The sequence below is a fragment of the Choloepus didactylus genome, chromosome 2 (genome assembly GCF_015220235.1).
Source record: "Choloepus didactylus isolate mChoDid1 chromosome 2, mChoDid1.pri, whole genome shotgun sequence".
In the NCBI taxonomy this organism is placed as follows: Eukaryota; Metazoa; Chordata; class Mammalia; order Pilosa; family Megalonychidae; genus Choloepus; species Choloepus didactylus.
The window spans coordinates 130987867-131059955 of NC_051308.1; the positions used below are offsets into that span (position 1 = coordinate 130987867).

General features: G+C 41.2%; 2 protein-coding genes across 3 annotated transcripts in view; both read right to left on the bottom strand.

Moving 5' to 3' along the window:
- Nucleotides 1–1142, bottom strand: part of STRIP1 (striatin interacting protein 1) — an 18901-nt gene extending 17759 nt beyond the window's left edge. Inside the window, exon 1 of the mRNA XM_037826440.1 lies at nt 934–1142. Coding sequence (XP_037682368.1) covers nt 934–1113 — 180 coding nt within the window. The 5' untranslated portion in view covers nt 1114–1142. The remainder of the gene's footprint in view (nt 1–933) is intronic.
- An 8486-nt stretch (nt 1143–9628) lies between these two features.
- AHCYL1 (adenosylhomocysteinase like 1) lies at nt 9629–54760 on the bottom strand. Of its 2 annotated transcripts, XM_037826441.1 has the most exons (17): nt 54572–54758; nt 23975–24086; nt 21608–21751; nt 20526–20626; nt 19988–20090; nt 18792–18886; nt 18105–18211; nt 17160–17276; nt 16849–16912; nt 15545–15633; nt 15148–15218; nt 14707–14801; nt 14524–14622; nt 14049–14117; nt 13500–13578; nt 12218–12338; nt 9629–11680 (listed from the first exon to the last, which is right to left on the bottom strand). In XM_037826441.1, exons 1-17 carry the CDS (start codon nt 54689–54691, stop codon nt 11674–11676), a joined length of 1593 nt encoding a protein of 530 aa, XP_037682369.1. In that variant the 5' UTR covers nt 54692–54758; the 3' UTR covers nt 9629–11673. The 2 variants fall into 2 exon arrangements, with proteins under 2 accessions (XP_037682369.1, XP_037682370.1); XM_037826442.1 differs by lacking the exon at nt 9629–11680 and having other exon boundaries at nt 12214–12338; nt 54572–54760.
- Between the last annotated feature and the right edge of the window lie 17329 nt (nt 54761–72089).

Below are 72089 nucleotides of genomic sequence, written 5' to 3' on the forward strand. Positions count from 1 at the left end.
CCTGGCTGCTGATCAGCCCCGGAGTTGACTCAGGTGAAGGAGACCTCATAGTAAGTGCTCTGGAAACGTGCTGATTAAGAAGCCCTAAATTTCTGCGATGTGTGTGTCTTCATTCATGAATTTTACAAAAGGAGGCAGTGGGAGGAATTCTTTAACTCGGGGAGAGGTGAATAGTCAGCTCTAGAGTAGAGAACCACGGTGTCTCCGGAACGGGAGGAAAACCCACTGGCAAGTGAGGAGGGAATGCTGAGCTCTAACGCATGTTTAAAATGTGTATTTCTGATTTTAACAGTTCAGCTTTAGGCACACTGAACACAGCAACCATCAAATACTGTCACAGCATCAGAGGCAACAAGGGGGATTCGCCCCTCCCAGTCTCGCAAGCTCTGGGCGCGTAGTATTATTCGTGATAATTAGCTCCGTCCAGCTTCAAAGTGCTTTCTAAACCCTCGCCAGTCCCTTCTCTGCCCACACACGCCGTCCACAGCGCGCTGCGGGATCCACAAGCCCGCGCCCGCGTGCCCAAGGCCAGAGATAAGGAGATTAGGGGTTTGGGGTACAGCTGCCCCGGCCCCCTAGAGCGCACGCAGACCAATGACTCTTCACCACCGAACTGGGCCGGGACACGGTTTCCCTAGAGGCTGGGGCCCCGAGGCCGCCGCCAGTTCCGGGCCCAGAGGAGCAAAGGAGCGGTCACTCGGCTCCGGACAGTTCTCCCGGGCGGCGGGGCTCCGGGCGGGGACCCAGGCTTCACACCCCTGGCCCCCGGAGGTGCCAGCCTTGCTTCCTGCTCCTCTCGCTGTAAAATAACATTTCCCCTGCTGGGTCCTGTCGACTTCCCCGGGAAGCCCAGACTGGACCCGTGAGTGGCCCCGAGTCCGGGATCCCCGCCGCAGCCCTCCCTGTGCCAGCCTCGCCCCCCGATATCCTGACCTCCGAGTCTTTCCGCTGGTTGCGGTTGAACTCTCGGGCTTTGCCCCCGGGAAGAAGGCCCCCGCCGGCTCGCGGTGCCCCGGGTGGAGGCTGTGCGGATGCCGGCGGCGGCGGCGGCGGCGGCTGGGGTTGCTTGTTGTTCAGGATAAGTGGGTTCGATCCGCCGGCTACCGGCTCCATCTTGGCTGTTCCACACCCCCGATTCAATTCTCGGAGAGTCGCCGTGATGCAACTATCGCGTGATTTCTGCCAGGCAATGTCCCTGGTCGCCATATTAAGTGTGGCGACGTGTGCTGGAAGCCATCTTGGCTACTTAGTACCTCTCAAGTGGCCTCTATTGGAAATGTTTGTACTTCTTTCCCTTCTCTGCATTTTCGTTTCCACTCTTTCCTTCCATTCCCGACAGTTTAAATGCCATTTTATCTGTGAGGACTTCCTTAGCAATTTCAATCGATTTAGTTGTCCCCTCCTTCACTCTAATAGTGTTATGCGCTTGTCACTGTTAAAACAGCCCTGTTTAAGACGTCGGGGATATAGCAATAAAGAAGCTGGACAAGGTTCCGTTCTTCGTGGAGTGTACACGTACATGGGAGAGACAGTCACTAAACTAATACATTTTTAAAAAGTACTAATCATTCAGCAAACATTTAATGAACACCTCCTCCAGGCAGTGGAATAGAGTGGGGAACAAGTCAAGTTCCTGCACTCATGGTATATACTTGGTGCCTAGGGGGAAAGATAATAAGTAAATAAATATAATATTAGAGAAATAAGTGCTGTGAAGAAAAAAAAAGTGTAAGGGATTAGATTAAGGGAAGGAAGGGGTTGGCTATTTTCAGTAGCCTGGACAGGCATAAGGAAGCCGATTTTGTTAAGTTCTCAGGGTGGAGGTGATGAGGCGGGATAGAATAGGGCATCAAGGCTGTGGTCCCTGGTTTTCTATTCAGTTTCGAAGGAGTTAATTCAGAACTGCGAACTTCAGCTGCAAACCTCGTTGAACAAAAATTTCCCCTAAAGCTCCGAAACCTTCCCAAACCATAAAAGCTTGTAAAATCATGGGCCCAACGCAAATTCTAAGTTAATAACAAAAAGCAAGGGGTCATAAAGGTTTTTATACATCTGCCCAAAGACAAATTTTAGATAAATGATGGAACAAAGAAGATAACCTGGTGTTCAAAGGTCGAGATAAGAAAATTACTGTAAAACTTTCCTATATAACAGCTAACCCACTGCCACTCGGTGCATGCTTCTCCCTTTAATACACCTGTTTTACCTCTTTAACATGTATTCTTTCTCTTTTTCTTTAATAAACTTTACTACTTATTCCTGCTGTCCCCTCTTATCTCTGAATTCTTTCCATAGTGAGAGTACCGAACCTGGAATGGAGTTCTGCCTGGCACTGCTGCCAACAAGGTGCCAGTTGCATTAACACTGGCAGAGTGACCAACTACATGCAGAGGCCCTGAGGTAGGTGCAGCTGGAACTGAGTGAGCCAGGGGAAGTCTGGCTGAAGGAAGAGTGCATCAGTCCAGAAGGGGGAATCTGCGTAGTGCATCACAGTATCCACTACGTACCTGGCATTCGTTTCTATTTCATGTAACAAATTATCCTAAAACCTAGAGGTTTAAAACAACAAACATTTATTATCTCACAGTTTCTGTGGGTCATGAATCTGGGGATGACTTAGCTGGATGCTTCTGGTCCAAGTTCTCTCATGAGGTTGCAGTGAAGCTCTTGGCCAGGACTACCGGCTCATCTGAAGGCTTGACTTGGGGCCGGGGGGAGGTGATGGGATAGATTCAAATGCTATTTAAGAGGTAAAATGGTAGGGGTTGCAGTATATTCATTTTCATATCATTTAATGGTATTTTCATATTGTTCATTTGATTTTTTAATTACAGAAGTTGTGGGTTTACAGAAAAATCATGCATGAAATGCAGGGTTCCCATTTACTACCTTATTAATAACTTGCATTAGTGCGATACATTTGTTACAATTGAGGAACAATTGATTTTTGAGAAGGAAATTAGATAAGAGCAAAAGAGCTCCTTCACTGGACATGAGCAAACCCACAGCACAGAAAAGAAAAAGCCACAAGTGCTGGTTTGCTCCCCATTGTATGTGTGAGAAAGACAGTTCCCTCCTTAATAAATCTTTCCATTAAACTTGAGCTAAAGCAGGTTTTGCTTTTAAAAAGGTGACACAAACCCATCCCCTCTGTTGACAAATTTGCATGAAAGCAAGAAGTAAGAGCTTGCTTCTCTGCTCAGCTAACCTTCTGGACGGCAGTGTGCTTGCTCATATTTATCCAAGTTCCTCACTGTGCTATCCCTGCCTAGAAAACACCTCTCAGTTTGCCCTTCTGAAGTAATTTGCTCAGACAGAAATACAAAGGCAAGAGCATCATGACAGAGAATGGGCCTTTTGTTTTTCATGCGCTGAAATAGTGGAATCCGTAATGTAAATGTGTGAGTCCTTTTGTGATTTAAAAGCAACCAAGTCAAGAGCACAAGGACCCAACAGCTTACCAGTGGACCGCTGGAGCCTCAAGAGTGGGTATATTTGAGGCAGTTTGGCTCTGGCTTCCAGAAGCAGAGCTCAGTGCCCCAGAAGGCAGCAGGTTCCGCAGGTTGTCAGGGTTTGCATTCAGGAAGCATCAGAGAAGGTATGGCACCTGCAGTTTGGGTCTTGACAAGTTTCTACTACTGAGAGAAACTTTGCTGAAATACGAGAAACCTGCCTGAAATGAGAAGCTTCCTGAAAGTCCACCCTTGGGGTGCCTAAAGGCTACTCAGAAGGCCACAGGGAGGCAAGTCAGTGGAGGGAAAGGGATGGGATTTGGGAGCCAGAAAGACTGGAGGTCATATCCTAGCTCTATTTGTCAACTGTGAAGTGACTCTAAAGAGATATTTGACTTTCTGAATCTTTGTTTCCTTATGGCCCTGAGAGTTAGTTTTAGTAGATCTGGGATAGGGTCCAGGAATCTGTATTTATAACAAGCACCACATGTTACTCTGGTGGGCAGCTGAATTTGGCATCAGTAGAACCCGGATTTGGGGCTGCTGCTTAATAGTGATATTGCCTAGTGTCAAGAGCATGGACTTTGGGGTGAGACTGCCTCGGTTAATTCCAGTTCCAGCAACTTAAAATTGCAAGTCTAAATTACTCAGTTAACCAGTTATGCATTTTAAATTGGAATCACAAATTACTTTCCCATGTAATTTATAAAGTTTTTTTTTATCAGTTTGCTAAAATATTCCAATCCCAGAGTGATTTTCTAATCCCAGGATGCAAATGGATTTAGCACCTGCTACCTGACTTTGGGCAGGTTGCTTAACTGCACCATCTCAACATCCCCATCTGTAAAATGGGGGTAATAGTAGTACTTTTCAAGCCTCATCAATTGTCCTAATGTCCTTGTATGACACATACAGCATCTCCTACCTGACCGAGGATTGACCTTGCCCCTGCCCCTGAGCGTGTCCTTTTTTTTTTTTTTTTTTTTTGAGAAAAGAGCACATACTGTTTACTATTATTATTCCAGGGCTGCAATTCTTTATCCACAATTCCAAAATTCAAAACAACTCTGAAAAAAAAAAAAAAGTGTTTTCCCTTAAGCTTGGCACAAATTAATTTGGCAGCAGAACCTAATCTGAACTGATGGGAGCCTATTAAGTCTTTATCCCTTATACTGTGAATATTCATATATTTCACTGCAGAAATATTAACATGTTTGATTATGGAAATACTGTTTTGCATCCCCTAATAGATATTACATAATATGCAGCATATTCGTAGATTACCTAAAAATCTGAAAGATTCTTAGTTTCAAAATGTAAGGGTTTCTAGAGAAGGGATTGTGAACCTAGATTTTATTATCCGTTGTTGGCCAGAGACCCTGGCAACCAGGTAACAGATGAAAACTCGCCATCTGGTGGCTGCACTAGAGAACTACACCACAGGAGAGCAGAATGGGGGCAAAAGCCCGGGAATCCAAAGACAAAACAATTCGTTTTAGAGGACATTTTAAAATGTCTTCAAAGCTCTTTCTGTGGGCAGGTATGACGTTACCTCAGTTTAGAAATTTAATATTAAATTTATTAAAGTTAATTAAAAAACACTACTTCAGCTTTTAAAAGTAGAATTTCACAGATCTTTTTGTATTTATTAACCTAGCAAATGTTAATCACTTTGAAAGGGACTTTTATTATCCCATTTATTAACCTAAACTCCTTTAAACATTTCAAGTGCATTTACACATTTAATGTATTTTCTTTTTTGTAGTATTCAATTGACAAGCAGAATTCTTAAGTAATTCTTATAAATGAATGTATAAGTTATTCTTCAATGTTCCAATATTGTATAGAAATTTCCAATACTGTAAATAAAATTGATTGCAACTTAAAATTGCAAGTCTAAATTATTCAGCTACTCGATTACACATTTAAATTGGAATCACAAATTACTTTCCCATGTAATTTATAGTTTTGTTTTTTAAATCAGTTTCTGAGATTTTCTAATCCCAGAGTGAATCCCGGCCATGATGCAGATGGATTTAGCATCTGCTATCTAGACTATATCCTTTGTTCAATATCCTTTTCTTTTTAATGCTTTCCTTCTGTCTCAGATCCTGCTCAAAACCCACAGAGACTCTTACCTAATAGAATGCAAATGAAATGTCTTCCAATCCATTTTTCCCTTTATACCTATCACAACCTTTATCCTCTAATCCAGGAGTCAGCAAACTTTTTCTGTAAAGGGTCAGAGAGAAATATTTTGAGTTATGCAGGCCATATGGTCTCTGTTGCAACTCCTCAACTCTGCCATTGTGGCATGAAAGTAGTCAGACATCATATAAATGAATTAGTGCAGCTGTGTATAAAACTTCATTAATGGACACTGAAATTTGAATTTCATATAATTTTCATGTGTCACAAAATATTAAATTTTTTCCAACCATTTATAAAGTAAATACCAGTCTTAGCTTGTGAGCTATACAAAAACAGGCAGTGAGCCAGATTTGGCTCATGGAAGGGCTATAGTTTACAAACCCCTGCTCTAACCCATGGTTTCACAAGCAATTAACAGAGAAATACTGACGTCAATTCTTTTTCTTTCAAAATTTACAAATTTCTCTAGGAATTTCTTGAATTCAGAAATTATTTGGCCGCTAAGACTTTGTTCAATGCCCATTTCCAGGGAGCATCTAGAATGGTTATGCCAGCCTGCACCCCCAAGCCCTACCTTCCAGCTGAACCATCCCAGTCCATGTATTACTTCTAGTTGGGAATTACTGTCAGTGAAATTCTTTGTTTTACGTGGACGTGTTAAGGATTGTTATTCTGTTGACTTTCTTGTCTTTTACTAACCCAAAAGGCTTTACTTTTACTATTATTATCTGGTCTAAGGTGTTCTTAAATAGAACACACTTGATTTTGTCAATTTTCTCAATTTTAAGCCAAAGTCTGATTTTTTGTCTTGGAATTCTCATTTTTAAAATAATTTTTTTAACTTTGAAATAATCAAACTTACAGAAAAATAGCAAGTACAGTATAAATAATTTTTTCCTAACCCATCTAAGAGTAAGTTATTGACCTGATGCCCCATCACTCCCTAATACTTTAGTGTTTATTTCCTACAAACAAGGATATTCTATATAATGGCAGTTCAGCCATCAACCTCAGGAAATTAACACAATGCTATCGCCATCCAATCCTCAGACCCCCTTCAAGCTTCATCAATTGACCTCATGTCCTTGTGTGACACATACAGCATCTACCTGACCAAGGATTGACCTTGACCTTGCCCCTGCCCCCGCCCCTGTCCTCAGCATCCCTCCCTGTAACTCCCTGGAAGCACGCTGAACTTTGGCTGCCATAACCTTGAATGCTGCCTTCCCTGAGCGTGTCTTTTTTTCAGAAAAGAGCACATACAAAGATGTTTCCCCTAAACTTGCACGCAAGTCCCTGGAATTTAGCCACCTTTGTTCCTCAGCCATATATTACCTGTAAAGTGGTTGTCACAGGTACAAGTGAACTTCTTGCTGTCTCACTGTCAGTGACGAGGTAGCTGCAGTCTCCCTGTAAAATTTCCTTAATAAATATTTTTGGACAGATCACCTAGGCATTTAATGCCTTTCTTCAGAATCACATCTGTCCCCGTTGTAGGGTGGGCTGGGCAGCCCTGGCTGGGTCTTTCCCTATTTCTTCTTTCATGGCTGGTTCAACAAGACGCCAGAGTCCTTTACAGCCAAATGTCGAATTAGTCTCCTTCAGTCTGTAACAGATCCTTGGTCATTCTTTGACTTTGGTGAGCTTGGCATGTTAGAGGTCAGTTATTTAAAATGTTCCTCAATTTGTATGACTGACACTTTCTCATGATTACATTCAGGTTATGCATCTTTGGCAGGAATATCACAGGAGGGATGCTGTATTCTTCTCAGTGCAACCCATCAAGTGGCAGAAGAGATAGATTTCTCCCATTATTGATGTTTACTTGTTCAGTTGGCTAAGGTGGTCTGCCAGGCTTCCCCAGCGTGAAGTTACTCTCCACATTGTAATTAAGATATGTTCTATGGGGAGATACTTTGAAACTATGTATGCATCCCATTCCTCATTAAACTTTGCATTTGCTTATTTCTGTCAGTATAGACTCACAGTTCTCTATTTTATATGGTGGGTTGTAAGCTATTACTTCTTATTTTGTTGAAATTGTCCCAGACTTGCTCAGCAAAATCCCCTTAAAGATGGCTTTTGTGTCCTTTTGATATGCCCAATTTTTTGAATTGCTCATTTTGCACTTTTCCTGCCCCAGGCATGGAATCAGACATTTCTCCAAGAAGTCCTGGCTCCTTTCAGTGCAGTGCCTAGATGTGGATGCTAAGTGCACACTGCAATGGGGAAGGCGGGGACCACTACACCAAGACTCCCTCAGGAGGCAGATCAAGGAAATGTTTATACACACACATGCATGCAAGCATATACATATATACAAATATTCACGTCTACCTTTCCATGCTTAGCTATATTGAAATCCACAAGTTCATACCAATACCTTCAATTCAAACCCAACACCGAGTTCATTCTAGTTTTTTCCCCTTACAATTTGTAACACCCTCTCCAAAAATGAGAAACTTGGCTTCCATTATCCTTAATATTTTTACTTATTTGAAGGCCCCGATTCTAACTAATCTGCAGTTGCCACTGCTGCCCCTACCTTGTATGGATGCCCTCCTCATCCCACGTGGAAGCTGAGTCTGCAGCAGGCCACACTTCCAGGTCTCACACACACCAGGGCATTCATCCCATGTTATACCTCATTTGTTCTGCCCCACCTAATGGCTAAATTGTGGGTAAGGGAAAAGGGAAAAAGGAAAGGGGAAACCTGAGTCTTGTTGACATTTGATATAAACTCCACCTGGTGTTTAGAAGCCATACGTACCCCAGAAAAACATGTTCTTAAATCTAAGCCATTCCTGTAGGTGTGAACCCATTTTAAGTAGGACCTTTTGATGAGGTTACTTCAGTCAGGGTGTGCCCCAGCTCAACCAGGATACATCTTAATCTTTTTACTGAAGTCCTTTATAAGACAATGAAATTCAGAGAGACAAAGCCATGGAAGTAAGAAGCTGACAGCAATGAAACCCAGAAGAGAAGGAAGAGACCAGTAAACACCACCATGTTCCTTGCCATGTGGCAGAGGAGCCAAGGATTGACAGCAGCTGGTCTTCGGGAAGAAAGTATTGCTTTGATTTGGACATTTTTTCAACCTCAAAACTGTAAGCTAATAAATTCCCATTGTTTAAGCCAACCCATTTCATGGTATTTGCTTGGAGTTGCCTAGGAAACTAGAACATTCCACAAGGGATAGGATCATCTGATTTTCACTGTTGTATACTGAGTATCTAAAACAGGGCCTGGCACAAAGTAGACACACAATTAAAAACACTTTGAAGAAATTATTTTATGAAACCATAAGGTCTACAATTCATTCAATTTCTTTATATTCAAATGTTTAACTTCAAGGTATTTTCCCACCATAAAAGACAACTTTTTATAAACTGTAAAGTCAAAAAAAGTTCAAATCTCCAATTAGGCAGTATGACGTTTATCTTAAATTTGGGTTTATGTGCATGGAAAAGGTGTCAGACTTAGAGATATTCATTTACCAGATCAGCATGCATAGAAATCATCAACATTGTTTGGGATCAATTTAGCAAAAGGAACTAGAAAAGATATTTCCCTCTATATTATTATCAATATTACTATTCTATAATTATATTACATTATATTATTCATAGGAACACTGTTGTATCAGAAGACACTGACACAACTTCAGTTATGGATATGTGTTGCGGGTTGGGGCTGAAACTTATATAACTTCGGGGGCATTCCTTAAGAGAAAATTAGGCAAAGGGTCTTAGAAGGGGATGGTCCAAGTGAAGAGGATCCCTGAAGCTTAAGCAGCAAGTCTGCTTTCTTGAAGTTAGGGTGAAAGCGCCTAGGCCCTGTGCTTGGCATAGAGCTGGCAGACAAATGAAAGATATTACTGAAGAAACTGGCATTCAACCTATTCCTCTACATGTGAGGTCTTCAACAAATCTCTTTAATACTGCTGACCTATGACTTGACCCACCTTAGAAAACAAGTGCTAATAAAGTTTTCCTTGTTCAACCAAGAAAGACACAGACTCCCAATAAGGTCTTATCATTTTAATTGACTTTAATGATTATTGCTCATCTGCAAGGATTAATATTGCATTCATTAAAAATCATTCAATACAAAATAAACTTGTTCCTCCCAAGTTGCTCTCCACATGCTCCCTCTGATGCCAGACAATTTTCTACAGTGTCCTTTGTTCATGGCTTGACAGAGAAGGAGCCCTTACCTATTATTCCTATGGACACAGTAATAGATTGGGAGCAAGGGACAAGCCAGAGGGCAGCAGGACCTGGGTCCCTTTGCTCTAGTAGAGCTAACATGATGGATACTCTGTTGGGCAGGTTACCTCCTCTAATGGATTTGGTGTTCGGATTGGCTGGTTAAGTGCCCTGGGAGAAAGGGCTTGAGCCATTAGCATCTATAGAGAAGAAAGCATGGTCACACTGGCAAGGAGTAAGAAGGGACTGGGAGAGGAGAGGAAAGGGGAAAAAAGTTTTGGCAAGACAACTCTCCCCTGCTAGGAAGTTGCAGGGTGAAAGTTTTCCTTTCTTATATCCCTGTTTTTTTACATCTGTCTCTCTGATCAGTGGCAACAGAGAAATGAAAATTTCTAGTACCTGGCACTAATGCTTGACACAACTTTGCAGCATCACAAGCTAGAACAAGCTGAGGATTTAGAATCCTGGATAATAATATTCTTAAAGCTCATGAGCATAAAGCTCATCTGGCCATGCAGAAATGCTGGTAAGCAGGGTGCATGGCATGGGAATGCAGCTCTCTTGATCTTCGAGAGAGCCTCTCTGGGGGTTCTTTCAGAGCATGAGCCAGGACCTACTATTTTCTCTACACAGAACCTGCCCTTAAAGATCTTAGTTCATAAACTTTTTGTGGTATGTGTCAATGAAAAGTGGCACCGTTTCTGTAAAACTAAGGTTATACAGGGCCTCAAGTCCCAGACAAGTTATACAGAGCTAGATTTCTCTCACCCCGGCCCAAATTATCCTTCCTCTTCCTGTCCACATCTACCTCCCTTGAAATATTTTAGGTTGCAGAAGTATAGCTGACCAGAAATTTACTCTTAAAAGATAAATCCTAAAGATGGAGCTCAGTGCTTTATTCTGAGTAATGGCTTAAGAAATTCACCTTCAGCACAAGCTATATGGGGCAGAGCTGACAGAATTTGCTGTTATGGCCCCAGTTTATTGATGTTATAAACTATGGACTAGAAACAGAGGGATTATTTTGCGTTTGAGACCAGCATTTCACTAGATTCAACTCTGCACTTAGTTCCAAGGTTTCAAAAGAGAAACCAGTAACAACTAACCACCCACGCAGTTCCTCAGTGTTAACACTAAAAATTTTCCTTAATAAAATTTTTTTTTACAACAGAAATAAATGCAAGAGGACAAAATTCAACTTAATAAAGTGCAGTCTGGTTAAAAACTAGAAAAATGAGAGGGTCCGGTGGGAGTGGAGGAAGGGCTATACTAAATCCAAGTAGGCCTATTAGATCTTAACAAGCAACACTCACTATTACACATTTCTGTACCATACATACCACCTTTACACAGGAAAGAGGGCTTGGAACTTCTCAGGGAAATTAACATGCACCACCTACATCTAACCTACCTGGCTGGTAGGTACCACCCCTGCTCCTCTGGAGAGGTGAAAGAGCACTGATTTCAGCAGCTAAGAAATGGGCTCTTTTAAGGCAATTTAGATATTACAGATTGTTCCACATAGAAGGTACCTTGGCATTTCCTGTTAATAAGGTACCCAATTAAGACTAAAGTCCCCAGAAATGATAAAGAATCACTCTTCTGGGCTGGGAGAGAAAAATCCTTCTTTAGTGATTAAGGTAAGGAACCTTGAACCTCAGTTTCATCTAAAGAGCCATGAAACAAGTTCCTGTGTGGTCTGCAGAACTAGGAAAATGAGATGAAAAAAAAAAAAACAAGAATGAAATTATAGGGAAAAAAAAATCAAGAGGAAAGAAATAAGAAGAAATAAAAGTTATCTTAAAAATATTTCTTTTAAAGTTGTGTGGTTCATGTGTACTGGTCCTTGGTAATATGATCCACTAGTATCTGTAAAAAGAGAGATTCACTAGTTAACACTGTCCTTCATTTGAGAGTTCCAAGAGGAGCATCGGAAACAGAGCACATTCTCCACGGTCCCTCCAAGGCCCAGACTGGGGATCCCAGCAATCATCCCCCAAGCCTTCAGCTCAAGCATTCTTCCCTGTTCTTTCCATAGGGTTTCTGACAATGCTCCTCTCTGATTTTATCTTCTGCTACTTGATAATAGAACTCAGTGGTTTTCAACCTTGCGTATACATTAGAATAACCTGGGGAGCTTTTACAAATTAACTGTCTGGGCCACATCCCAGACCAACTGTATGGGAATCTCTGAGGGCAAGGCCCACACTCTAAAAGTTCAGAAAACTCTTACTTCCGTACATCTACCATTGGATATTTAATTTCTCTGCCTACCCTGTTAATTTGAATCAGTCTTCTCTACTCTTCAAAAATCAGGTATGGCACCTTATCCTTATTTTAAAAAGCTGGCTAGCCTGCTTAATTTAATATTGGGGAAAGGAGACTTACTTGCTTTCCCCAAGTTACCTGTAATAATTGGGTTTGAACGGTCCATTCTTGTTGAGTCCCAGATATTTTGCTTGGTCATCTGTCAGCTCTGTTAGGTGGGCATCAAATGATGGCAGGTGCAAGCTGGCAACGTACTCATCTAGGAAGAGCCAAGTTGGGGATCGGGGTGAGGATGACACTCTTATTTCAAATATGCCTCTCACAGTATACTTTCCCCATATTTTCATTTGAAGGTTTTTGAGAGAGTGGAGAATGGATGGGGTAACTTTGATAGAAATCAACCTGAAATACTTGCTTAATTAAAAAAAAACCCTCAAGGCTGCCTTTCCAACAGCGTATTTCAGTACACCCAGAGTGCATTTAGAAAGCCAATCACCAGGCTGACAAATGTGGTGGGCTTGTACCACCCTCTCCCTCTCTGGCAAAGCTTCTGGCTTCAACCTCAGTGGCCGGCATGCCATATACCACACCCACCTCCCCGCAGCAACTTCCTTAACTGAATTAAATTATAGTCCAATTATGAATCAAAGTGGACATCAGTACACGCAAGAGAGCCTTGTGTTGTTAACACTTATTTAGCAAAAGATCCATAAAGACCTCAAATTTTAGGACTATAGATCTATAAGGGAGCTGGCACAACTTTTCACTTTTCCTCAGATAAGCTTCCCTGGGCTTTGCCTTTAGAAATTTTTTTTTTTTCTTTTTTAAAACCAATCTGATACCTATGCTCTTCTTGGTAACAAAGCAAGTTTTTAACCATTAAAAAAAAAAAAAAAATATATATATATATATACACACACACATACATACATATACATACATACACACACATTAATCTGAGGTAAGTTGTGGGAGGTGACAAGAACAAGAAGTTTTAGCTTTAAGAGGTCAGTGATTCGTCTGGCCAGTGAGAGAGATGGGAGAAAGGTAAAGGACTAGCGATGCTGTACTATGTAACATGAACACAGCAGGGGCTGTTCTCTGGAATTACAGATTGGGTAGTCTGCATATCTACATAGAGGATGGACAACAAAACTTGTATTTGTTTCTATTTCTTTTTAGTCCCAGGCTGTACTCAGTTGCACTGGGGAAATGGAATTAGGTGACTGAACTTCATAAAGATACTCAGAATAAGAGAATCCACCCAAAATACAGTGCTAAGTACTTCTCATTATCTGTAATTCTCACTACAATTTTGCTAAGTATGTATTATTATTCCCACTTTACTGAACCCTGACTCTAAATCCAATGCTTTTCATGACATGAATTTTACCAAACCACATGAGTGTTTTTCACTCACCCATTTTTTTAGGGAGCAAGTATACGTCTTGTTTGTATCGTCCTTCAGGTGCATTGTACAGTTCTATCAGTGCCAATGCCTAAGGTGGGAAAAGAGGGTCAGAAAACACAAAATTACTTAAGACAAGGAAACAAAAACAAAACTAGGTTTAATAGGGTCTTGGGGTGACACAACCCAGGACTCAAGCTGTAATTTATGCCAGCACACGTCATAAGAGGATTTGCTGGTGCTTTTGTTTAGTTCCTAAAGGAAGAACAGACTAACTGTAACTAAGCTGGAACACTATATTCACAACTAAAACAGCCAATTCAAAGGGACACCAAACACTAACTCTGCCTAATTAATGACGCCTTTCTATACTTGAAAAAGCCTGTCTTGACAATTCATGACCTGAAAAGAGTACAGGTTAAGCACATAGCAAGGTGCTCATTTCAGAGGGCATGAAAGGTCCCGACCTCCCCCTCTGCAGTCCACACTCACACTGGAACTCTGATCTATGCCCAGTTCCACTAAACTCAGTACAGGAGAAGCAGGCATCTTGCCACACACCTGTGTTGTAGCTGTGATGGACAGAACAAAGGTGGGAACTGTGGAGCAGCTCAGATTGAGTAGACGTCCCTGAAAAGGTAAAAAGCCCTGGGATCAGCCTTATTATCCCTCTACCTCATATTCCAATGTCATACAAGTCAAGTAAATGCAGGAAAGGACTTTATGTCCCTTGAAACTCAGTCAGAAGAAGAAATACAGTTCCAGATCAGGACTCCAGGTTTTATCTTATTTTCTGCAAGTCCATTTGAGTCCAAAATGAAGAATCAGTTGTGGTCAAGAAATAGTATGTTACTTAGTAAAAAGTGGAATTTTTTTCAGTGATTCTATTTTGGGGATCAGACCTTTTAAGAAATATACCTCTATCCAAAGACAGAGTTGAAGGAAATATAGGTCCAATATTTTTACCCTGTTCCCCACCCCCCCACCCCCACCTCACTGCTTGGGGTAAATTGCCAGAGTCCTTCTGTGCGAGTACCTCTGCCAGGAGAACAACACGTTTGCCATCTGGCCAGATGACATGGTCCACCTGAGAACGTACGCGCTCCCATGTCAGCTCAGGAGTGCGGAGGCTGGTCTAAAAAGGAGAGAACATAGGTGTCCGTGGCTGTAATGGAAGGAAGAGAAAAGTCTAGCAACAAATGAATGAGAGAAGTCTTACCACATCAATTTCCGTGTTGGAGTGCCCCATATTGCATACGATACAACTGTTTTTCATGCGGTCCAAGTGCTCTCGGGTCACTACATTCTTATTTCCTAAAAGGAAAGAAGGGTAGCTGGGAACAAAGGTACCAAGTGGCTCTTGGTTAGAGCATGGGAGAGATGTTTGCTGGCATGTAAGAGACCAGAAGTGTGCATAACAGCTCATTAGGCTCAGTTATTTGTATTTAAGATTGAGCATTATGAAAAGCTATGAGGGAAAAAGTTCTTTGCTCAGGAATACATGTTAAGTTTCTCACAGCTTACTGGAAATCTCTAGTTCTGACAGCTTAACTTATTTAGCACAGGCCTCACCTACTTTGCATGAAAGTCGTCAAAACACTTTCAAGATTTAGCCTCTGAGTTAACACTCTTCCATGTACACCAAAGCACTGATACTTACCTGTGCAAGTTATCACGACATCAACCTGTCGGATGACTTCATTTAGCTTTACCACCCTGAACCCATCCATGCTGGAAGAAAAGAAAAAACACTGTGAGCAAAGCAAGGAGGCAGATCTTTAAGTGGGATCCAGTGCTACCTCACAGGGATAAGTGACTAACTGTTTCTAAGCTATACACACTGGCCTCTTTAGACTCCCTAAGATTTCATCCAGAAAAGGAAAATGCCATGAGGTTCTAGGAGAGCCCCAGGATGAGAGAGAAGGGAACAGAGCAATCCCAGCCATTTCCTCCCCTGTGAGAGTTCTGCAAAGAATGGTTCCATATGATCAATCATGAACTCTCAGAAATACAAAGTACTTGGAGTGACTCTAATATTATCATCACTCAGTTCTTACCAGGCCTGGAGAGCGCAGATGGGGTCAATTTCTGTGATATAGACTATTGCTCCAAGGGCCTTGAGAGCAGCGCAGCAGCCCTTTCCCACCTGTGGAGCATAAGAAAGAAGTCAGGTTGAGCTGTTTTTGTCTTTCGTGGCCGGGCCCACTCCTTACAGCACCTGTCTGTGCTCCACAGCATCGAGGAATGGATTAGCACAAGCTGAACATGCTGGCTTTGGTGAACAGAGCTGAATTTGGTTTCAACATCTGATTCAATTTGTTCTGCTGAGATTGAAATATGAAATAGTTGCCAGTCAAAGGTTCAAAGGTAGTTGGGGAGAGGGATGGGAGATTGAGCAGCTGCTGAAATTTAAATTTTAATGAAAATGACTTTAACCCTTTGGTACACCTGAAATGCAACATACCCTCCCATCCTGTGAAAAAGTCTTGGGTTATTTCTAATACCCGCTTCTCTTCTGCTAAGCCTCCATGATAATATGTAATAGTTTTTTTTCCTCAGTGTTAATAAAAGATTAAAGGAAAAAAAAAAAGAAAGAAGTCAGGTTGTTAGGTCTATGTATGGGAACACAGGAACTCTTTGGGAAATAGGTTTTACTTCCTAAAATCACCAATTGTCTAGTCAGCACATTGAGGGATGCTCCAAACCCAGGCAGAGCAGAAATGGACACAGATTATAACTCCCAGTCAGAGGTAATTTAGCAGTCATTTCATAGCAAGGGCTGGGGTTTTGGATAGTAAATGAGCTCAAGGAAATAAAAGGTGTTATCATTAGGCAAAAAGACCAAGGAAAAACAACTGTAACTTCTAATTTATTATTCCAGAAAAACCTATTAAGTCTCACTTGAGATGCTTCTATTCAAGAACAGTCTAGCAGCTCAGGAATTTCTGAGAGTCAATGTTGATGACAGTAAAATCCCTTGTAATCTATTCCAGTTTAGAGAAAATCATATATACGACTTTGGATCCCACCCTTCATTTCACCTGCAAGTCACTTGTGGGGCAAAAAGGCTACAGTCCCTTAAGTCTCATAAAGTTATTGTTATAAATGGAGGAAAATGATGCCAACATTCCATTCCACAACACAAACTGGTGAAATCTGAAAATTCCATTCATTCTATCTCTCTCTATTTATAACTTTGAAAATTTGAATATAATTTTGCTATTATTTTAAGATATATCATCTAAAAGCAAATTTTAAACTCTGCGCATGTGACTCTAAACCGACAACGCAAGCTTCCTTTGCCCAACGTTTCTACCAAGTCTATGAAAAGACAACGAGAGACTGAGGCCCAGCTATTTACCTCACCATAGCCACACACCACCACTTGTTTCCCACCAAACATCACATCTGTGGTCCTCTTCAGGCTGTGGAAACAGATAAAGGCTCAACTCAAATATTAAGACAAACATAATCCCTCTGCACAATTAAAAGTGTGGGGTTACGAATTCCCATTGGAATTTAGCTCAGCTCAGCATGAAATGGGTCATTCTAACAAACTTTTAAAGCCAAAGGAAGACCAGGGGACAAGGCTGGAGTGGTATCAGACTAGCACTGCAACCCAAACCAAATCTATCCCCCGTTAAGTTTGAACATCTATAAATTTCAACATACCCATCCAAAATGGATTCTCGGCAGCAGTACAAGTTATCAAACTTCTGTTTGGTAACAGAATCATTGACGTTCATGGCTGGAACACAGAGCTTCCCAGCTTTGGACAGCTGATACAGCCTACATGGGGAAGAGGCCACAAAAACAAACAAAAACCAAGTTAGATGGTAAAACATAAAACGTGGCAAGGTCTGCCTAATTCTCTTCAAGTTCTATATTGTCCTCCCAGATTTATTTATTGCCCAAGGACATTAGTAAACAAGATTTACATGTCATTCCTCCTCACTTCTTTTCATTTTCAACCCCCTGCTCTCTCTCTCTTGCTTTTTTTTTTTGAAGGAAAAAGATCTTTTAATTTTTTGAAGAAATTTACTTCTCTTCCACAAAAGGGATATATTTCCTTAGACCAGCATTTCTCAACCTTTATAAACCCAAGTCCACTTCTGATAAACAAAGATTATCAATGGTTCTGCTACGGCCCCCTGGGAGTGTGAATGCACGCAAATGCAACATGCCCCCAACTGAGAAAACACTCTTTCAATATCTTTTTAGGTATCCCCACAAACCAAGAATATTTTGCCTAGTTTTATTTTCTGTAGTGTGTATAACATGTAGTTTTACAATAGGATTTTTTTCATATTTCAAATATAAAATTTTAATACAATATTAAATACAGTTTTTCAAGGTACACTCACTCCCCACTCCTCAACACTGGCTGAGAATCACTCAGTGGAACAAATGGGAGAAAAAAATGTGTGAACTAGGACCTGAAATAACTTCCTTCTAGGGATGCCATGATTTTTCAGAAATAAAAACTCAGAATTTTTCTCTAGTGAAGACACTCCCATTTGTTACTACAAGTCTGAAACACAGCCCTAAAGCCTAACAGAAATCTGAAGAATCTGCTGAGGCAAGGACACAAGGGGCAGCTACTCCAGCATCTGTTACCTGTGAACACCAGTCACGCTCTCTTCCACAATGCCTCGGATCTTCTTAAACACGTTTGGATACTTCTTATAAACCCAGTGGGTTAAGTCTCCCCCATCATCCAGGATCTATAGAACAGCCAGAAGACTTCTATGGGCATTCAGGCTGCTAGAGCTGGGGGGAACTTTGAACCCACTTTCTGTGCTAGTAAGAGAGCCCTGTATGTTTTGGAACAGCACTCCTTAGAGCTCCTTAGTGCAGACTTAGACAGTGGAAATACAGTCAAATTTGTTGGTGTAAAATGTTAAAATGATTCCTAGGTTTGTTCCAGGCTATAGTGAAGAGTATTAGGCTAACCACAGACTGATTTTTAGTCTAAAATCTTGAAATATAAGGCCATTCTGATTGCAAAAGGAAAGCAGGGGCAGGAAGGAAAGAAACCAGAATCCTACTCCAAAAATTTACCATATCATTTCCTTCTATTTCATTCTGTCATGTTTGAGCCACACGTGTTCAGATGGTCTTACCCTTCCCCCACCTTTTCATTCTGTACTCAGACCCATTCTGAATAGTATCAAGTTAAACACTTAGCAACAAAGTCAGTGGATAAGATCAAATATTCAAAACATATTTAGGGAAGCACAGTTTAAGGGAAAAAAAAGGAAAGCAATCTAATGTCAAAAGTGCCGGAAGGATATGTAAAATTACCATGTTGGCCTGCCACCCATCCATGTTCACACAGCGATCAATACACCACCAGAAATCATCTTCTGACTCGCCTTTCCAAGCAAACACTGCAACTCCTGTAGAAACAAAAACCAACCAGCTGATTCCTCCTTTGAAGAGTATCCTATACTGATATCACTTTCTGAGATCCAGGTAAAGAGGAAAAGGCTATAGAAACCACCCCAGAAAGGAAACAATTTAGGCAGAACAAAAGGAGTTACACTGAGTTCAGAAATTACTGTGGTGAACAAAGTGTAAACAAAGTAAGGGATTTCTGTTTCTAAAAGTATTTTGGAACCTTAAAATATTCTTCTCTTTGGGCCAGTAACATTATACTTTGAGCTTTATCCTGAGGAGATAAAATGAAATGGAAATGAATACAAAGTTGTTCACTGGAGCAGTGTTTATATTAGCAAACATCTTGAAACAACCAAAATGTCCAACATTAGGAAAACAGTCAAGTAAAATCACACAGCCATAAGAATGAGTATTACTAATAACGCTCTTGAAAGTCTTAAATGACATGAAAAACGACTTCTGAAAATGTTATATTTAGGTGATAAAACTGTATACATAGTAAGATGATTTATTCATCCAAAGACAAATGTATCGAATATCTGTGTAGTTGGCTTATGGATTTTTTGTAACCTCCTAAATTTTCTGTACTAAATACTTAGAAAAACAGTAACCAAGAAAAACAAAAGTATTTTAAAGTTGCTTTCTGAGGATCCTAGGAAGACGAGTAGGCCTCACATTCTAACAATAAAAATTATTTTATGTTTAATTAAACTCACAAGTAGTCCAAATATTTTCACTATTGAATACCAAATTATCCAATGAACTATCAAAATGGAGGCACTTCTTATTTGTGTTCTTTCTCAAAATTGATGAGACTTTTGGTGAAAGGAGACCAGCTAAGCTCATACTGATGTAGCTTTAGTACTCTTCCTTGTTGACATAACATTAAAATTAGGCTTTCTCTTAGATTCTTTTCAAAGATCATTTTTAATGACTGCGTAATATTCTATTAGAGATAAGGATCCTAATTTTATTATTCCTTCTCTTCCTATTGATGTCTTTATTATCCCCAAACTTTACATCCCCTAGACATAAAGACAATATTGATACATAAAAGTTATGTTTAGATAAGTTTTAGAGGTGAAAAAAGCTGAACTTACCAGCCTCAGCAAGTGCTGCAGCCACTTCATTCTGGGTGGAGTAGATGTTGCAAGCAGACCAGCGGCACTGAGCCCCAAGGGCACACAGTGTCTCAATCAACACCTGTGCAGATGTGTGGGATTACAGGGTGAGAAAGAGGAAAGCCCTGACAGATGGGGATGGCATGCAAACCTTACTAAGACAACAATACCAATCAACTCTGGAGCAATAGATGCCAACACAAAATTATAAAAGGGTGCAATCCAGTTAGATGGCATACTGGTATCTAACTTCACCCAAAAGATACATTCCTACAAGTCTTAACAGCATTTCTTTACAACCATGTTTTTGCAAATCTAGAACTTCTTAAGTCAGTTTTGCTAAAAGATTTTACCTATGTAAACAAAATAGAAAACTCCATTATTGTGTAACAGGGAGGTTCCACCTAAGAGTTAGTGTTTGGATGTTGGCTAGTTAGGGAAGGAAAAGTAAGTTAAAAAAATCTGTTTCTTTCTTCCCTTTATCAGAAGTTCCTCTCATTTCTCCCAACAAACTCACCGCTGTCTGGGCCGTGATGTGTGTACAGCCCACTATTTTAGCACCAGCCAATGGCTTCTCGCCCTGAGCACGTTTCCTGAGTGAAATCAGAGCAGACATGTCTGTGAAAGAACAGAGGATTTGAGCTAGGTCTGCACTAGTAACATTATCAATTCCTGCCCAGATAACATCTAGGGCTGGTATACATCTGTTGAGATATGGTGAGATGAGGCAGAAATTTTAAAGCATATTTCCATGATGACTGGCCATTTCAACAGCAGAACAACACTGGGGAGTCACCATCCAATCACTTGAATTCCTCTCTTCCTCTATTGCTTTTAGCCTTATATGCAGAGGACTGAACAGAGAATGAAGTAAATCCTCAAAATGGAGGGTAAGTCTCATCATTCCTTTGGGAGAGGGAAGTAGTTACAGCATGGGCTAACCGGCTCCTATGTAATCATCAGACCAAGAAAGACCTTACCCTCAGCGGAAGCCACTCGCTTCTGCTTTTCTACGCTGTCTTACCCTATCCTGTCAGTCTGTTTGATTTCTCCACTCCCTCCCAGTATAGAACACGCAGACAATGAGAAATCAACAAAAGAGTAATGAGCCTTATGGGGGGCGGGGTGGAGTATCCAAGATTTAACCGACTGTCAGTTGCTTTTACTTTTGCTTCAGTAAAGGGTGCTCAGGAACAAACAAGACCCTAGCTTTAACCACTCCACACCTGCACTTTCTGGAAAATCTGGGTTTCTGCAAGTGGGATCCTGCAGAACTAACTACCATGTAGTGTTTCAGGACTTCTTGACTCTGCAATATAGATCTTTGAATATGGTGCCTTAGGGGAGGAAAACAAACTACTCTGTGAAATTATCACATGCTGAGAACAGGAAGAAGGGAAAACAAGAACTAGAATCCCTGAGGTTCAAGCTCCATGTAGAGAGAAGTATTTACCTAAAAGTCCAAGATGCTACATTTCCCCAGGACACCTTCAAGTTAGTTTTCAAGCCTGAAGTTGTGTGTGGACCCTGGTGACCAGCAGGAAGGTTGCTTCTGGTCCCTTTGCCCATCCGAGTCCCTCACCCACTCCCTTTCTTTACCTTGTTCCGCAATCTCAATCTCTCGGCGTCCAAATTCTGCTTGCTTGATGTTCTTCACACAGAAATTGCTGCTGCCCTTGGAGTTGGTTTGCTGCTTCTCTCGGGGGGAAACCTCATCATCAGAGCTATCTGTGTAGGATGCAGCTAGAGCCAGGAAGGAAAGAAAGGAGGATAGAAAAACCTCAATGGCCCTAACCCACAGGGTGCAGCCCCTAAGGGACTCTCATTTAAGTTAAGCGGACACTCTTAATTGAAGGCACCGTTTACATCATTCTCAGTTCTATACCACCAGGGTCCAACAGATACTATGAATGAAAAAATTGTGGGTCTTTCAGTGTTGCAGCCCTTTAACCCACCCTGACACTATCTGGCTATTAGTGCCTGAGATAAGTAGCCATGGAATTAGCTGCACCAACTCTAGTGAAACCCAGAGAGTAGGAGTAATTGATCCCAACCTGGATTGGAACCAGATCTGGCAAAAATGGAAGACTAATTTAGGGCCAATAAGGAATGCTATTTCTATCGATCACTAGTTCTCAAATGTAAGCCTTTTTAAAGCATCTATCAGAATCACATGGAAGGCTTGTTAAAACACAGATTGCTAGGCCTCAAAGCCAGACCTTCCCGTTCAGTAGGCCTTGTGTGGGGCCCAAGAATGAGCATTTCTAACTAGTTCCCAGGTGTTGCTAATGCTGCTGGTCCAAAGATGACACTTTCAACAATCACTGCTTTAGATGAAAGAGATAAGGAATTTTATACAAGGTTGTGCTCAAGGAATACAGACATGGAAAGAAATGGCATGGAATGCAAGCAGCTCTGGTTTTATTGCTAGCCCTGGAAGTCCGTCAAAATGATCTCCTTTAAAAAACTGCTGCACACAAAAGCTAAAAATGTCCTTTCAGACTGATATGCAAAAGGATGTACAATAATCACTCCTTTCCTTTCTGAATTGAGTATTTCCCTCATCACTGTCTCTGTCAGTGCATCGGATCTCTCACTGACTTCTACATTTAGGTTCTTTTCCATCCAGCTAAGACAATTACTATTACAGGTTATCTTCCCCAGTATGACTATTTAACTATATTACTAAGCTTTTTAAAATGCTATACAGGTTCCATAGTACAAAGCCATCAAGATTAGTGAAGAATTCTTTGAAGCCTTCTTCACTCACCCCATCTTTCTTCCCTTTATAACTCAATCTTTCAAAATCAATTTGCCTTCTTAGTTGTAATAGCCTGCTTGTCAGCCACGACCTTTTGTATATGTCACTTCAAGATAGCTTTTCATTTATCGTAGCCATTATATTTGGATTTTTTTCTTGCACACTAACTCCCACAATGAATCCATAAATTCTTTTATTTCAGTATTTAACCCAGTAAACCACATCTGTTGTTGTCTGATTATATTTTCTATTTTGGGCGATCAGTGGTGTAGGACAGAGACAAGAGTGGTTTTTTTGGTTGTTGTTTTGTTCTTTTACACTCCTTAAACATCCAGCCCAGTCCTTAATGTTAATTACACAATGCAAACAATATTCTGGCAAAAGACAATGAAGAGCTTTTGGCACAAATATCTTTCCTGACATTAATCAGTAATCTATGACCTTGGGTAAGTCTCTTAATCTTTAGGACCTTAGCTGCCACAATTGAAAGACTGAGGCAGGTGGGTTAGACGCCCCTCATGTTTCCTTCAATACTTAAACCGTAAGATTCCATATCCATGTCCATGTTGGGAGAGACACAATTCAAATCAGAAAAAGACTTTTCTTATATAGGGCTAAGATGGGAGGGGAGAACTAAAAACAGAGCTGGAGCCACATTATAGCAATTTGAATCTTTCCCACACCACAGGTTAACTGGGGAGGATACTTCAATAAGGTAAGCAAGTAATAAAAGGAGCTAAAATGTTAATTTTTATTCTTAAAATTCAAGCAGTCTTAAGGCCAAGAAAGTAAAAGATAGGTGGCAGGGTATATTTTACAAAGAAATTATGATTCCAGAGTATATTTCTTTTTCAAGGCCAGTTCTGTCAGCCAAAATTCTATTGATTCCCTCCCTTTGTAGTGGGTGGATAAACGTGGGAATGGGAACTGGCCCAGTACTACAAACTAGGTTCTGGCCACAGATCACACACAGAGAGAGTCAAGGGAAGAAAGTCTCAAAACAACAAAAACTGCCCCAGCTACAAGCCTGGCTGGGAACATTCCTATTGCCCAACCTCAAATTATCAGCTTTCAATACAAAGATGGGCAGTCCTGACACAAAGTATTTTCAGATTTCAGATAAGTGAAGAGTAGTTAGTAGTAAACAAGCTCAAGGTTCTGGAATGGGAAAAAGAGATAAGAAAAGACATGAAGATCACTCCTACCTGAACTGTAGCTGTCAGTGGAGGACTGTGAGATGGAGCGAGACAAAGATCTTCTGCCAGTCTTCGTGGGGAATTTGGTGAACTCTTGCATGTCATCAGCAAACTGGATTTGCTATAAGAAGAAAAGTTGAAAACTTCTAACAAGGGAAGACTATGAAATGTTCCATTTTAAAGTCAGACATTGTCTTTCCTAAAAGCAAATGTTACCACATGGCTCCTATTAAGCAAGCAACCCTTTCACCAGAAATGAAAGAGTACAGAGGCTACTCTCTAATTCTTTCCAAAATGCCAATTACTGTCAGTTCCCATCTAATTCTTTCCAAAATGCCAATTACTGTCAGTTCCCAATTGTTTCAGCAGTAACTTTTTTGGGGGGGAGAGAGGGGAGAGGTGTTAAGATTTAACTTCTTTTAGCATTTGTCCAATTTCACAATTCTTCATTCTCACATTTCATAGTTTTCTTTCCTCTTATAATCTTGACATATTAAAATGAACTCTTTATTAATATGTCAACTCTATAGTCCCAACTCTATCAAAAAACCAATCTTGTAGTACTTCCATTTTCTTCAGAATATTCTCTTGGAGCACATTCTTATCCTGAAGCTCGCAATGGTCTTGCTTTGTGAAAGAATCATGAGGAGATGCCTAGAAATTATGATGGGCATCAGGGAGCCAACAGTCAAAGCCCAAACAAATGCCTACACTTCAAACCAGTGTAGGATTCCCAGGACCTTTCATGCTCAGGAAAGAATTAAAATACCAGAATATACTGATGAAAGAGAAATGGAAAAACAAACATATATCAGAGTAAATTCCAACCTCACAGGACCAATTTGAAGAAAGGAGAAAATAATGACATGGTAAATTCTGGTTTAAAAACTTTCTTAAATGCAATGAAGTTCTGATACACGTGGCAACATAACTGAACAGTGAAGACATCATGTTGAGTGAAATAAGACAAAGGGACAAATATTATATGATCTCACTGATAGGAAATAATTAGAAAAAGCAAATTCAGAATCTAGAGTCAGAAACCAGAATACAGTTTACCAGGAGCTGTGGTGGGGGTAGGGAATGGGGAGTTAATGCTTAATTGGTACAGAGTTTCTCTTTGGGGTGATGGGAGAAGTTTCGGTAATGAATGTGGTTAAAAGGGGAAATTTTAGGTAGTATATATGTTACTAGAATAAAAAATATATAATAAAAAAAAAACCCATAGGACTGTTCAACCCAAACAATGAACCCTAATGTAAACTATGGGCTATAGTTTCTAGAATAATTATAATATTACTACTTCATCAATTGTAACAAAGTTACCACACAAAGGCAAAATATTAACAGGGAAAACTCTGTGTGCGTGTGTGTGTGTGTGGGGGGGTGTATATAGTAACTCTGTATTCTGCATGATTTTTCTGTAAACCTACAACTTCTTTAATAAGAACAAACAAACAAAACTTTCCTAAATGAAATAAACCAGAACTAGAGAACTGTTTGAAAGATACTTGGAAGACTGGCTTGTAATTAATATTATTTACAGATAAATAAATGGATGTTTCTAAAGTGTACAAAAACACTTTTTTCTATTAGATGAAAATCGAACTCTTGTTTAAACTTTGAAAAACGTTCTCCTCAAAATATAACATAAATTTCACCCCCTGAAATAAACAGGATGGTATGAGAACCTGAATTGACATTCTCCTCTATATCATCACAATTCGACTAAATCTGAAAAGGTTCCCATGGAGAATCCATTAAGATAAGTCTTCAGCAAATATCTCTGGAAATGTAAGCCATTACAGATCAAAATCTTCTATAATGCTAGCAAATCTTCTCTCTCTCATCCTAGCAACATGGCTGTGGCCACTTTAAGGTAGGAACAGTAAACCGCCCATTAGTTATGGCTGCAATACCTTCTCTTCCTCTGTCACATGCACCCACTAGCTAAGGCAGCACCAACTAGTTGCCTAAGAATCAGTCTTAAATATGCAGCGTAGGCATAAGCAGCTAATATGAACAAATCAAAAACTGAATTAGTGGGAATCCACAGGTAATGAAGCAGTAATAAAGGGGAACACAGATTTGCATTTTCAACTTTCTATCTAGCATGGTTCACTCAAAGAATGAAAGCAGAGTAACTATGCAGTAATAGCCATGGATACTACTATTTGAACAGCAGGCCCTAGAGAAAAATCCGTGTTCTTCTATTTAAAACCCACCCTGGTGCAATATCCAAATGGGCAAGTTTTTTTCTTTAGGCTATTTTGTGAAATGAGGAGGCAGAGTCCATAGCCTGTTTTACTAAGTCTAAGGACAGATCCTAAAGGCATGGAAGGAAAAGAGCTATATATCCCAGCAACTAGCACAGAGCCCTGCTCAGAGAAGTCATTCAATAAATATTTGTACAATGAGTGAAGCTTTCAAAATCTTCTCTTCTTTAAGATCAAATCACTGAAGCTTCAATAATAAGTAAATATAGAAAATAAAGACTCAAGCTAAGCCACATATACTGCACCAACACTTGATTATCAAATTCTTTGTAAGTCCAAAGCAGCTTTTTTAGTTTAGATGCTGAAACTTTACATAGCTTAAATGTCAAAAGTATACTGAGGTGGCCACAGGTCAGCATTTGCCCTTCTAGATAGGATTTCCCACTGCATTTTCACATGACTTTGGAAGTCAGCAAAGCTAGTTTTCCCAAAGAGATTAATCCAGGATCAAGTAATGAGACTTTCAACCATCAATACAGTTATTTTGGTAGAAGAAAAAATAGACACTTAAGAGACCATCGATGCTTTTTAATACTCTACAGAGGCAGTCCTTCCTCCACTAGCCTCCCTGTTGCTGGCATGGGCAGCCCATCTGGAAGCTGCTCTCCTCTCATGACTGTTGAACTCCCTCCCTCTTGGTCTTTTTTCAAAAGGTTCTGGGCATGTTCCCAGATACCACCTACCTAAGGGGAAGGGGAAGGAGGGAAAAGGAGAAACTGCAATAACATTTGCAGGTTTTTTAATATAAAAATAGAGAGGCAGCTATGGCAAGATAGAAATGTGTTTCTTCAGCAACCTAAGAGCTGAATTAATAGTCACAATCCCACCTCATATTAACATAGCGCATCAGTAGCCTAAAGCTTAGCAAAATCTTTCTCATCTAAAAATATTAGACTATTTTGCAGGTAGCTTACTAATCAGTACAATGCCCCTACCACCCCATCTCTCAAATGAATATGGTCCATATCTGATGCAGGCAGAATGTTAACTCAAGCCATGGCATGGATGAGTGGCTGTCTATTCTTGCAGCTCTTTCATATTCTCACTGCTTATAAGGTGGCCCAACTACACAAAGATGCATGATAACTGTGTCTTCTCTCCCAGCCCAAACTACATGCTGAAGAGAACCTGCATCACAAGAGCTGCTATGCAATGCAGCTGCTCTGCCAGTTTCCTCAAGGCCTGCTAGCTCCACTGGTTGTCTTCACAACTTCCCCTTGGTGAAGTACCTCCTGGAGTCTTGTTCACCTTCACATTGTAAATAGATACTGCTGCCAAAAGCAACTTTTGGATGTCACAAGTTTTGTTCCCTAGTGAAACCAGATCTCAGTAACAGCCTCCTAATTCGTTTGGATTCACTGCTTTAAAGCCAAATATGATAATTTAGGTAAAAATAAAATCCAAAGATGACTACAAAGTTGTTTATATTACTTTCCATCATCATTTCTTCCTATCGGTATTCAGTATTAATTGGTGTGCTTTAGTGTTTCTTCAAATCTAGAACCATAAGGAATGTGGCATCTAAATACAATGTAAGAAGGGAAGGGGGCAGGGAGGAGATACGGTGGTTGAAGTCCAAAAAGTATCTTAAAGTCAAATATGTCACGTTAGAGAATTATTTTATGCTTGGGAATGCACTAACCCACAACTAAACAAGCTTGCAAGTTGGAACATTAGTTCCATCTTCAACTAATATCACATCTGAGAAAAAGCTAGAAGGTCATATTGACCCATTCTCCAATTAGCACATCCGAACACATAACTCCACTTCTCTGCCCGCTATGTCTTAAAAACTCAAGTAAATATCGGGGCCAGTAAAACAAGCTAAGCATTTTAAAGCACCTTTTTCAAATACCTTAGCTGGTATAATGACTGACTCTCTTCCATGTGATATTGAGAATGGTAAAGAAAAGCTACATAAGAAACAATTTGGGGTTCATCCAACAACTGGTGGTAAGTCTGGTGACAGAGTGAGTCAAAACAACTGTGGTACAGAACTTACCAAGAAAAAGAGACTACAGGGCAATCCAAAAAAAGTTCTAAGTGCAAGAGAAGAAAAATTGTTATATACTATTCATTTAGTTGATCTGGATATTTTTTACCATTATAAACCAAGATTTTTACTTCCACAAACACATGGCTGATATCCTCAGATGCTAGATAGTTGTTACAATTTCTTCCCTGATCCCACCCAGTTTTGCCTTTTATAGCTCCTGAATCAAAGTGAATTAAAAGCCACCAGAATTCCACCAGGACACTATGGCCAAGGAATGGTGATAAGAACAATACCCAATGCCTAAGGTGCAGGACATTCTTTTAGTACCAGAGTTATTCCAGGAAAGATCTATGAAAGGAAATACGGTCCCTTAAAATATGTAGACATGCTTTGTCCCACAGTGTAATAACATAAATTGCTTTGTTGTAGAATTTTACTGCCCTATCAGGGATATACTAGTACTGTAGTCTTTACAGCTTTATCTGGATATGGTTTAATTCAGGCTTTCAAAAATCAGAGGTTAGACTAGACACCTTATTAAATTTGTTATTTCACATAGTTATCTAACCAGCTTTTTTTTTTTTTTTAATCTTCATTTTATTGAGATATATTCACATACCACGCAGTCATACAAAACAAATCGTACTTTCGATTGTTTACAGTACCATTACATAGTGGTACATTCATCACCCAAATCAATCCCTGACACCTTCATTAGCACACACACAAAAATAACAAGAATAATAATTAGAGTGAAAAAGAGCAATTGAAGTAAAAAAGAACACTGGGTACCTTTGTCTGTTTGTTTCCTTCCCCTATTTTTCTACTCATCCATCCATAAACTAGACAAAGTGGAGTGTGGTCCTTATGGCTTTCCCAATCCCATTGTCACCCCTCATAAGCTACATTTTTATACAACTGTCTTCGAGATTCATGGGTTCTGGGTTGTAGTTTGATAGTTTCAGGTATCCACCACCAGCTACCCCAATTCTTCAGAACCTAAAAAGGGTTGTCTAAAGTGTGCATAAGAGTGCCCACCAGAGTGACCTCTCGGCTCCTTTTGGAATCTCTCTGCCACTGAAGCTTATTTCATTTCCTTTCACATCCCCCTTTTGGTCAAGAAGATGTTCTCCGTCCCACGATGCCAGGTCTACATTCCTCCCCGGGAGTCGTATTCCACGTTGCCAGGGAGATTCACTCCCCTGGGTGTCTGATCCCACGTAGGGGGGAGGGCAGTGATTTCACCTTTCAAGTTGGCTTAGCTAGAGAGACAGGGCCACATCTGAGCAACAAAGAGGCATTCGGGAGGAGGCTCTTAGGCACAACCATAGGGAGGCCTAGCCTCTCCTTTGCAGCAACCGTCTTCCCAAGGGTAAAACCTGTGGTAGAGGGCTCAACCCATCAAACCACCAGTCCCCTATGTCTGTGGTCATGTTAGCAACCATGGAGGTGGGGTAGGCGAATACCCCTGCATTCTCCACAGGCTCCTCAAGGGGGCACTACATCTTTTTTTTCCTTGTTTTTCTTTTCTTTTTTTTTTTTTTAACTTTCCCTTCTTTTTTTTTTTTTTTTTTTTGTTACAGTGTCTTTTTTTTTTTTTTAATCATCATTTTTCACATACCACGCAGTCATAAATCAATCCCTGACACCTTCATTATCACACTCCCTTCTTTTTTAAATCAACTGTATGAAAAAAAAAGTTAAAAAGAAAACAAACATACAATAAAAGAACATTTCAAAGAGACCATAACAAGGGGGTAAGAAAAAGACAACTAACCTAAGATAACTGCTTAACTTCCAACATGTTCCTACTTTACCCCAAGAAAGTTACCTAATATAGCAACATTTCTGTGAACTTGCTCCTACTATATCCATCAGAAATTAACAGACCATAGTCATTCCTGGGCATCCCCAGAACGTTAAATAGCTTATCTGTTCTTCTTGGATTATTGTTCCCCCTTCCTTAATTGCTCTCTATTGCTAGTTCCCCTACATTCTACATTATAAACCATTTGTTTTACATTTTTCAAAGTTCACATTAGTGGTAGCATATAATATTTCTCTTTTTGTGCCTGGCTTATTTCGCTCGGCATTATGTCTTCAAGGTTCATCCATGTTGTCATATGTTTCACGAGATCATTCCTTCTTACTGCCGCGTAGTATTCCATCGTGTGTATATACCACATTTTATTTATCCACTCATCTGTTGAAGGACATTTGGGTTGTTTCCATCTCTTGGCAATTGTGAATAATGTTTTCTAAGGAACTGCCAGACTGACTTCCAGAGTGGCTGAACCATTATACAGTCCCACCAACAATGAATAAGAGTTCCAATTTCTCCACATCCCCTCCAGCATTTGTAGTTTCCTGTTTGTTTAATGGCAGCCATTCTAACCGGTGTTAGATGGTATCTCATTGTGGTCTTAATTTGCATCTCTCTAATAGCTAGTGAAGCTGAACATTTTTTCATGTGTTTCTTGGCCATTTGTATTTCCTCTTCAGAGAACTGTCTTTTCCTATCTTTTGCCCATTTTATAATTGGGCCGACTGTACTATTGTCATTGAGTTGTAGGATTTCTTTATATATGCAAGATATCAGTCTTTTGTCAGATACATGGTTTCCAAAAATTTTTTCCCATTGAGTTGGCTGCCTCTTTACCTTTTTGAGAAATTCCTTTGAGGTGCAGAAACTTCTAAGCTTGAGGAGTTCCCATTTATCTATTTTCTCTTTTGTTGCTTGTGCTTTGGGTGTAAAGTCTAGGAAGTGGCCGCCTAATACAAGGTCTTGAAGATGTTTTCCTACATTATCTTCTAGGAGTTTTATGGTACTTTCTTTTATATTAAGATCTTTGGTCCATTTTGAGTTAATTTTTGTGTAGGGGGTGAGGTAGGGGTCCTCTTTCATTCTTTTGGATATGGATATCCAACTCTCCCAGCCCCATTTGTTGAAAAGACCATTATGACTCAGTTCAGTGACTTTGGGGGCCTTATCAAAGATCAGTCGGCCATAGATCTGAGGGTCTATCTCCGAATTCTCAATTTGATTCCATTGATCTATATGTCTATCTTTGTGCCAGTACCATGCTGTTTTGGCAACTGTGGCTTTATAATAAGCTTCAAAGTCAGGGAGTGTAAGTCCTCCCACTTGGTTTTTCTTTTTTAGAGTGTCTTTAGCAATTTGAGGCATCTTCCCTTTCCAAATAAATTTGATAACTAGCTTTTCCAAGTCTGCAAAGTAGGTTGTTGGAATTTTGATTGGGATTGCATTGAATCTGTAGATGAGTCTGGGTAGAATTGACATCTTAATGACATTTAGTCTTCCTATCCATGAACATGGAATATTTTTCCATCTTTTAAGGTCCCCTTCTATTTCTTTTAGTAGAGTTATGTAGTTTTCTTTGTATAGGTCTTTTAGATCTTTGGTTAAGTTTATTCCTAGGTACTTGATTTTTTTAGTTGCTATTGAAAATGGTATCTTTTTCTTGAGTGTCTCTTCAGTTTGTTCATTTCTAGCATATAGAAACATTACTGACTTATGTGCATTAACCTTGTATCCTGCTACTTTGCTAAATTTGTTTATTAGCTCTAGTAGCTGTATCGTCGATTTCTCAGGGTTTTCTAGATATAAGATCATATCATCTGCAAACAATGACAGTTTTACTTCTTCTTTTCCAATTTGGATGCCTTTTATTTCTTTGTCTTGCCGGATTGCCCTGGCTAGCACTTCCAGCACAATGTTAAATAACAGTGGTGACAGCGGGCATCCTTGTCTTGTTCCTGATCTTAGAGGGAAGGCTTTCAGTCTCTCACCATTGAGTACTATGCTGGCTGTGGGTTTTTCATATATGCTCTTTATCATGTTGAGGAAGTTTCCTTCAATTCCTACCTTTTGAAGTGTTTTTATCAAAAATGGATGTTGGATTTTGTCAAATGCTTTTTCAGCATCTATTGAGATGATCAATTGATTTTTCCCTTTTGACTTGTTAATGTGTTGTAATACATTGATTGATTTTCTTATGTTGAACCATCCTTGCATGCCTGGAATAAACCCCACTTGGTCATGGTGTATGATTTTTTTAATGTGTCTTTGGATTCGATTTACAAGTATTTTGTTGAGGATTTTTGCATCTATATTCATTAGGGAGATTGGCCGGTAGTTTTCCTTTTTTGTAGCATCTTTGCCTGGTTTTGGTATTAGATTGATGTTAGCTTCATAAAATGAGTTAGGTAATGTTCCATTTTCTTCAATGTTTTGAAAGAGTTTGAGTAAGATTGGTGTCAGTTCTTTCTGGAAAGTTTGGTAGAATTCCCCTGTGAAGCCATCTGGCCCTGGGCATTTATTTGTGGGAAGATTTTTGATGACTGATTGGATCTCTTTGCTTGTGATGGGTTGGTTGAGGTCTTCTATTTCTTCTCTGGTCAGTCTAGGTTGTTCATATGTTTCCAGGAAATTGTCCATTTCCTCTACATTCTCCAGTTTGTTGCTATACAGTTGTTCATAGTATCCTCTTACAATTTTTTTAATTTCTTCAGGATCTGCAGTTATGTCACCTTTTTCATTCATTATTTTGTTTATATGGGTCTTCTCTCTTTTTGATTTTGTCAGTCTAGCTAGGGGCTTGTCAATCTTGTTGATCTTCTCAAAGAACCAACTTTTGGTGATATTTATCCTCTCTACTGTTTTTTTGTTCTCTATGTCATTTATTTCTGCTTTAATCCTTGTTATTTCTTTTCTTGTACTTGGTTTAGGATTGGTTTGCTGTTCATTTTCTAGCTTCTTCAGTTGATCCATTAGTTCTTTGATTTTGGCTCTTTCTTCCTTTTTAATATATGCGTTTAGTGCTATAAATTTCCCCCTTAGCACTGCTTTTGCTGCATCCCATAGGTTTTGGTATGTTGTGTTCTCATTTTCATTCGTCTCTATATATTTAGCAATTTCTCTTGCTATTTCTTCTTTAACCCACTGATTGTTTAGGAGTGTGTTGTTTAACCTCCAGGTATTTGTGAATTTTCTAAGTCTCTGATGGTTATTGACTTCTAATTGTATTCCATTGTGGTCAGAGAATGTGCTTTGAATAATTTCAATCTTTTTAAATTTATTGAGGCTTGTTTTATGTCCCAGCATATGATCTATTCTGGAGAAAGTTCCATGAGCACTAGAAAAGTATGTGTATCCTGGTGATTTGGGATGTAATGTCCTGTATATGTCTGTTAAATCTAATTCATTTATCAGATTGTTTAGGTTTTCAATTTCCTTATTGGTCTTCTGTCTGGTTGATCTATCTATAGGAGAGAGTGATGTGTTGAAGTCTCGCACAATTATTGTGGAAACATCAATTGCTTCCTTTAGTTTTGCCAGTGTTTCTCTCATGTATTTTGTGGCACCTTGATTGGGTGCATAGACATTTACGATTGTTATTTCTTCTTGCTGAATTGCCCCTTTTATTAGTATGTAGTGGCCTTCTTTGTCTCTCAAAACATCCCTGCATTTGAAGTCTATTTTATCTGAGATTAATATTGCTACACCTGCTTTCTTTTGGCTGTAGCTTGCATGAAATATTTTTTCCATCCTTTCACTTTCAGTTTCTTTGTGTCCCTATGTCTAAGATGAGTCTCTTGTATGCAACATATTGATGGTTCATTTTTTTTGATCCATTCTGCGAATCTATATCTTTTAATTGGGGAGTTTAATCCATTTACATTCAACGTTATAACCGTGAAGGCATTTCTTGAATCAGCCATCTTATCCTTTGGTTTATGTTTGTCATATTTTTCCCCTGTCTATTAATATCCTTTATTGTACCCATACCGAATCTCTTTAGTACTGAACCTTTCTCCAAGTCTCTCTGTCCTGTCTTTGTTTCTCTGTCTGTAGGGCTCCCTTTAGTATCTCCAGTAGGGCAGGTCTCTTGTTAGCAAATTCTCTCAGCATTTGTTTGTCTGTGAAAAATTTAAGCTCTCCCTCAAATTTGAAGGAGAGCTTTGCTGGATAAAGTATTCTTGGCTGGAAATTTTTCTCACTCAGAATTTTAAATATATCATGCCACTGCCTTCTCGCCTCCATGGTGGCTGCTGAGTAGTCACTACTTAGTCTTATGCTGTTTCCTTTGTATGTGGTGAATTGCTTTTCTCTTGCTGCTTTCAGAACTTGCTCCTTCTCTTCTGTGTTTGACAGTGTGATCAGTATATGTCTCGGAGTGGGTTTATTTGGATTTATTCTATTTGGGGTTCGCTGAGCATTTATGATTTGTGTATTTATGTTGTTTAGAAGATTTGGGAAGTTTTCCCCAACAATTTCTTTGAATACTCTTCCTAGACCTTTACCCTTTTCTTCCCCTTCTGGGACACCAATGAGTCTTATATTTGGACGTTTCATATTATCTATCATATCCCTGAGGTCCATTTCGATTTTTTCAATTTTTTTCCCCATTCTTTCTTTTATGCTTTCATTTTCCATTCTGTCATCTTCCAGGTCACTGATTCGTTGTTCAACTTCCTCTAGTCTTGTACTATGAGTGTCCAGAATCTTTTTAATTTGGTCAACAGTTTCTTTAATTTCCATAAGATCATCCATTTTTTTATTTAGTCTTGCAATGTCTTCTTTATGCTCTTCTAGGGTCTTCTTGATTTCCTTTGTCTCCCGTACTATGGTCTCATTGTTCATCTTTAGTTCTTTGAGTAGCTGCTCTAGGTGCTGTGTCTCTTCTGGTCTTTTGATTTGGGTGCTTGGGCTTGGGTTATCCATATCGTCTGGTTTTTTCATATGCTTTATAATTTTCTGTTGTTTTTGGCCTCGTGGCATTTGCTGAACTTGATAGGGTTCTTTTAGGATTTGTAGACCAACTGAAGTCCTTATCTCTAATTTATCAGATCTACAGCTGCGTGGAGTACACTTTCTCTAACTAACCAGCAGGTGGCGTCCATGAGCCACCTGTTCTCCACAAGCCAGTTCTCCCCTGCTTAGCCTTTTTGGTGAGTGGCGGAGTGAGTCTTGTGGGGTCCAATTGGTGAACCAAGCTTGCATGTGTAGTTGGTGTTGCCTGCCCTGTATATGGGGCGTGTTTCTGGGCAGTCAGGGAGGGGGGTGGCTCTAACAATCAAATCTCCCTGGTGATCCTGGAGTTTTAAAGCTGCTGCAATAGTCTAATCCTTCAGTTCAGTCCTGCCACAGTTTGTCTCTGCCACTGACCCACAAGTCCTTGGTATTGGCGTATGGCTCCTGAGACTTGCAAGTGGGCCCCTCTTCCAGGCCGTGCACCCCCTGGTCCTCTGTTGAGGGATGACTGTGCTATGTCACAGGTGAGTGCCGCCCCCCCAGGGCAGTTCTGGGCTGCTGGGCTGTGTAGGGAGGCTCCCAGTCTGCTGAAATGATGGCTGAATAGGGCTTTGTTAATTCACACTGCTCTACCTTCCCAACTCTGGGACAATCAGCTGAGGTTGCAGGGAAGGCTAATGTCCATGCCCAGTTTTGTGGTGTGTGCCTGTTATCTGAAGCACTTCCGTCACACTGGGTTGTCTGGGGCAGTTCTGGGCTATGGGGCTGGCGATGGGCAGGAGTGTTTCCTGTCCACCAGGATGATGGCTGTGAGCGGACACCCCCTTTTCTTGGGAAGTTGTGGTGTTTAGTGAATTTTCTCAGCCACTGGATTATTGCGTTTTGTCTCAGAGCTCTCCTAGTTCTGCTCTTGACTTGACCTGCCCAAATTGCAGGTCTTTGAAGCTTTCTGTATTGGGCTTCTTAGAGTAATTGTTTTAGAAAAAGAAAAAAGGATTAAAAAAAGGGCCCTCCTCAGAGATCTAATGGGTTATTGAAATGCTAAGAGACAAAGCAACCAGGGCCATTAAGGAAAGGTCCACAGGGCAGAGAGATCAGCTTTTCTTCGGGATTTGCATATGCGCCTCAGGGCCCGAGCTAGGGCCTGAGCTAGGGCCTGAGCTCTGCCCTTCCCCCTTCCACGCTCACCAGAACTCCAAAAATCCTCCGCTTTTATTTTGGAGTTTTTCGTGTTGTTTTTTTTCTATGCCTGTCTCCTCTCTGCTGGGCTGGCTGCTCTCAGATTCTCTGGTGTCTGGTCTCCGTCTATCTACGGTTGGAGTTTGGATCAGCAGAATGAGTTTCCGATAAGGGCTGCCACTGCAGTTCTGCCTTCTCCTTCCCAGAGCTGACAGCCCCTCCTCCCACGGGACCGAGCCTGGCAGGGAGGGGCGCGGGTCCCCTGTCCACAAAAACTTACAGATTTCACTGATCTCAGCAGTTCCACGTTTTCATGAGTATTGTATGAAGTATGCCCAAAGTCAGATTGCTCTGTGGTGTCCAGTCCACGCAGTTCCTGGCTTTCTACCTACTTTCCTGGAGAAGTAACTAAAACATACAGCTCACCAGTCTGCCATCTTGACCCGCCTCTCCCTCTAACCAGCTTTTAATTTCCTTAGAAAGGTTTTCTCCTAAGGATAATGAACTAGGCTCAAAGGTAAACAGCAATTATTAAGAAAACAAATCATTAAGAATGCATACCTTAGAAGTGAGTTGAGGTATCAGTCTTTCTTACTGCTGAGGATTTTATGAAGGATTGATTTTCTGGGACATTCCCAATTTTACATATTCTGTCCCATTGTTTTCTCTAGCATATTGCATGTGCAGATTTTTTCTGTTTAGAAATTATGTTCAGCATAAGCATATTTTTTCAATCTACACTTAGCAACTGAGTAAAAAAGTGACTATCAGAAGCCAGAAATTTTAACAAGGTCAATTACTAAACAGTGCGCTAGAACACCTTCCAGGATTCCTACCACATCTTTCCTAATCCCTATTTCACACATCTTCTGGCTAATTTACTCTTTCTTCTACAAATTCTACTCTCACCCACTCTTTTTTAGAGGAAAGGAAGAGAGTATGGCTGCCAACCTAAACAGGTGAAACATCTTTTCCTGACACCAGTGATCAGTCCGGTTCCCATTTCAGGTGAATCCAAAGAAATAGTTACCAATAAACACCAACTTCTTGGTACATAAAATATGCAGGTCTGAATATATTTCACTTCAGTCAGGTAAAAGTTTTCCCAAAGAAGAATGGCATCTCCTTCCCAATATGATGCGCCTCAGATGCACCCAACAGAAATCTCAGTGAATGAATCTCAGGCCACAGAGTCAAATCCACAGCCACTTTTAAGTCACTTCTTTCATTCCCTACTACAGAAAGCCAATCTTCTGAGACTCATCAGGTTTTGGCTACTCTCTGCTCTCCTTCCCTTCCCTGTCTCAAGATTTTTAAGTTCTGTCTCCCAGTTGGGGCCTAAGTTTCTGACTAATCATAGCACACACGTCCCTCCCCGACTCCACACATCTGTGTCTCAACAGTAACAGGACATAACACATACATACTGCTAGAATCCAACTGCAGTAGGAAGAAACACTCCTTTCAAAATGGTACTCAACTTGATCTTACATCAATGCTGGTGGGAGGAAGGGATGAGGCAACACCAGGCCCCACATGGCTGAGTCACTTAAATGGTGAGGAACATCGAGCTTGAAAAACTCTGCCAAGCAGCAGAGTTTTACCCTTAAGAAGATGTCTTCGTACAAGACACCACACTTCACTGGCTTTCTATTATCTCATAAAATGCTCTAGCGAAAATGAGTGATCTGGTCTCCAACTGCCAACTAGAGGTAAAATTAAGAGGTAAAAAAAATGACAACAAAAGTAGGGCAGAGCGGGGCTTCCTAATCGTTTTAAAACTACAATTTACAACAGACTGTAACACACATCTGGAGTATGTTTCTAGGCCTATTTAGTGATCTACCTGTCCAGTTGCCTGGCCTGTCATACCTAACATCCTCAATCCCAATCCCAGTAGTATATCAGAACAGACCAACTGTTTTCTTTTATCAACTCTAGATTTAAAAAATAAAAATTAGTACAGGTGGCTGAGGAAATCAAGGTGCTCACACCCATGACTTCAGTGACATACCGAAGTTTCCCACCCCCTAACACTGCTGCACTTTCTATTTTATTTAGTTTTCCAACTTTATTATGATCATTTTCCACACACAAAAAAGTTAAAAGGACAGTATAATGAACACCTGTATACTCTCCACCTAGACTGGATCTTTCCATTTTCCATATTAGCTTGCTTTCTCTCTATAATCTACACAAACACACACATACTTCTGAATGGCTCCAAAAAAAAAAAAAAATCATGAAAATTCATTCATAAATTTTTCAGAATGCCATCTTCTAAGAACAAAGATATTCTCCTACAGAACCACAATAACAATATTTCACCAATTTCCCCAAGAATACCTCATCCCAATAGTTCTCCCTACCCCCACCTTCCAACCCAGGTTAAAATCAAGGGTCCCTAAATATATTTGGTTGTTAGGTCACTGTAGTCTCTGCTAACCTGGAACAGTGCCCTCCTTTCTTCCCCCCTCGTGATAGTGACTTTTCTTTGAAAAGTCCAGGCCAGTTGTTTAATAGAATTTCCCATATTCTGAAATTTTCAGATTTTCTTCCTGTTAACTGGAAGTTCAGTTTTGAGGCTTGATTAGAAAACATTTGGGCAAGAATATCTCATAGGTGATGTTGTGTAATCCACCTTGTATCACATCTGGAGGCACATCATGTCAGGGTTGTTCCTCTATTAGTGATGCTAAATTTGAACTGTTGGTTAAAGTGACTACCTTCATACTTCTCCTTTAACAGATACATTTTCTCCTTTGCAAATGAAGGTTACTTTGTGGGGTGATACCTGTCATCATGTGAATATCCTGCTCCCTAGCGGGTTTAGCAACCATTAATAATCCTTGCCTGAACCATTTATACTGAGCAGGGGAGGATTATAAATCACGATTTTTCCCCCTATCATTCCTTCCACAAATAGCTGGCATTTTTCTGTAAAGAAGGGTTTTCCTTCTTGCTCTCCCTTTCTCTTTTTTCTTTTTTTTTTTATCATTCATATTTTTATTTATTCAATATGCTACAATCAGTTACACATTGAGGGCACTGAATGCTCAAATTGTCTCAAATTTGGCCAGTGGGAGCTTCCTTCAAGCCAGCTCTTCTGTCCCTTTGACCTGACCCAACTAGTCTTTAAATGCTTCCTTCCTTTCTGACATAAGAAGATACACCAGACTCACCTTGTTCTTACTTTGCTCCAGACCTGGAATAAGTCATTTCTCCTAGAAGCCCTTTTAGTGGGAAATGATATTTAGAAACTAATACTGGTGTACGGTGTGCCAACTGCTACTAGAGGTGCCATTAGTTCTAGTTTTTAGTGGAGAGAAATAAATCTTTTTGTTCTAACCAGCATTCATACTGATATTTCCATTTCAAATTTAACATTATCATGGTTTTTATTTTTTAACTTTTTAAAATTTTATTTGTATCTCTTTTCTCTTATATTTAAAATATTGGTCTAATAACTAATATATTTAATTATTTGCTTTATTCTACAATATGATAAAGTAGTTTCAAAATTGCAAGACTAATATTACTACCAACAATAATCTACTAAGAGAATTTTAAAATTTCAGTGCAGTTCTTTTTGTCTTTAGCTTATATTTCAAAAAAGATGTATTGTCCAACTATTATTTTCTGTGTGATAGTGCAATCAATTTGATGTATAGCTAGGTTCATTTGTTTCTGTTTTTTAAGAAATTTTAAAGTTTCCTTTATTTTCCTTTGACTTAATTTAGTTTTTGACATACAAAACATTTACAAATCTCAAAAGTTAAAGTATACTCAGAAAGGTCTCATTTCCATTCCTATCCCCACCACTCGGCTCCCCACTCCTCATTTTCATTGAGTTCTGATTTATCCTTCCCATGCTCCTTTTTGGAAAACAACAAAAAGCAAATATGTATTTATATTTTCCCTTCTTTCTTACTTAAAAAAGTAGCATGCTAAAATATTCTGTACCTTGTTTTTTTTTTTTTTTTTCATTTGGAAATCACTTTGGTTCTTAAAGCATATAAAAATCAACATTTGATTGTGGGGAAAGACTGAGGCAGATTACTGTGTTTACCTTATATGTTTGTAATTAAAAATCATTAGCCTTAATTTCATTCTCCATCTTCTCTAAGACCAATCCTGATTTTTAAAATGAAGTCCACAAGAAGTTCAACTGGCAAACCCTACTGCAATGTATAGCTGGGATTTTTTTTTTTTAATACAGAGAAAACTTGCCAACAGCTTACAAACAGCCAAATCTGTTTTCCTCAAATGAATTTCCATGGGTAGAAAAGTTAGCTCAGAAAGCAAGTGATCAGTAGACAGTTCAAGAAGGATGATGGTGTCCCTGGCATTCAGAGAGGTGGACAAACTGAGCCTGCCATAGACTGAGAAAAGGTCATCTGTGTAATTTCTTAGCCTACCAAACTGAGCCTGCCATAGACCGAGAAAAGGCCATCTGTGTAATTTCTTAGCCTACCAAGAAGGAAAAAGATTGGAGATGTGTAAGAACAATTCTCCCTTCCTTGCTCTAGATGATCAGCTTAAGTGAGACTGAAAGCCAATTACACATTACAAATCAATCACTCTTCACATACTGCTTGAGTGAGTGAATCCCAGCTGTGAGTCAGATTAGCATTTGGGAAGGCTAGGCTATGTTTAACCAGAGGTAAAAGACCTGGAAGTCCTTGCCAAGTAGTACATGGTTGGCAGAAGAACTATAAGCAGCTCCCATTAAGTGGGAGTTGAGTCTATGCAGGTCAGCTTTTTGAAACCCAGGCTAACACTCAACAAAGGTTAAGGAGACAGAAATCACATCAGTGTTTTAGTCACTATCCACTGCTTACCATAAAGTACAGGCTCAAGGGAAGGAAAAGCCATCAAAACTCAACATTAAATAAAATTAGTCTGACTTTGAGGACCTAGTGTTAAATAGTAGCTATGTAGTAATTGGCATTATTTCAAGCTTGGGTGGGTCAATGGGAACTTTCAGAATCTGAAACTGTATTTTCAAGTTCAAAGGACAAGGTGAAACCCCTTTAAAGATTAGCTGCAGCTGGCTTCAGTTGCCACAGTGCTTAAAAACAAAATAAAAAACACTAAGCCTCTAAAAGGAGAGACTAGAGACCCAATACATGGACAGCAATCTATCAAAGCTAATCCTCATACTAAACAATCTTAAAAATATAATTGTACTTTTCATTCCAGAGAGGCAATATGTGCTATCTTTCTTGGCTTTCTAACTTAAGATGTATATGCTCAATTTTAGAGAAAAGTCTCAATATAAAATCATGACTTTAAATGGCCCGTAAGAAACTAGCTGATTGAGGAACTGTTGGCTGCCACTCGTCTCGGGCTATTTAAAAATAAGGACTACCTATTGCCCTAGAATGATTACAGCACCCACCACCACCACCTTCTCTCCCTCCCAACCAGAATACAGAAATTTGGGTTTTCCTGATCTACAACTTTCTGAACAGACATTTTCTAACAAGTAAAGTAAAGAGAAACATAAAGATAAAGCTCTCTTGCTTCAGGTGGTATGACAAACCAAAAGTCAAAATCAAATTTTATATAGGAAAATGTATCAATAAACACTACTACACCATCACTAATCTAAATATTTTTCAAACCACTTTTGTTTAAACCTTGGAAAATACACGTAACAAGCCTCACTGGTAAAATCACCTGAGAGCACTAGATTAGGATTTTAACCTAAAACTGATTAGAGAAGAAGGATGAAATCCACACTTACACCAAGCTCCTGAATGCCTAGATTTCTATGACTATCCAGTTTTCTGGTTTAACATTAGCGGCCTGTGGTTGAGATTTCTTTACAGAGGGCTTATATTTTCAAAGTATTTTGGAATGCTGCATCTACACTTCACAGATGAGAAAACAGAATGGGGGTGGGGGTTAAGTGACTTGCTCAAGGCAATGTGCCACCAACACTGAGATTAAAAGCAAAGCAAAACAAAACAAAACAAAAAACAACTGCAAGCCCAATACTACTTTCCTTCTCTTGGAATAGGCTGGGGAAACACCAGCTTGCCCCTGTATTTTCAAGAGGTCAGTTTACAGTCTACTATTGCATTAAAGCTTTGGGAGCTTCCAATAACAGATGAACATGTGTGAGCTTTGAGGAAGGAAAAGAATTCTTTCAGTTCCAAAATTTAGATTGATTTGGGAGGAAGTGAAATGATGCAGACAAAAATAAATGGAATATTTTGAAGTTCCACTATGGCACATACTTTCACTGTCTTTTGGGCATGGAGTGGGGAAAAGAAGAATGCATGGACAATCTAATCCTTACCACTTCACTGGACAAAGAAAATGCCCCCAGAATTTTCTACTGCATCCAAAGCAATTTAAAAATTCTGTCTATATTTATTTATACAAGGAGATTTTTAATTTGTTATGGTTACAATTGACCATTTTGGGGGGGGGGGGTTATCTGGGAAAATTGATGGTTATTTTCACAAGAAGTTACTGTACTTTAAAACATGCAATAGAAATTATATTTTAAGCATACTTTTTAAAGGGGGTTATCGTTCCTGTGCTAAATGAGGAAGGAGGGACTTTTCTTTAACAGATTAATGGCACAAATCAAAGAACACACCCTTAAAATGAGAACTTTCCACTAGATTCCTTTCTCATCCATGGGGTGTCACTCAAACAGAACCCCCTCCAAGTCATCTCCCCATCTTGTAACATGTCTGAAAGATACAGCAAAGTTGAATTTTCCCATTACGAAATGGGTCCTATTAAATTTGGTAACCCCAAGTAAAAATTTTTTTAAAAAGGATAAATTTTTTCATTGATGCTTTCCCACTTTCTGGGATGACCTCTCTTACTGTTGCAGCTATGATTAGAAAAAGTTCTTGTAAGGTTATTCGTTCCATTTAACTATTCTAGATTTAAGTAACATGATATGCAATTACTGAATAGTAGTTGCATATCCACGGCAGACATTTACTTGAATATTCAATGAATGAATGAAGAAAAACTTCTCATTATATGGTTTTTAAGATATGTAGAATTTTTCCAGAAACTAAAAAACAGATTTTAACTATATAGTTTCACAGGTTGAATAGAACCTCAAAAGAGATTTTAAAAGTCCCACAAAGTGAAGTCTCAAATTCCTTTGGTTATTTAAAAGGGGTTCTTTAAAAACAGAAAATAAAGATAATTGATAGTGTGATTATAGTCCCCTAGAAGAGGCAGTCTTGGCTTTAATGCATCACTGAGCAAACAATGAGATGTCCTTATACTACTAGCAGGTTGGATGGTTTTATAGCAGAACAGTTTTTCCATATGCTGGAGAGCAGTTACAACTAGAACCATCTAGAGCTTCCTGGCTCCTCCAGGGAGGACTGTGGGCTCTGCTCTCTAATGGGTTCTGAGTTTACAAAAGTTTAGCCTGGAAGGACTAAAGCAAGCACTCAGCAATCTCTCAGTATGGGTACAGAAAGTTCCCCTTAGACTTCAGGCAGAGAAACAAATATATCCCTGTAAAGATCACCCTAAAGAGGCCTTGGCCTGTGGTTATACTAAAGATCAGACTTCACGGAAATAAAGGTAGAACTGGCACACTGTGTACTCACTATGCTCCAAACCCTAAACCCAGGGATGTCTTTCTACATATTTTTTTTCCTCCTGTTGCCCCAAACTAAATTTCATTCATGTTTCAACAGTATATGTTACACACTGTTCTAACCCTGAGGCAGGATTTGGCCATTCTTTCAAGTCAAACTACTTTTCCAGGGACAGAGACATACTAATGCTGGTATAAATAAAAGTCTGATCTACACACTTCTTTTTATCATGAATCCTATTTAATAAAAAAGTAACGTTGACAGACCACTTCTGGACTAAAAAGGAATCTTTTTCTCTCGGGATCTCAGATCCACTCACTTTGACTTAAGATGGAACCTTCTCTCAGCAGCTTAGTCAACTGCCCTCATTTTTTCTATCATCCTTCTCCAGTCTTTACTCTTTGGCTATTTCCTCAGCCCCTCTACCCTCAATCAACTCCTATGATTTTCTGTGCTTTCTTGAAGCTAGAATTTCACTGAAATGTCCTCATGATCTATTTTCAAATAGAAATAAATGTTTTCACAGTATAAACTAGGCACAGTCAGGAAATCTTCATATTCTGACCTGACTTTTAAGCCATCGAGTCCAGGAAGCCCAACCAGCCAGAAAATAGAGCTGGGGTTGGGTAAAGAGTCTGAATTATACTCGGCATTTCAAAAGGAATACAGATACAAGAAATGGTTTTGGCTTGGTGGAGTTCCTTACACTTATGTTTTCTAGAGAAACCCTTGAGTTCTTTGTCAACAGATGAAGAAAGTACAAGCTAGTCTGGTTAGGAGATCATAGTCTGGCTTTATATTATGTTTATAAGAACATTCCAGGTTCTTATCCTGGGGTCTCAGGCTGCCACCTTTCCCCTTATATGCAAACCGTGATGGGAATGTGAATTTTTCTGGGAGAACAAGGCTCTGATAGGGTTTGGAACCTCAAATGGTTAACTAACACTACACTAAACTTAACTCAAATAACCCCACAAAAATGTAAGCTCTACAGATTTTGTTCACTAATGTATGTAAGTGCCTAGAACAGACCCTGGCATAAAGTAGATGCTCAGTCAATATTTATTTTTCATTCATTCTAAAAATAACTCAAGCCTGCTACTTTGGCTGATAGGGCTGCATAATAATTTCTGGTCACAGCTTACCCTGAAAACCTTGGAGAAGAGTAAGGGCAGCTGCACTGCCATTCTAGTATCAGATTCATAACAATTTAGGCAGCCTTGCTAGATAATTTAAAAGAGTAGTTCTAAGTTTCCTCCCCACTCCATGAGAAGTACTGATTTAAGAGACATTCTAAGCAGGGTCTGGAAAAGCAAACACAAGCTCCTGATAAAGTGACTTAATGAACACAAGAACAAATGGGTTAACTATACCTCGTTCAAAGATAAAACAAAAAAGGCAAAGGAATCTGCCTTAAATACCAGCTCTATCTATCAGGTATGGACAAATCCATCAGATGAATCCACAGGGGATTAGGAACACAAGACAAAGAGCCTGTTTGAGGAAGACAGAGACAGTATTTTTAAAATGGCCCAGTCCAAATTCAGTAAAAATTGGCAAGGTGCTCTCATTCCAAACATGGCCAGCACTCCGCTAATCCCTGTCCTGTGGAGTCAAAAAAATGTGCAGAATTCTGAACCCCCTACTCCTCAAACAGGAGGGGCTCCTTCTCCTGAATACAAGGGTTGAAACTAATTCACTCCTCAACTATCCACTTCGAATTACAAATTAGGTAGAGAAATAAGAGGTCTCCCAACATGGGTGCTCTCCTCCTAAACTGTATGCTTCGTAAACATTCCTTCCCCACTCCGCTAAGAACCAAGTTTTTGCCAACCTCAATTCACTCTCAACTGGAACAAGAACAGAAACCACCCCAGAGTAATGTTTCCCTCTGGGAAATCCTGGGGAAGGGGCGCAAGAGGATCAGCCCCTGCAGCCTATGTTTTCTTGGACTTACAGTACAGTTTCTAACACTTAGAACATCATGTCCCCAATCAGCTTGGTCTCTTTTCTGTTATAAATCTGAAGTAAACAGATTCTACAGCAGCTACGAGTTTGTTACCAAGGCCACTGTATTGATCAGTATAATTAACATTCACGATTCAGCTAGTCCAGCGTGACAAGCCAGCTGGGCTACTCCACATAAGAAGCAAACATTAGGAACCTTCATGTCTTGCTTGCTAAGAAGTCTGGTGCTCAGAAGCTGGGCCCTAAAAACTCAAGCACTGAATTAGAATCTGGACACCACCTAGCCACCAGCAGAAAACTGAATTACTTACTGGAGCAAGTGAACACATCTGCCATCTCTAAGAGGCAGCTATTTCTACTTCCAGAGCGGTAAAATCCTGAAGATCTCTGTTTCTCTTGAATCCTGCCTAGATACTTGAAGGAAACAAGAGACACAAAATCCTTAGTGCCAATTAAAGTCTAAGCTCCTGGCTAGGGCAAGTATTGGCCCAGTTCCCAGAAGACTGTTACTACAAAGAAGGTGTATTTCAAAGACAAGAGCACATACAGCTTTTGAGCACTGAGCTCAGCTTTTGAGCACTGAGCTCAGCCTTTGGCTCAGAAGGGGCAGCTAGTGTTGCAGAACAAGAGCCTGAAATTTGCTCAGCACTGCCAGACAGAGCTGTTACTTTATTACTTTCAAGACTCCAACACATATTCCAAAATCAAACTGCTCAACTCATTACTAGCCCCAAACCTCAGACACCCTAGAAGATCCTTCTGTTCCTTAAACTAGGAGCACTTATCAACCATAATACCAGTTTCAACCTTGGGCAGAATGTCCTCAATGCTAACGGTTTAAACTTGGTTGTTTCGATAGCAGGAAAGTCAAGTTACCTTTCCCATTATGTCTAAGGATATCTGTAAGCTTCCAGCCTGCTGCTCTGTATTCCCATGCTACTGTGTTAAGAAGCTGGTGGCCACAATTCAGGGCAGTCTCCTCCCTTACCTCCCATTTCTGGCATTATAAAGGGCTCTAATAAGCTGTTAGAAATTCCCATCAATTTCTCACCTGCAGTTCCAGTATCACCCATGAGGGAGGAGTCTAAGCTAGGAAAACAACCCAAACCAACTGAAAGGGAAAGTGAGCCAAAGTCATTGAGTCCAACTCACTTTCTCCTAGGGATGATCATCTCACATTATTTTATTCAAAAAAGTTTCTAAGTATAATATGCCAGGCACAACATTCTGTATGTATGTGTGAGATATGGTCCTTTCCCTTAATATGTTCAGTCTAGAGAAATCAAACGAAGAGTAAGATTCAGATATCATTTAAGGTCAGTCCTTAAAATAGCTGGAGAAGTACAACACAGAGATCAAGCCTATTTTTGTGAGGCACAGGGAAGCAAATTATTTTGTTTGGTTTTTATACTCAATCTAGTATCTGACCTCCCTATTCCAAACACTCCTGTGGATTCAGTTCTGGTGCTTTAGGGAGACCCAAGGTTCCTATGAAGAGCAGTGGGATGGAGACAGTATTTTAAAAAACCCAAAAGCTGCTGCTGAAAGGCTGGTTTCATTGTGTTTAAGTTCCTGAGTTGAACCCTCAAGGCACTTATAATGAGTCTCTTGGGAAGTTAAGGAGCATCCCAAAGAGAGGAGTGACAAAGAACACCAACAACCTCAGCTTTGTTAGGAGCCACAAGGACAAACTGCAGGCTGGAAACTTAAATCTCTCAGCAGTTTCTCGACCTGTAAAGGAAAGCCATACTGTGGCCTAGAGGCCTGACTTTCTAAAACAGGGTTTCTAAACCTAGGATCCATGAATGATGAGTTTCACCAAGTCCCATAAAACCCTCTCTAAGTGCACCTGCATTTTCCTGAAAAAAGAATCATAATTTTATGATCCTTAAAGGGATCTGTAACTTAAAAGACTAAGAATCATTATTCTGGAGTCTCTCTAATCGAGGGAATCTCAAGAGCATTCCCTCATGCAGGCCAAAGAGAAACCAATTTAAATTCTCTTCCACACAGAGTTGTCTATTCGTTGACTTCCCTTCTTTAATTAGAGAGAAAGGGGATGTGCACTTTGAAAATACAAGGCAATGGCTCTTTTCTACATCTCCAAAATAAAGCTAACACTCTTGAAAGCCCACGTAGGCTTCCCTTTAAGCCCCCGAGGAAGGAGACAGGATGGGGGTGGTCAAGAGATTCGGACAGACCAGAGTCTCTCTCCTACCAACTTTCCTAACAGGTTTCTTTTTTTTGATTTCAGGCTCCTGGCACCATAATAGGAACAAGTCATGACCCAAAAACTCTGACATGAGGTCAAGGGGGAAGAGATAAAGTAGTTACCATTATGCCTGGGGAAACCACAGTGCCCCAAAGTTCACCTTAATACAATTAATAAGTTCTGAAAGAGTTGGTGCCATTTACTAAAAACAGAACTTTCAAAATCTTGTCACTGCTTACAACAGTGATACGAATAGCTTCATTCCAGAAGCTTAAATGAATGACACATGGTTACATGCATCTCCTCCAGAGCTTCAGTCTCTTCATTCTGCCATTCACCAATTCACCATTTAGCGCACCTAGCTGCACTCCAGTGCAGAGCAGCACATTAGCATTCTCCTTGGCACCCTGAGTGAACAGGCTTGGTGGGATTCCACTGATGCCACTGTACACACACAGGTTCAGGAGAGGAGAGAAAAACACATAAACAACAGGGCTTGCTCTACTGGGCAGTTTTACTATTCACAAAGGACTAACCTTGAGGTAGGTCCAAGATGAACAGCATGGAAGAGTGAGCAGTCCAAAACCCCTCCTGTTTAAGCCACATTTCCATCACACAACCGAGTGTGGTGTCCACTTTAAAAGAAATTAGCTGGCTTGGGCTGGTAAAGGAGAATATGTAGCAGCCCTACAGGTTAAGTAACAGAGCATATTACCTGAGGCATTTTGAGTGTTCATGGAAAGCAAGCAGGAGCACGCTTGGACAGTCCTGTATTTGCGGTTCTGTCAAAGTCCTTTCCCCAATCTCAACTCCCGGATTCCAAATATTACCTTTCACCAGTTCATTAAACTTTTTCATTTTGTGTCGTTTGGGAAGTAAATGACTAAGCTCCACTGTATACTGTTAACCAGTACCAGTATCATCGTAAACATTCTGCCATCAGGGAACCAGGCTGAATCCTTTACAAAAACCGAACAGAGACAGCAACAAAAATAAAACTAGCCTGCAACTCAACAAAGGCCTGTGTGCTCCACCCTGGTGCTGTGAAGCAAAAAGACCACACAATTCAGGAGGAGAAAATCAGTTATGCATAATTAGGAGCAGGATGCTTAGAGCAGAGAGAAATAGTACCAAGGGGCGGGAGCTGGAATACATAAGGATAGAATCTGAAGGTGATTATATAAAAGAGTCACAGCTCAGAAGCATCTTTGGAATTGTTGCTTACAATTGAGGGATTTAGGGAGTCTGGAAGACTCACAAACTAGTGTAGTTTGAAGATATAAACACCTGTATTCAGCCTAGTGGAGTGTCTGACCAAGACATTCTATCAGTGTACTGTGTAGGAATGGAAGGTGAGGTGGGGGGATGGTCAGTAGGGCATATCCCATTACCATCACAAGCTCTAAGATCTTCCACTGTGTATGCTCCTCTTTAATAATATTTCAAAATTAGTCTCTCATTTGAACTACCATGTCATATCATCCAGGGAGTTATAAATAGGGTAACCATATAATTTACTGGGCAAACAAGGGCACTTTTCAGAGTGAAGGAGGTTCTCACTGGGCAATACGCTGGGATAACAAATATAAACCAGAACTGTACCAGGCAAACCAGGATATGTGGTTGCTCTAGGCATAAAGGAGTAAGCCTACTAGTTAATATTTATTAAATGTGAATTCCTCAACAATCCTATATAGGTAGAACTATCATTATTCATTTTACAGATGAGAAAATTGAGGCTCAGAGAGGTTAAGTCACTTGTCCAAGGCCACATGGCTATTAGATGGCAGAGACTGAAGGTCTTTCACTCCAAAAGCCAAGTGCTTACCATACACTGTACTAGGTCTCATAGTTTTAAGAACAAGGGCAATTAAAGAGGTCTCACCTAATAGCAAACAACAACAGGGTAACAAAAGCAGCACCCGAGCCAAAGGAAAATATGGAATCAGAAGAGAAAAAAGTGACGATTTATGTAAATTTTTATTAACTGCTCATCGTTTGCAAGGCACTGATAGTGTGGACAAGAGTCAGAAGGACAATGTGTAGTAAGAATCAGTCTTCAACTGTAGATTCTCTGACTTCAGGTGGCAAAAACTCTGGTCTATGTGAAGGTGCCCTAAATAGGATGTGTTCTGCATTAGGATACCCAGTAAAGGATGGCCCTTCTTTACAAAAATATAATATTCAAATTCTCAAACTTGAGAAACTGATGGGTAAAAAATGATTCTTCTTTACTAACCAGTTCCTTTATAAAACTGCCCCAGAGAAGGCATTAAAGTGCTTATTTACAAATCATTAACTATTTAAGGTAGCAGAATGAACTTACTAGGAGTCACAGGTAATTAAAAATTCACATGATTCTATGTATCGAAATATTCTTTATAAGCAACTTTACATGACTATTCATAGGTTAACACACATTGGATCCAAATGACCACCCCCCACCCCCACCCTCCCACAGTAAAATAAAAGATACACATTTGTCATCTTGTTAGCAAGGAATCTGGCCAATGCACAGATAGATGTCTCTCTGTACAAGTTAAAATTCTAAAGGAACTTAGAACAAAGCAATATGAAAACCAGAGTCTACCTAACTAAACCAAATCAGATAAGAAAAACAGAGACGATCAAGATCTGTGGAGAAATCTGACAAAGATAGAATCCTCTTACACCCCTGACTCCTTTTCAGAGAATGCCACTAAAATACTTAAACAGTAGCCACTCTGAAGAAAATCAATAGATATGATACAGAGAAGACAGGAATGTCAACCTATTCAATCTCGAGTAGTACTAGTGTAAACCCTACAAAACTGCCCCAAGAATTAGCTGTAAGGTAACCCTGATGACAAGAGAAGCATCTGGATTTTGCCCATTAGGTTAACATCCAAGCAGTTCTCACTGGAGCTCTCTCTACTTGGTCTGTGTCCTAAGTCTCAGGCAATCCTTTTGATGAATTCTTGTTAACAAATGCTTTAATCAAATAAGAAATATCCTACAAACAAAAGAAGTTTCTTTTGTGTTCTTCTTTACCTCTCCTATATTTTGTTGGAGGTAATGATCTGACAGCACAGATCCTAGGTCAAATGCCTAATTTGTCACTCTGAAGAGCCCCCACAGAAGTTGAAAAATTCAAATAGTAAATGTTCTGAGACAGGCCTTCCAGTAGAACATGTCTATCTTAGTAGGTTTCATCAACAAACTGGGGGTTTGGGTTTACTCTATGAAAAAAGAATCAACGTAACACAAGGTCAATTTTCAAAGGTCCAAGGACAGCCATCATCCCTGCAACACAAAGTAGCATAAAAACAGGGATAAATACCCAGTGATTAAGACAAACCAGATGACATATTTCCAACACAAAACAAGAATCCTCTTCAGTTGCCATACAATGTACACTACCCTTACAACTCAAGGACTCCTTTTCTCACCTCAAATTATCTTGACAATACCATCTGAAATTGCTAGTGATGGTTGTAAACAAGCTTTACCACCTGAATCATCCTATAGCTATTAATAGTGTTGCATGAAAATTTCCTTTAGAACTCAGTGTCATGAAAAGTTGTCTTCCTAAGGAATTGGTATGTATTACCTCCCATGCCTGCTAATGAGATTGTAAGCCTGTGATTCTCTTTTATGCTCTGGCATGTAGAAAGCTTAGCCCTTAGGGTTAACAATATTTCTTTCTTTCTTTCTATATTTTTGACTTCCCTTCCTATTTATGTTGTCTACATGTCTTGTGCTATAAGCCATCTCAGATGCTCTTAAAAAGAGGTAATATAAATACACCAGATAGAAAACAGACTTCTTTTTTAAAAGACACTCTTGCTACTTAGCTTCTAACATGTTCCTATCTCTACTTGTTTCAAATAACAACTTTCTGGCAGATAAGGAAACTGTGGCACAGAAATTAATTTGCTTAAGTGGTATCCATTTAGTTGGCTTAACACCCAGATTGATCCTTGAATCAAACCAACAAGCCCTGTTACCTACACAGCACTGTACTAGACCCCAGGAGCATATACAACTGAGTAAGTCACGATTATGGCCGAAGAATCCAGCTATCTATGCTTTTAATGGCTGGACATCTACTGTACCTAAAAGAAAGCAAACAAGGCGAATAAAGGCTCACTAGAAAGTTACACTCAGATAGGACCTGATTCAGGACCATCAAGGTCACCCTGAAGTAACCTGTATCCTCTGACTGGCCCCAGCAATGGCCTCATTTCCTGAGGGGCCTCAGGGTTTGGAATGATTCAAGGATTACTTGGTCTACAGCCAGGCCGCAATCCTCATAGATGAGAGGCCTTTTTCACATACCATTCACTACCTGGCCAGGCTCCTTTTTCTCCTCTAACTTTTCCCATGCTTTCTCACATTATCAACACATGGCAGAAGTACAAAATTACCTAAGCCATAATGTCCAACTCAGCTGAAGTTCTGAAAAATGGATTACCAAGGACTTGTTATGTGACCTTGAACTAGTACTCAACTGACCCATTAGCTAAATAAATGCCTTTTATCATCACTAGAGAAAGAGTAATTAGTCATCATAAAGTATTTTACTACAAAGTGCTATGTAAATGATAAACAATAAGGTTCAGAAAGAGCAAAATTAAAAACATAGGGGCACATTTACCAGCAAATGGAAATTCACAACAGGGTCTCACCACAACCCTGGCAGAGACTGCTTCTTTCGGCTAATGGAATATGAGTCTCTACTCATTAGCACTTGGCCTGACAATAATACACATTAGCAATATTCCTCCTGGGAAGAAGAGGAAAAAAGGTATTTATTCAGGGTAGGCAGCCCTGCTGACATTTCAGTTACTAGTTAGCCAACTGGGCAATTAATATTTGAGTACTTCCTATATGCTAGATACAGCGCTGAGCACAATGGATTCAATGGTGAATGAGTCCTTGCCCTTATCAAAGTTTACAATCTACACTGCAAACTTTGTGTTATCAACAGTGGCACTTACAAATAAGAATAAAAGTTTACTAAAATAAAGGTAAGAATAAAGACACCCAAAACCCTGAAGCGACTAGACAAAAGAGGATGGGCTAAAGGGGAGAGTCCAGGGAATCAGGTGTTTTCCCATTTTTTCCCCTAACTCATCTGAGGTTAAGACCCATAAACATTCTGCTTGTAAGGGCTGTGACTTTCTCCCAAGAACAGTGCAGAATACAAATACAGCCCCAACAAAGCAATCAGCTGAACTGAGAGCTCTAAAAATAAGGTTAATCACTCCTTAAAGTCAAGGGATCTTCTTCAACATTTTTTAGGCAGTCTACTGGTCAGATCTTAATTTTTAGGGAAAACAGAGATAAAGTGCACAATGGTGACTTATTTTTTCAATCCTACATTTGATTTCTGGAGTGGTAGATTAAATTCCTTGTTTTTTTGTTTCTGTTTTTTAAAGCCATCTCTCCAACTTGAGACAGTTTCAGGTGTAGGAGCCTCAAGAACTGTAACTATTCCTGCAAAACTGGCTCTGTTCAGTTTACACAAGCACTGCACTCTATCAAACACTGCAGGCAGAGATATCCTTGAAACAATCTGTCTGTATACAGGACTGAAATATTTATCCTGGTTCTCATTGGTTTCAGAAAGGTCACCTCCTTGCAAAGGTTCTCTGGGTGACTGTTAACTGGGTGACCAGCATGTGGAAAGTCAAGACATGGTTGGCAGCAAATGATCATCAGAAAGCACTAGGGATCCCAATTCCACGATTCAGAGAGCTATTTAGACAAACCCCTAAAGGTTCCCATGTAGTCTTCCAAAACAATAGAATGAGAAGAGTGTCCTTTGAGCTCAATCCACAGCACAACAGACTAAACTTGTTCTGCCTCAGTAAATGCAATAAAGAATGAGCAATCTTTCCCTACCACCCACCACTCCAACCCACCCAAGCTCCTTTTTCAAAGGATGCCTAAGTGATCTATTCACACGGCTCTTGGATCAACCTGTATCCATGACAGAGTGTGCTGTCACTATCCTCCCAATGCTAATTTCTTACAGCTGTTGAAGCAACTGGACGACCACAGAAGGCGAAAACTACAGTTTTCTTTTCAATCTCATACTGCCCTCACTGCCTTCAACTGCATAAAGGAGCTGGGTCCACGCGTTCTTTTCTCTTGCTATCACGCAGTTGCTTGGTAAACCGGACCCTGCTCCCTAAGACTTGCCCAAAGAAGCTATGCCAGATTTGCCCACTCACCTGAGGGGGAATTTTCTGCACCCCTGCCCTCACCCCCCTCCGTGGGGCTAGTCACAGGGCCAGCTGAATTGGTTCACCCCTTTCCACACCCGTCTTCGCGGCCCTTGGTCAGGGAAAAGTCAGCCGCAAATTTAAGACCCGTCCTGTCAGGTTTCAAAAAGATCCCGAAGGACCAGGGCCGAGGAACAAAGGAAAACGAAGGCAAGGGCGGCCTTCCCAACCCGGGATGGGCCTGGGGCAGCTCACCCGCTACCTCCCACACCACCTCAGCTATCCCCGATCACCCCAACCCCTCTTCCCTGAAGTCCCGAACTAGTCGGAGCTCAAGCTCGGTGCTTGCTCGCGCCCCTTCCGCGAGGCCCGGGTCCCCGCCTCCACCCAGAGCCCCCGCACCTTCTTGGGCGCCTTGGTGACGGTGGCCATGAAGGAGTACTTCTCAGCGTCCTCGATCTCCTTGGCCTGTTTCAGCTCCTCCCCGACTCCGGGCAGCGGCATCGCGTCAGGCATCGACATCCCCCGGCCGGCCCGGCCCGCGGCTGACCCACCACCCCCGCCTCCTTCCCTCACGGGCGCTCGCCCGGCCGCCCGGCCGACCGCACTGCACCCTCCGACACGCGCTCGCCCACCCTCCCGCCCAGCCCCACGCCGAGCTGCGTTCGGTTCCGAGGTGCTGTGGCTAGCGCCTCGTCCGCTCGTCAGTATATCACAGCGGAACAGCGACAGCAGCAGCAGGGGCACCAGAAGCACCACCGCGAAGCTCCGATCGGCCCGCGCCGCCACCTCCGCCACACGCAGACATGCACGCAAAGTAAGGGCACAGGGCGGTGACGCCACGTCAAGTACTGGCGTCTCCGGAGAGCGGGAAGAGGCGGGGAGAAAGGGCGCCCTGTCGTGACGTCATCACGCCGGATTCGGCTGCAGAAACCACTCCTCCTCCATCGTGGCTCGCTGGTGCTAAAGCTAGGAGGGGGAGTCGGACCCTTGGCGCCGCCAGGTGGCGCCATGAGCCCTGCGAGAGGCCCTTGGTTCTAGCGAAGACTATGCGGGGTTTGAGGGTCTCTGGGCTGGAGGATTCCGGCGACATCTCTGAGAGGGATGCTTGGGAGAAAAGACCCGCGCCCATAGGACACATACTATGGCTATTACTAGGAATAATCTGGGGCCCTGGACAGCCTACTCACTGGCTTTGCCCCAAGCCCTTTGGACCAGAACCCCCCTCTCCAGGGACAGTGATGGCTCCTTTCGACCCCGTAGACATGGACAGAACAAACTCAGAGCAGTCTGCTTTCTATACAGTCCTTTTTGACCTTTTCCACCATTGCTTCCTCCTGGTCTTGCCTGTTTACAAGCTCTCCAGGCCTCGGAGCTGATATTCGCTGAGGTGGCCGTTAAAATATCAACTGATGGGTCAGACGGTGGAGAGCAGGAGGGAGGAAGGAGAGTGCCTGGTCTGAATTGCTTTCCTACTCCATCTCCCACCCAAGCATTACGCTCTGCCAGCTCCCATTGGGCGCCCAGGGAGTACATAGACCATTCACACACTTTTACTGGGTCCTACTCTGTGCAGTCTCTGTGCCAAGGCCCTGGATGGCAAAAGCATTTGTGATACATTTTATGTTTTGCAAGGCTTGGTCTAGCAGGAGAGGCAGAACCTGTATGTAACCTAAATGTCAGCTGAGGTAGCTTGTCCTTTGAGATTCAGTTGACACTGGCTAAAATGCCCAGGTTCTTTGGAAAGTCCAATGTCCTCCCTGGAATTGGGGATTACTATGAATTTCTGTGGATTACTGGGGGAACTTAACATTTTCATGGTCTCCTCTGGCTCCAGTTTTCTGCCTCCTCTGAAGTTTTATTCATTATCCTGATCATATGACTGCTTCTTTGACTCTTGCTGTCAATTGAAATATGGAATGCAAAACTTTTTCCTTTCAACTCCCACCCTTATCCCAAAATAACCACAAAAATAAAGCTGTAACATGTAACAGAACTTTTAACGAAGGTTTGTGGGTCACAGGGGAGAGGTTACATCATACAGCCAACAATTTAAAATCACATTTCTGAAATGTCCTGAAAAGTTATTTTGGCTATCTTGCCACCTGGGATTTCTCACTGGCCACACTGCTTCACTAATTTCCATAGCCATTGCCATCTAATCTAACTCCCCCCTGTTTACTCTCCTCCCATCCCTCCACCACACCCTTTCTTGCTTGATTGACTCTGAGAAACCAGATTTGTCTATACTATGCTGAGCAATTTAAGTCTTCCCAATGCCTTTTCCCTAAATTCCTCTCTCTGGTTCCACTTTTTATATCCAGAAACCTACCAAGTCATTAACAGTGTCAATCATTCCAAGAAAGAAGGTGTGGTTTGAAATGACATTTTCCCACTGGTGTGTGTTCCTGGTCGGAGAGTGTGCCAGTTTGAAAATGTTATGGACCCCAAAAGAGCTATGGTCTTTTAATCCAGTCTTGTTGGGTGGAACCTTTTGATTGAATGTTTCCATGGAGATGTGACCCACCCAACTGTGGGTGAGACTTTTGATTAAATAATTTCCATGGAGGTGTGGACCCAGCCATTTAGGGTGGGTCTTGATTAGTTTACAGGAGTCCTTTAAGAGAGCTCACAGAGAGAAGGAGCTCAGAGAAGCTGAGAGAGACATTTTGGAGAGAAGCTAAGATATGTAATTCAGAGTTTGCCCTTGGGCGAAGCTAAGAGTCAACACAGACCCAGATGCTTGTAGATGCAGATATATAAGATGTTTGGAGATGCTAAGCTGAGAGATGAAGCCCAGAGTTTGCTCCGGAAAAGCTAAGAGAGGATCCCCAGATGCTTATAGAGAAATGCCCTGGGAAAACAAGCAAGGATGCACAGGAGCTGAGAGAGAGATGCTAAGAGAGACAGAAGCCCAGAGACATTTTGGAAAAAGCCATTTTGAAACCAGAACCCAGAAGCAGAGGACCAGCAGACACCAGGCATGTACCTTCCCAGCTGACAGAGGTGTTCCAGACGCCATTGGCCTTTCTTCATTGAAGGTATCCTCTTGTTGATGCCTTAGTTTGGACACTTATGGCCTTGGAACTGTAAATTTGTAACCTAATAAATCCCCTTTATAAAAGCCAACCCATTTCTGGTATTTTGCATAATGGCAGCTTTAACAAACCGGAACAGGGAGAATGTTCAATATTCTCCACTGGGTCCCCAGAAGTCTTAGTTGGAGGAGCCCACATTCCTTTATATGAAGTGCACCATGGAAGTGCCTGGAAGGATGCACACCTCTGCAGATCCTGGTTTTGAGCTGTTAGATAGATTCACGTACATGCTCCTCTCATCTGCCACTCTTTAGAGCACCCAGACATCCATTTCAGGGGGCATACCTGTAGCAGAAGGGGCAGAGACACAAGGGACTAGAATGCTAGCTTCATCCATAAGGGTGCCAGACTGTCAGCTTTCTCCTCAACTCCCAGCTGGGGCCAGGAACCACACCTGGCCCATCCTCAACTCTTTGAACATAAGGCCCACAGTGGCTTTCATTCTGTGGCTTTTCCTGAACCATTATCAGAGCCCAGGGATCAGAGATGCCTGCTTGAAGAACAGAGGCAGAGCCCGTTAGAACCAAGTCCCTTGGATAGAAAAACATGCAACTCAGGATAGCTTATTAAAACAAAACAACAACAAAAAAAGGTAGGTGTGTCTATGTTTTGGCTTTGATTTTTAAAACTCCCATTGTCCAAATGCTTCATCTCTCAGTCCCCCAATTCTGCTGTGCATTTTAGCAGTCAGACTGTGAGATTCCTAGAGACTGAGGTTCAGTCTCTCTTTGCCTCCTCCTGGATCAAAGTATCAGGCTTTCCCTCACACCAGGCTCACGGCATTGGCTACTGCTGCCACTGCTGCTGAGGATGGTGGAGACCAGGCCAGGGCTAGAAGAGGCAGTGCCTTAGCAGCTGGGGCCAAGAAGGAGCCAGCAGGTCAGTCTCCACTTACCTGAGTATCAGGCCTAAGGAGAGGCTTGGTGAGGCTGACCTAGGGAAGCTGGGGGTACTTAGGCTGGAAGGCAGGAGGAGCAGCCCTCCCTGAGCTGGTGGAATGGTAGCAAGCCTGTGTGGTTCATGCCAGGCCAGGACCCAGAGGCATTCCTGGAAACCTGCCTGCTGCTGAGGACATGGGTGGCTGCCTTTCCTCCCCTCCCCACCCCCATGTTGTGGGCCGGAGATCAAAGAGCTCACCCAGCCAGGGAATTTAGTGGCTTAACATTGATGAGAACAATTGCATGCCACCCCACTACTCCGAAGATGGCTCCACACAGTCCAGCTAAGGGGGTTGTCTCACATGAATGCCAAGGAACTAAGTGGTCTTTAGCCCTTCCCCTCACCTGACCCCAGAGGGTCTCTACTAGCAGGCTCATCCCTCTGAACAGCACGGTCCACACTCAGAGGAGAGAGCCGTCCAGGGGCCAGAAAAGCAGGGACCCAAGGACAGGTACACCTGTTGTGTGTGGTGGGAGGAAGTCTCCAAAGGGCCTGGAGACGAAAGGGGACCTTGCTTTGGAAAGGGGTGGAGGGGAGGGGTGGGAGATGCTGCCACCAGAAATGTAGTGGCACTGGGGTCCTGAAGGTAGGCTTGGTATATTGAATCCAATTCGCTCTTCTGTCCTCCCTCAAATTTACCCCCCATTTGCTCATTTGTTCTTTTATTCATAAATATATATTGAATGCTGAAGATGTTTTGGGAGCAGCACTAGATGTTGGGACTACAGAGATGAATAAGATGAAGTCCTGATCTCTACCTAGAGGTGGGGGCATGGTGGAGCGGGGAGGGCTTCATAGAGAGAGCTGCTGCTTGAGCTGACTCTTGAAAGATAAGCAGCTGGACAAGGTGGAGAAGATTGCCAGGCTGAATGAACAACGTGATAAAAGGCAGGGAAATTGAAATACCTTGACATGTTATGGGAACTTGGTATGTATTTCAGTGCAGTTGGGGCATAGGGTGCAAAGTAGGGCAGAGGGAGTCAGATCATGCAGGGCCCAATGAGCCATGAGTGGATGGTGGGAGGAGAAGCAGGTCTGGATGGAGGGGCTGCTGAGATAAGGAGTCAGCCTGAGATGTGTTGAATTTGATACATCTCTGGGGGGCACTGTCTCGGAGTCCTGGGGAGCCTGGGTTGCCACCTTTCACACCCGTCTTCTCCCTGCCAGCCTGACACCCCACCAGAGAGGGCCCGTGCTCTCCCTGTGGGCCCTTCACCTCCTCCAGGCCAGGCCCACTTCAGCTCTCGAATGAATGGTGAGGATAAATTGCAGGAGGTCTTGGGTGACAGTAGCAGCCTGGAAACGGGTGATGGCACCACAACTCTGCCTCCAGCACTCTGGGTTAGGCAAACCCCCATCCCCCATCCCAGTCTTCTTTCTGCCCCGGAACTGCCATGTTGCACAAATCTGGGAGGCATCATTGACATTGTCATCAATGTGAAGCATACCCCATGGAGCACAACTCCAAGTTGGTAATCTGCCCCTCTGGCCCGAGGGATCCCCAGGGGCAGGGCTCCCAAGCCCACCTCAGAGTAGGAGGCACTCACTCCCCAGATGTGCTGGATTCCTACTTCCCACAGAGCTCCTTCCCCTCTCCTTTCTTCAATTCCAGCCTTTTGGAGAAGATGGGCAGACCCTTGGGGCAGGAAAAGACTCTTCCTCTGTCTCCTCCTCTGCTTATTACTATCACATTATTATTATTATTTTGGACTTCCTTCTATCCAAAAGAAACCTTGTAAAGATAAAAATTTCTTTATATCTAATACATCTAAGTTCACTCTTGAGTCTTATCAATTGGCAGAAGCTCATTTTTACATACCTGTGATAAGTGGGCACAGGTCATTTTGTTTCGACCAAATTACCGTATTTCAAAAGCACATGACCACATCCAGAGATTGTTCACATACTTGTCATTGTCTGTGTTTCCCTAGTGTTTCAGCATATTGGCATACGAGTTTGCTTAACCACTTTCTTATTGTTGGGCATTTGAGTTGTTTCCAACTCAGTGCAATACAAATAGAGTGTGTGTCAGGGGTGGGATGGCTTTCAAGCCAAACAGGCAAGGTTGGGTCATAGAGCCAGGTCCTGCCAGGAGAAAAGAGGCAAAAATGTAAGCGGTGGGGGGTGGGCGTGTGTGGGGGGAGCCAATTGTCCTGGGTGTAAACAGGGATCAGGCACCTTTGGGCCATAAGGGGATCTGAGGTCCTGTGCCCAGAACTCGTGATGGCTGACTCATGGGGAGGCTGCGTGTTGTGGGAAGCAGGAGATCTGGGCAGACAGAGATGTGGGCTCAACTCTCGTCTCTGCCACCAACTCAGTCACTGGGATCCTGGGCCTTTCTGGACCTTTCTGGATCTCTGATTCCTCATGCAAAACAGAGCGATAGCTTTCCATCTGGGGCTGGTGATGATTCAGTCCAATAAGATAAACACGCGAGCTTTGAACAAATTGCAAATATTGTGCAAATGTGAATTACTAAGATGTGGGTCCAGGCTAAAAATCTGGAGGGGAAAGGGGCTGTTGTCAAGAATTTGGAATTCTCTCTGTGCTCTGCTTACCAGAATGACAAGAATAAGCAGAAACTGACTGCAGGAAAGGCTTGTCATTGTTGGTGTTGAGTACTTGTTTGCACTTGGTTGTGTTTCCCCGAAAGGAGGGCTGGAACTGCCCCAGCTGGGAGCAACTGCCACTGCCTTGCCCAACCTGGCCTCGTGTTCTGGCTACTGTGTCTCCAGCAGCCCCTCAAAAACTTCCTCAAATGCTTTTTTCTCCTTTGGACCAGATATCCTAATGTATCCTTCTTCAGTATCCAAAACTGCAGCCCATTAAAGCTAAGGCTGAGAAGGCATGCAGTAACTGTAAACAACATCCAATGAGTCTGTTCTGATGATTCTTTGTGCTACTTTGTGTACTTCTCTATGCCTGTGTGTGTGAGTGTGTGAGCATGTGTGTATATATGTGCATGCTAAGGAGTTTACCAAACAAAGCAGACTCCAGAAATTGTGAAATTAGCCTTGGACTTCAGCTCCAATCCAGACCTCTGCCCGGTCAATTATCTGTTTATTGGGTACTGCTTGTGTCAAGAGCTGTGCTAGGCACTGGGGATCTGGCAGGAAACAAGACAGATTCAGTTCCTGTCCTCATGGAGCTCAGAGTCAATAGCAGGATTTTGTCAGGAAAAGTGGGTCCCCTCTGGGTCTCAGAGTGGAGAGTTCCTCCTTTTTCCTTCCATGTACCCCACCCTGAGGAGTCCCTCTCAGGAGCAAATGTCATGCTCTTCCTGCCCCTGAAACTAGATCAGACTTCAGGGTGGGAAGGAGGAGATCAATCTATTTCCAGAGTTCAGATGGACTTTACCCACCCTTGAGGTTGCCCTGAGTCCTTTAGAAGCTTCTAGGACACCATCTCCCTGGTAGATATCCTCTCCCAAGACAATGGACAGTGAGCTGGCAGGGCAGAAGTGCCAGTTTTCCAGGATCAGGTTCTGCACTGTGTGCATCTGTGCCTCTCCCAGATGTGGACCCCCTGCCTGCCACCTGCGCCTAGGCTGGAGACAGAGGAGCAGCTGTGCTCTCTTCTTGGAACTGGAAGAGATGACACTGGCCAGGCTGATCAGCTACCCCAGTGGGTACACCTTCAGGATGCCTGTTGGGGACTAGTGGAGGGATTTGCCTTGACTGGAAAGATGCTGAGGCTGCATGGAGTGGGACAGGCAGAAGCTGCAGCTCCCTAAATCTCAAATGGTCAGGGCCTTGCCCTTTTGCCCCCAAGGCCCCAGCCTGTGTCTGGTTTGTTGGAACCAGAGAAGGAGAGAGTGGACGGCTGTTGGTGGTGTGGAGCTGCTGCTGGGTGGGAGCCCGCCTTCCTCACCCTCTCTGGTGTGCAGGGCGGGCCCCATTGCATCACCCTTGGAGCCTCTGCTCCTGGCTTTGCAGCCAGCTGGGCCCCTGGAGGAGGGACTCTCCCTGTTTTTCAACAAACCATTAACCATTTCACCCTCCTTGCCCTCCCTTTAGCCAACCTGTATTCCCCAGACTGCCCCTCGTGCCTCTTGGTCCTGATCTTGGAAACCTCCTTTCTGCATCCTGGTGCCCTGGGAGTCTGCCTGGGCAGCCTTTTGAGGATTAAGGTCTCTACTAGAAGCAAAACAAGCCTGGCCTCTTCCCTGGGAGAAGAGTTAACCTCTCTCATCCCCACCCTCAGCATTTGTCCCATTCTGCAGCAGTGAGGAAAGAGCTCCTCAGCCTCCAGCATGAGCTCATGTCCCTTCCACACTCCAAACAGCGCCTGGACAGAGGGTCAACGCAACCCTTTAGACCAAGAGCTGGCGTTGGGACCCAAGCCTGAGATCAGGAGCTGGGACATAGGCCTCTCCCCATCCCCCTCTAGCCATTGCCTGTACCTCTTTATAGGAGTCTGGGAAAGGGATGGGCAGAGTAAGGGTCCCAAAGGTTCCAGGTGAAGGGAGCCTCGAGTACACAGTGTTTCCTTGCCCCTGTAAGGACAGCCTTGCTGCGGAGGCGTTCTGAAGAGTCAGAGAGGCCTTTCCAGTCAGTAAAGCCCAGGCCTCTTTCCCGCTCAGGACTTTTATCTCCCAACAACAGCCCTCATCACCCCACCCGTTCCAGGGCCTGAAATAGCCTGAAACTTCATCCAAGGCCAGGCCCAGGTCCCAATTTTAGTTTCATAAATACTTGGCTACACCCTGGGCTGGGTCCTGTGGGGATGCGGAGATGACTGAGGTCCCGCCCCTGCCTTCAGGCAGCTTGTGACATGTCCCGGATGATAACTGTAGTCAAAGGCTTCAGATGCCCAGGAGGAAGAAAGAAAGATGGCTTCATGGAAGGAACCGGTGGCCTCGTGAAGGTGAACTGTTCTTGTTGAATCTTAAAGGATGAGTAGGATTTCAACATGCAGAAATGAGGGACACTCATGCAAGAGGAAGGAACAGCAAGTGCAAAAATATGGAGGTGTGAAACTTAGGGTATGTTCTGCCACACAGCCAGTAATCTGGTGTGACTGGAGCACATGGTAGAATAGGGAGCTGCTTGCAGTTTCCATGCACATGTCATTTAATTTAACAGTGAGTTTGTCTAGACCTCTTGATAGACTGAGTGCTCCCATTTGGCAAAGCCATATGGTTCCTAGAGCTTTACAGATTGGGAAATGGGGTCACAGACAGGTGATGGCATTTGCTCGGGATCACATTAGTGATAGAGTGAAGACTAGAACCCAGGTTCTGCCACACTTTTCTGTCTTGGCCCAATCCAGGGGGCTTAATCCGTGGAGCTGGCTGACCCCGCAGACTTTGCTGCCCCTTAGGGGACTACGAAGACATTTGAAATGAACAGTAATCATGGAAGGATGCAAAGATATAGCACTGAAATGTTCTTCACTGTGTTGCATAGAAGTGAAGGAGAATATTTGATGGGGAAGAAATGCCAGCATTATTTTTTCCAAATTTATTTAAATCTGACCTTAAGCCCCACTATTGGTGAGAAGTCTATCATTATCAGGGCTGCCTCTCTTGGCCCACTGGATTAAAAAAAAAAAAAAAATCCAAAACCAAGCAAAGAAAGAAGGGGCTTGGTCTCTCAGACCCTGGGGCAGGGGCTGGTCCTTATTCCGTGGAGATAGTCACAGTTCCAGCTGTTCCTGACACCGTCCTGTCTGTGGCACTGTTCCTCCAGGCAGGTTCATGAGCTGCCCACTCACAGAGGTTTCTCTCAGCAGCTGGATACTTCCTGGGCTTTCTCCCAGCGGCCTCACCGCCGTCTCCATTCCCGGTTTTGGGACCCCAAGGGGCCGGGCCACATTCCAGATGGATCTCAACTTCTGCCACTTGTGGGCACTCATAATCTCCCACCTTCCCAGGTTTTGGAAGTCACTGCCCATGGCTAAGGCTGTACCTCCTCCCCAGCTGGAAAACCAGCCTCCAAAGCTCCCTAACCTCCAGGACTGAAAGCTCTGGCCACCCTCTCGTGAGGATATGGGGAAAATAGTTCACATTCTTTTCTGAAGAGCCCACAGTCAAGAAACCAGACAAGGCTGATTTCTCAATCAGGTTATTTTGCCACATTACGTTTTCAATTAATCACCTTGTTACACTTCCAACAGTAAAAGTTCAGTAGTAGGTGATTAAAAACATGGTACATTCATACAAGTGAATACTGTGCGGCCAGGCAGAAGAATAGTTAATGACATGGGAAGATGTTCGTGGTGATATTGCTAACTGAAAAGAAGCAGCATTTAAAACAGTATTACAGTGTGATCCCATTTTTCATGGCAATGTAAAATTATATGTTTATACAAAGAAAAAAGGACCACAAAGGTGAATACCAAAATGCTTATTTCTTGTGTGTGGTGAGATTAGAGGCCATTTTCATTTTCTTATTTTTTGCTTGTTTAAAATTCTACAGTGAGTATGTATTACCTCTTTTGTGAGTAATTTGAAAAAATCATTCATTTTAACTATTTTTTTAAATTTAAAAATTAGCGCATACTCATTGAAAAAAAATCTAAGCAAACAGATGTACATGTAACAGAAGTGAAAATCCTCTCTTTCCCTACCCACACCCACCACACTCCAGGATTCACCTCAGTTAGTATGGGGAAACTCACCTCTACATATTCTTATAATGATTTTTTTTTTTTGCGTAAATGGTTCTATATATATTTTTCTGCAACTTCTCTTGTGCCATTTGCCTAGTAAAATCAAGATAACAATGGCATCTACTTTATTGGGGTTGTTGGCTGGATTAAGTGAGTTAACATATCTAAAGTGCTTAGAGAAATGCCTGCATATGAAAAGTACTGTGCAAACTTTATGTACTTTTATGTATTTATTTCCCCACTCTATTTCATAGACATCCCTCCACATTAGGACTGTGCCAATTTAATACTTAGGAAAGAATAAAAAATTATTCTTTTGAAAATGGAACAAAATAAGTGAATAGCTAACTTCTCATCTACTTCCCTCCACCACTAGGAGAGGGGCTACCTGGGGTAAAGCTCCCCCATTTGTCTGATTTCACATGCCCCAGCTGGTGAAGGAACATGAGTCTTGGCTGAATGCCAAGCTTATCTAAAGGCCTGGGGTTACCTGAACTATTTGCATCTTGCTGAAGAAGAAGGAAGCAGAAATGCCCTAAGGCCCCTAGAAATCTTCATAGTCGTGGGGTTGCACAGGGGCCTTGGCTGACCCAGCTGGAAGATTTTGTCCCATTCTGACCTTGGCTGCAAGATGGAAGCAGAAGAAGAGATCAGGTTGACAGTGCAGGTGTAAGAGAACATGAACTTTTTTACTTCATTCACTGAAAATCTGTAAGCAGGAAACACCTTTTTGAATAATTGGCAGTGAGGTGGTGAGATTACAAAAATCAATTATCACTGAAACCATCATGGCTATTACCTGTGTTTTGGTCTCAGGAGCAAAGCATAAAATAACTTACATCCAATTTACAGCCCAGCAAATGCCATGGACCCATAATCTAGGAAGTGTTTAATGAGGTGTTTGCAGAATCCTTGTAATTCCTTGGGTTCCATTCTGCTTAAAATAAAGGATTGGCCCATTAATAAGATGTCATTACAGACAAAGACATTGCAAGGAAAGAAAACTACAGACCACTATCCCTAAAGAACATAGGCACAAAACTCCTCAACAAAATTTTAGAAAATAAAGTCCAATGATAGAATAAAAAAATAGTAATACACCATGTCTAAGTAAGGTTTATTCTGGGAATGCAAGACTGGTTCAATATTTGAAAATCATTGTAATCCAACATATTGACCATTAAAGAAGAAAGACCATATGTTTGTAACAACTGATGTAGAAAAAGCATTTGACAAAAGTCAATAATTCATGGTAAAAAAAAATAAAAACATAAACAAAAAAACCCAGCCAACCAACCAACCAACCAAACAAAAAAAAACACCTCTTAGCAAACAAGGAAAAGAAGAGAACATCATTACCCTGATGAGGGGCATCTACAAAAAACCCACAGCTAACATCATCATAATGATGAAAGACTTTCTCCTTAAGGTCAGGAACAAAGCAAGGATATTTACTTTCATTATTCCTATTTAACATCATATTGGAGATGCTAGGTAGTACAATAAAGCAAGAAAAAGAAATAAAAGTCATATAGATGGGCAATGAAGAAATAAAATTGTCCCTATTTGCAGATGATATGATTGTCTGCAGAAAATCACACAGAACTCACACACACACGCACACAAACATACAGACACAACATTTAGAACTATCACGTGAGTTTAGCAAGGTTGCAGGATATAAAGCCAACAAGCAAAAATCAATCATATTTCTGTATGCAATAAGAAAAGGAAACCAAAAATTTTAAAAATACCATTTATAATAGCCAAAAAAAAAAAAAGAAAGAAAGAAAGAAAGAAAGAAAGAAAGAAAGAAAGAAAGAAAGAAAAAAGAAATCTCCCCAAACAAGATCAGGAGCTCTATGCTGAAAATGACAAAACACTGATGAAGAAAATTAAAGATCTAAATAAATGAAGGGACATACCATGTTCATGGATTGGAAGATATAACATACTAATATTCAGTCTCCACAAATTGATCATAAATTTAACTCAATTCCAGTAAACACCCCAACAGATTTTTGATAGATATAGACAAGCAGAGTCTAAAATTTATACAGAAAAGCAAAGGAACTAGAAAGACTAAAATAAAATTTTGAAAAAGAAGAACAAATTTAGGGAATCACACTATCTGATTTTAAGCCTTACTATAAAGCTACAGTATGGTATTGGCAACAGGAGAGAAACATAGATCGACGGAATATAAAGTCTAGAAATAGACATACACAAATATGGCCAATTGATTTTTGACAAAGGTACAAAAGCATTTCACTAGAGAAAGGTCTTTTCAATAAATGGCTTGATGGTTTGAAGCTGTATGTACCCTAGCAAACCATGTTCTTAAATCTAATCAATTCCTGTGGGTATAAACCCTTTGTAAGTAGGACCTTTTGATGAGGCTGCTTCAGTTAAGGTGTGACCTACCTCATTAAGAATGGGCCTTAATCCTCTTACTGGAGTATTTTATAAATGGAATGAATATATATATATATATATATATATATATATATAGAGAGAGAGAGAGAGAGAGAGAGAGAGAGAGAGAGAGAGGGAGAGAGGGAGAGAAGGAGAGAGAAGGCCATGGAAGCAAGACACCGAAAGCTATGAAAGCTGGAAGAGAAGGAGAGACCAGCAGACCCTGCCATGTGCCTTGCCATGTGGCAGAGGAGCCAAGGATCTTCGGCAGCCAATCTTCAGGAAGAAAGCATCGCCTTGATGATGCCTTAATTTGGACATTCTCACAAGCCTCAAACTATATGCTAATAAATTCCCATTGTTAAAAGCCAACCCATTTTATGGTATCTGCTTTCAGCAATACAGGAAATGAAAACAAAAATTAACTCAAAGTGGATCATACATTTAAATGCAAAAACTTTTAGAAGAAAACAGTAAAAAATCTTCATGACTTGGGAATAGGCAAAGAGTTCTAACATATGACAAGGAAAGCATGATCTAAAAAAGAAAAAAAATGGATAAATTGTACTTCTTTTGCTGTGTAACAGATACTATTAGAAGAATGAAAAGGTAAGCTAAAGACTGGGGAAAAATATTTGCAGATCATATGTCCAACAAAGGACTTGTATTGGGACTATATAAAGAACTCTGAACGCTCAACAGTAAGAAAACAAACAACCCAATTAAGACACAAGTAAAAGACTTAAGCAAACCATTCAATGAAGAGGATATATAAATGGCAAATAAGCACAGAAAAAGATGTCCATTGACCACTAGGGAAATGAAACGTAAAACCTTAGTGAGATACCACCACACACCTGTTAGAATGGCCAGAATAAAATATACTGATTATACCAAGTGTTGGCAAAGGTGCTTTCATACATTGCCAGTGGGAATGCAAAATGGTACAGCCATGCTGGAAAACAGTTTGGCAGCTTCTCATAAAATGAAACATAAACTTAACATATGACCCAGCAGTAGCACTCACAGATATCTGCCCTAGAGAAATGAAATATCACGTTCACAAAAAAAAGTCTGCAAGAATGTGTGTTTTTTTTTTGTTCTTTTTTTCTTTTTATTCTTTTCTTTTTTACAAAACATGCTAATTTTAATAACTCTACTTTGTTATACACTGGCAATCTCTTTACTATCTACAGACTACATGCTGTAAAATTAGGACTCATTTGTCTGTTATATACACTATTATACAGCCAAACAAAATGCATAGAACATACATAAAATTTTTTGTCTGAACACACCAGCATATTATCTTTCGCAATTCCTTTCCCCTTACCTCCTCCAAACCACTGAACGACTATAGAAACAGTAGCATGCTGCCCACAGGGATGGTTTAACAATTCCATTTCGAAAAGACACTAATTCCTATGAATTTGAGTAAAACAATATTTACAGAGTAATATTTTACTACTTCTACTTTTAACATACATCAGGCACTTCTAAACATCTAGACGGACTAGATGTTTCAAATACGGACTTAGTTTGTCCACTATATACAGAATAGTCTTGAATAAACTGCACACATGTAACAACAGTTAATCAGAAAGTGTCTTCTAAATATGAACATTCTGCTCTAGAACTCTTCCCTTTTAGCCTTCCTCCACCAACCCTGGAGGCTGTACTGCTCAAAATTTCAGAAGACAATCTTTCTTAGGAATTTTAACACAAAATGTACACAATGTATTAGTTTACTAAGTCGATTTTTTGTCATAAACTGGCAACCTTTTGAACATCTAGAAGACTAGAGATAAATTAGGACATGTGTGTCCATCATACACACTATAAACACAGCAAAGTAAAACCAAACACACAAACATAGGGACAGTGGTTAATCTTGTCACATCATAAACACACTGGCATAGAGCCTTTTGCACTTCCTTCTCCCTCCTCCCCCAAACCAGTGCACTAAATGTGTACTACTCAGAGAGACGGTTTGGCCATTCCAAAAAAACCCACAATATTTCATATGAATTTTAACAAAAAGATAATTACAAAATGTGTTATTCTACTACGTCTAACATGTCAAGCACTTCAGAACATCTAGGAAGAGAAGATATTTCAGAAACTATTTAGCATTGTCAATTATATATACAGGAGTGAGAAATAAAATGCACACACTGAACAATGGTTATAATATGAAAATATTTTCTAAATATGACCAGTCTGGCATAGAACCTTATCTTCCTTTTCTTAGCAATTTACTCTATGGTCTCCAACCCACAGAAATAGCGTGCATGTGTGTCTCTCCCTGTGTCGTTTCCAGAGGCAGTCTAAATTCCATTTCAAAGTACAAGAGTGTTTATATCAGCTCTATTCAAAATCTCCAAATAATGAAAACAATTCTTCAGTGAGTGAATGGATGAACAAACTATAGTACATGCATACAACAGAACACTTCACAGAATTAGAAAGGAATAAGCTATTCATGTACAAAACAACTTTGATGAATCTTGAAGGCATCATGCCAAATGAAAGAGGTCTATCTCAAAAGCTTAGACACTGCAGGATTCCATTATATGACATTCTCCAGCAATGGTTGGCAAGAGTTAGAGGTAGAGAGGAAGATGTAATTTCAAAGGGATGGTGTTCTAGTTTGCTAATGCTGCCAGAATGCAAAACACCAGAAATGGATTGGCTTTTATAAAAGGGGGTTTATTTGGTTACACGGTTACAGTCTTAAGGCCATAAGGTGTCCAAGGTAATGCATCAACAATCCAGTGCCTTCACTGGAGGACGGCCAATGGTGTCCGGAAAACCTCTCTTAGCTGGGAAGGCACATGGCTGGCGTCTGTTCCAGAGTTCTGGTTTCAAAATGGCTTTCTCCCAGGTCGTTCCCCTCTAGGCATCAGCTTCTCTCCAACATGTCACTCTCAGATGCTCTTGGGGCGTCTGTCCTCTCTTAGCTTCTCTGGAGCAAAAGTCTGCTTTCAAAGGCTGTCTCCAAAATGTCTCTGTAAGCTGAAGCTCCTCTCTCAGTTCCAGTGCATTCTTCCAAGTGTCTCTCTTGGCTGTAGCTCCTCTTCAAAAGTTCAGTCTCGGCTGAGATGAGTTCCTTCTGTTATGTCAGCTCATTTATATGGCTCCAGTGATGAACTTAGACCCACCCCGAATGGGTGGAGCAACACCTCCATGGCAATTATCCAATCAGAGTCATCACCCACAGCTGGGTGGGGCACATTCCAAAGAAACACACAAAGAATTACAATCTAATCAACACTGATAGGTCCACCCACACAAGAGTACATCAAAGATAATGGCATTTGGGGGACACAATACATTCAAACCAGCACAGATGGCATGAGGGAGTTTTTCGGGAGTGTGATGGTTAGGTTCATGTGTCAACTTGGCCAGGTGATGGCACCCAGCTGGCTGGCCAAGCAAGCACTGGCCTAACCATTGCTGTGAGGATGTTTGTGGCTGGTTTATTAAATCATTAGTCAATTGGCTGCAGCTGTGTTTTCCACAATGAGAGAATGCAGTTAGCTGGATTTAATCCAATCAATCAGTTGAAGACTTTTAAGTGAGACAGATAGAGGACCTTCACTTCTTCTTTGGCTGACCAGTGAAGCGTTTCCTGAGGTGTTCGTCGAAGTTGCCAGTTCGTTTCCTGAGGAGTTCATTGAACATCTTCATTGGAATTGCCAGTTTGCTGCCTGCCGTCCGGAATTTTGGATGCGTGCATAGCCACAGCCGTGTGAGACACTTTTATAAATCTTATATTCATAGATATTTCTCATTGATTGTTTCCCTAGAGAACCCTAACTAATACAGGGGGTGATGAAAATGTTCTGTATCCTGATTTAGTGACAGTTATGCGATTTTATATGTCTGCTGAAATTTATAGATCTAAAATGCACACTCATCAATTTAACTTTATGCTAATCAAAACAAATAAAAGAAAATGAAAAGAATAGGGAGTTATAAATGAGAAACAGGGTATAAGGAATAAGATGATTTCCAAATGCTTGCAAGATATCTCTACTTAGTTACATTCAACATACCATATTCAATGTATTCAGAATCCCTCTTACTCTGCCTCTGATGTTCTTAATTTATCATTATAGTTTTACCTTTCTACTGGTCACCATGAGTCATCTTTGACCACTCTCTCTCCCCAATAGCCTATCAGTTGCGATGTCATGTCTATTATGCATCCATAATTTAGATGGACATCCATTTTCTCTTCTCCTTCCCTCCTGCCTCTCCCCTAGTTCATCGCCACATGCCAGTTCTTTTGCAATTGGTTCTTAACATCTTCCTGCCCTTAAAACACAGGCTTTGGAGTCAGACAAACCTGAGTTTAAATCCTGGCCCTGCCACTTATAGCTATTTGACCTCAAGTATAATATACTTAACCTCTCTGAACCTTGGGTATCTTCTGTCTAATTAAGGTAATAATAATACCGAACTCACAGGGTGATGGTGAGGATTAGACAACACTATATTCCAGTCACTGAGTCTCAAATGTATCATCTAATTATTACTTTTATTAAATGAGACATGTCTGTAAAGGGCCTGGCATGGTGCTGGGTGCATAGTAAGTTTTCCATCATTGCTAGCTGTTTTAAATGATTATTCTTCATCCCAGTCCATTTTAAGCACTACTGTCTAATTTTCCTAATGAGTGGTTTTGAATATGTCTATTTACTGTTCAAAATCTTTCTTTGACTCCCTCTTGCTTATTGAATAAAGTCCAAACTCCTTAGTGAAGCATTCAAAGCTCTTCTTGATCAGGCTCCAGCCTCCCTTTCAGTATTTATCTCTGAATTTCACTACTCATACTGTACACCATTAGACCT

Bases quoted from the DNA above. Each gene is read 5' to 3' on its own strand.
- AHCYL1 (XM_037826441.1), bottom strand. From the start codon at position 54,691: ATGTCGATGCCTGACGCGATGCCGCTGCCCGGAGTCGGGGAGGAGCTG. The intron at 16,913-17,159 runs GTATGTTGAAAT...CTGTTTCCACAG, and splicing joins CGAGAATCCATTTTGGATGG to CCTGAAGAGGACCACAGATG. The intron at 14,623-14,706 runs GTAAGACTTCTC...TCTCCTTTTTAG, and splicing joins CCAACACGGAAATTGATGTG to ACCAGCCTCCGCACTCCTGA.